This window comes from Nannobrachium achirus (assembly GCF_963921795.1).
Source record: "Nannobrachium achirus genome assembly, chromosome: 23".
NCBI classification, from domain to species: Eukaryota; Metazoa; Chordata; class Actinopteri; order Myctophiformes; family Myctophidae; genus Nannobrachium; species Nannobrachium achirus.
In genome coordinates, this window is record NC_137830.1 from 50,091,136 (window position 1) to 50,152,083 (window position 60,948).

A 60,948-nucleotide genomic window follows, 5' to 3' on the forward strand; every position below is an offset into this window, starting at 1 on the left:
GGCCCAAGGTGGAGGGGCCCTAGTAACTTTAGCTATTGAAAAATAGCAGATATACAAGCTCACAGCGCGGCACCGAGTGCCGCACTGCGAGCTTGTAGATCTGCTATTTTTGAAAAGTCGTGAAAATGTGCGCAAATCTTTGAATATATGTATTTTTTAAGTGAACATTTGTAACTAAAATTTTGCTTCTGGGGGGTCCCTGGAACTAAATATTTTGAGATGGGGGGGTCCTTCACATGAAAAAGTTTGAGCATCACTGACATGGAAACATAGGTTTCTTGGCACACATTTTCACAAATTTTCAAAAATAGCAGATCTACAAGCTCGCAGCTGTGAGCTTGTATATCTGCTATTTTTCAATAGTTAACATTCATGGGGGGCCCGCAGTGAATCCTTGTACCCAGGGCCCATAATTTGGTGTGACACCCCTGCAGACCATGAATGCAGTTTTTTAAATATAGTGAAAACTAAGCTACTATTAGGACATAACATGACACTTTAAAACTTACAGGCATCGAAGGATGGCACGATGATGATGATATTTTTCGGAGCAGCACAGCTGTAGATATCTACTGTATAGTACTGTGTTCTATTCGTCTGTCATTCAATGTTATATGAGATACTTCAATGGTTTCCTGTGGAAATAAGCTTAGTCTCTTCATGGATCTCCTTTTAGTAGACCTTGTACCAGTGAACTGTACCGTCATGAAACTGTACCTTTTCCTATGCAAACTTCTAATAAAGTCTTCAATCAATCAATCAATCAATCTCAAACAACTAATCAGCTCCAACACAACTGTTCTCCACGTTCAAACACTAACGCAGAATGGCCAGTAGGTGGCACCAAATAATCAGCTTCGAAAAAGGACTCAAATGTTTTGCGTTACTTATGTTACACTGAGGTTGTAGATCTGAAGATTCTCAAACAATCTTGAAAACATTAGATTATTATTATTTTGTATTTCTGAATTATTTTAACCACACAAATCTTTTATGGCACAAAATATGTCCTGGGCCAAAACCAGTGGTGTGTCCTAGATCATTTTCGGGGTCCTTGAAATGAAAAAGGTTAGATAAACACCGCCATATTTGATGGGTGATGGATGTGACGCAGCAACATATTGTGATGGTTCTATAACTCTATCAGGCGTGTGATCCGGTCTCGCGCCCGCCTTCCGTATTCCGTACTCTTGCACGCACACATCCATGCACACACCACTTCCGGATATCAGAGAGCGACACATTTTGTTCCCCGTCGTGCACTGGGCGCACATTGTAGAAAAAAACAAAAAAAAAGAACACTCCCAGACTGTGATAGAGAGACGGCCACATCCAATCACCTGATAAAGAATTTCAAAAAAATGGCCCGCCCCTTACATCGGGTCTGCCCGAGAGATCCCAGATGGTAAAGTAGGGCGGTAGCCTACGCACTACTGCCACCATCGGGCAGGTCAGGTTAGAGCTGCCCTGCCACAAGCCCAATGTCATCTTATTCAAGAAGAATGAATCATTGAGGAATCAGCGTTAATTATTCGTTAATTGTTTTAATTTATTGGGCGACGGACTGTGGGCTAATTGATTGATTGATTGAAGACTTTATTAGAAGTTTGCATAGGAAAAGGTACAGTTTCATGACGGTACAGTTCACTGGTACAAGGTCTACTAAAAGGAGATCCATGAAAAGACTATGCTTATTTCCACAGGAAACCATTTAAGTATCTCATATAACATTGAATGACAGACGAATAGAACACAGTACTATGCAGTAGATATGTTTGGAAGATAAAAAGAAAGAACAAAAAAAAAGAAAACAGTAAGTCTAAACAAACAGAAAGTATATACAAAGAAGGGGCAGGGGAGGGGAGGGCTGGGCTAGGTTAGTTTCTTACAAGTTGCGAACGGCTGCTGCCTGTAAGTGGTTTTTCAGGGCAATTTTAAAGGATGCTAGTGATCCACACTCCTTTATGGCCTTCGGTAAGGCTTTCCACATTTTGGTGGTATAGCAGAAGAAGAAGTTTGACCCTTTGTTGGTTTTGACTCTGGGTTGAAAGTGATCTGTGGCGCTACCTCTGGTGTTGTAATTATGGACGTCCTTAACGTTTATAAAGTATTTTGACAGGTTGTGCCCGGTTGTGCCCGGGTAGCTCAGTCGGTAGAGCTCTCGCCTTTGTACCGCAAGGTCATGGGTTCGATTCCGGGCACCGCCAACTCAGCATATGAGTAGCACGGCTTGGCAAGTCGTGCGGCAAGTACTGGGAGCTGATGGTAGGTGTGGCGCTCCACCTCCAGCAGTCCATCTCCCAGGGGTCTAGCGCATTGTAACGGGGACAGACTCCCGCGTGTTACCGGCTGATACCGACAATAAGCCACTCCCGACCTACTTTGACAGGTACTTGGGTATCATAGTGGTGTAGTGTATCTTGTACACCAGGCCCATTGCAAGTTGCTGTACTCTGTCATCTACTCTGAGCCACCCCACTCTTAACTGGTGAGTAGCGGTGAGGTGAGTCTGATAGGGAAGGTTAAGCAGGACCCTAATTAGTTTATTTTGGGCTGTTTGGACCCTAACCCTAACCCTTTAGTTTTTAGGGCTTGTGGGGCGTCACGATACCATACGTGGACTCCATAGTCAAAGAGGGGCTGGATAATAACTAATTAGCTATAGACGGGTTTCTTGTTTACAAACATTGAGACTAAATGCACAGCTGATTACATGATACATCATGTAATCAATTCCGTCCAATCCCCAAACCTGTTGTTTTGGGGAGCGCTGGTTTCATTGGCTAATTTTGGTACGGACCCTGCGCACACATCTAGTTTTATCAGTGTAACGTGGACCAGAAACCCGTCTATAGCTAGCATGCTAACTCTGATAGAAGGAGGAGGGACCGTGGTGCTAACCACGGCTAGAGACATCAATGTCATGTCAACATAATGTATTTAATAGCTTATTATGTTGTTTGTTTTACAGCTGCTTGTGGTTTTGGGGTCTTCAACAGAACAGGGGGTCCGGGGCCCTTAGGGGAGGGAGGGGGTCCTCAGAGTTACTACAGGGGGTCCTCCAAATCTTTTGTGTGATAGAAACTTTTTTCTTCTTTTTTATATAGCCTACCACTTGAATCCTTGCGTCGATATTCTGAGAACTTTAGCCAAAAATAGCAGAGCTACAAGCTTGTGAGCATTGTGAGCTTGTAGATCGGCTATTTTCGGCAAAGAGGTTTGGTGTAGAGGGGAAAAAGAGCAGACTAAGTACAGAGCGAAAGGTCAAGCTTTATTAAAGTATTGACGATTCAAGTGGTTAAATATCTGAAAACACACATTAACATGAATCCAAAATACACTGATTGTGCTGTCAAACAATGAAACTATATGGAATCTATGAAAAGATGGTGGGGGTCCCTGCTTCATCTCTCTCTCAACTAAGGGGTCCTTGGCCTGAAAACGTTGAAGACCCCTGAGCTATAGCATAGCCTACTTGGAAAAACAGTGTGGAGACACTTTTGTTGAGCTGACATGACCAATAATCAGTTAACAATCAAGAAACAACTCCCAATAGTATATATTTTGAACTAATATTTGAACTACTCCTTTAATAACACAACATTTTGTATAACACGGTTCTATTGTGAAAATAGCAGATCTACATGCTCACAACGCCTCGCATGTAGATCTATTTTAGCTATTTTCACAATTTCTTCACAATTTCTGCCCCCAATAAATGAATTTGTGGAGACATAGCCTATTAAAAAGTCCTTAAATTGTCACTTTAGAAATATAAAAATAACCCTTTATACAATTAAACCTTTTGTTGGTTTGTTTCCTGTTGAGTGAGAAAACAATGTTTGCACATTACAGTTTATAGTTTACAGATTAGGCATTTAGCAGACGCTTTTAATCCAAAGCGACTTACAATAAGCAGATAATACAACAAGATAACATGTCAGAACATCAACAACAATCTAACAAATGCATAAAAAAAATCAGTAAAGAGAAAAAGAAAAAAAAGAAAAAACAAAAATGTTGACTAGCTTCATGTATGGTCATTGAGTGTTTCAGTAGTGCTATGGGTCAAGGTGGAGTCTGAAAAGGTGAGTCTTCAGTCCACGGCGAAAGCTAGCGAGTGAGTCCGTTGTTCTAAGTGCGACAGGAAGTTTATTCCACAGCTTGGTGCCCAGAAGGGCAAACTGTCTCGGACGAGTGGATTTCTGTCCTGGGGCCTTCAGCGAGGGTTCTGTCAGCATCCCTGTGTTGGCTGATCTAAGTGAACGGGTGGGGGTGTAGGGGTTGATCAGGTTTTGGAGGTATGGAGGAGCCATACCTTTGGCTGCTTTGAAGGTCAGCATCAGTGTTTTGTATTCAGTGCGGGCCGCAACCGGGAGCCAGTGGAGGCTGCGGAGAAGGGGAGAGACATGTGAGAACTTAGGCTGGTTGAAGACCAGTCGTGCCGCGGCATTTTGGATCAGTTGGAGAGGTTTAAGTGCACATGCCGGGAGACCAGTGAGGAGAGAGTTACAATAGTCAAGTTTTGATATGACAGATGTCTGGATGAGGAGCTGGGCTGCCTCCTGGGTGAGGAAAGGTCTGATTTTACGGATGTTATAGAGTGTGAACCTACAGGACCGGGTGACTGATGCAATGTGTGCCTTGAATGATAGCTGGCTGTCCAGGACCACACCAAGGTTTCTAGCAGTTGGAACTGCTAGAAACTGCAGGTAACTGCAGATATACAAGCTCACAGCGCGGCACCGAGTGCCGCTCTGCGAGCTTGTAGATCTGCTATTATTTTTTAATCTTGAAAAATAGAATTTTGACCCGATTAGTGTCTTTTGAATCCTTCTAAGGTTTTTTTGAAAAACCTATGTTTCTATGTCAGCAATCTGGCCAGCCATCGTCAAAGAAAGGGTCCTTTTCACTTAACTGGAACTCAGTTAGTCTGTTCTTGAGAGACCACTATGTCAGTGGTTCTCAAACCTTTTCATGTGAAGGACCCCCAAAATGATATGTATTTGGCCACGGACCCGCATCTTAAAATATTTAGTTCCAGGGACCACCCCAGAAGCAAAATTTGAGTTACAAACGTTCGCTTCAAAAAATACATATATTCAAAGATTTGCACACATTTTCACGACTTTTTCAAAAATAGCAGATCTACAAGCTCGCAGCACGCTGTGAGCTTGTATATCTGCTATTTTTCACTGGTTAAAGCATTCAATAATCCCAGGCCTTAAATAGGTTAATTGTCCCCTGGTTTTCTCACACCAAGCGGTGGAGATCCTGGCCGACATCATTCAGAACAGCACGCTGGGCGCGGCGGAGATCGAGCGCGAGCGAGGAGTCATCCTGAGGGAGATGCAGGAGGTGGAGACCAACCTTCAGGAGGTGGTCTTTGACTACCTCCACGCCACCGCGTACCAGGAGACTGCGCTGGGCAGGACCATCCTCGGCCCCACGGAGAACATCAAGTAAAGCACCTTTATGTTAGCCTGGAACCAGCCTGTTCGATCCGTTCCCTGCAATACAATGCAATGCTGGTTTTGCCCACACTGCGTTTTGTCAAGTTCAGAGTCAAGACAGTCATCTACCCAGGGATTTTAGAGCACTTAATGCTTCCGTAGGTTGACAAGCTTTATTGAGATGTTGATTTATTTTAGCCAGAAGCACTTGGCACTTGCCCACAGAGCCAAGTGACCATGGTATTACTGGCCTTAACTGACCAGCCAACTGGCCTGACCTGAAACCCACAGAGAATCGGTGTTGTGTTGTCAAGAGGAAGATGAGAGACACCAGACTCAACCACACAGATGAGCTTATGGCCTCTATCAAACCATAACACTTCAGCAGTACCTCAGGCTGACCACCTTCATGCCACGCCCCACTGATGAAGGAATTTGTTCAAAAGTATTCCATACAAAGTACTGAGTGCATAAATTAACATAACCTTTCAGAACTTTGACATTTCTGTATTATAAATGCTTCTTTTGAGTGGCTGTGTGGAATATTCTAATATTTTGAGATATGGATTTTTGATTTTCATGAGCTGTATGCCATAAAAATCTAAATTAAAACAAAACAAAACTTTTGAATATGTCACTGCATGCACAATGGATCTAAACTATATGAAAGTTAAAAAAATATATTTTACACAATATTCTATTTTTTTTTAGAAGGATCTGTATGTATGCAGCTCGCAGCTCCATAGACCATATTCACACCGTGGCCATCTTGGATCACATGACTTCCTGGAGTAGCAGCCTGCATTACAAACCATTGAAAACAATGGAGCGATGGTCCCAAAATATGAGTTCTATTCAACCAATTTCTTTTTACCAAATTGACAAATGGGCAGATGACAACATCGACATCCCCAAAATGATTAAATAGAAGGGTACATCCACAACATTCATGGTAGTTAGGTTGCAACCTTACTGTGTACAAAGACTTGCTATCTGTGCAGTGCTTGCTCCACCATCATATTAACTATTTGTTGTTAGATTGTTTCTGATTAATATGCAAAAATCACAATACAATAATATTAACTATATGATGGCAGAGCAAGCACTAGTCTGCATACTGCAGCAAGTCTTTGTACAGTGTAACACTGCAACCTAACTACCATGCATATTGTGGATATACCCTTTTATTTAATCATTTTGGGGATGTTGAAGTTGTCATCTGCCCATTTGTCAATTTGGTAAAAAGAAATTGGTTGAATAGAACTCATATTTTTGGGACCATCGCTCCATTGTTCTCAATGGGTTGTAATGCAGGTTGCTACTCCAGGAAGTAATGTGATCCAAGATGGCCACGGTGTGAATATGGTCTATGGATCTCCTTCTCTAAAAATATAGAACTACACTCACCTCACGCTGCTTCCGCTCCGTCACTCAAACGGCTCCGTCTTACTTCCGGTGAACGAGGAGCGATGAAAAGGTTCCGCCCAGCAGTCTGTATTTATGTATTATTATGAAATCATTATATTAGTATTTATTAATATATGCTGGGACCTGATCTGTATTTATTTATTATTATTAAATCATTACTAATAGTAGCCTATTTATTTATGCTGGGACTTCATCTATAGATTTGTATTTATTTATTATTATGAAATCATTATTATTAGTATTTATTTATATCTGCTGGGATCTCATCTGTATTTATTTATTATTATTAAATCATTATTAGTAGTATTTATTTATTATTATTAAATCATTATTAGTAGTATTTATGTATTATTATTAAATCATTAATAGTAGTATATATTTATATAAGCTGGGACTTCAGCTATAGATTTGTATATATTTATTATTATTGTTAAATAATTGACTATTATTTGTATTAATTTACATTTGCTGGGACCTCATCTATAGATTGGTATTTATTTCTTCTCTCAAAATAGTAGATCTACAAGCTCACCAAGAGAGTACAAATGGAACCAAATGGACCCTTGCAGGTCTGTAACTCTGAGAGTGTACAAATGGAACCAAATGGACCCTTACAGCTCTGTAACTCTGAGAGTGTACACATGGAACCAAATGGACCCTTACAGCTCTGTAACTCTGAGAGTGTACAAATGGAACCAAATGGACCCTTGCAGCTCTGTAACTCTGAGAGTGTACAAATGGAACCAAATGGACCCGTACAGCTCTGTAACTCTGAGAGTGTACAAATGGAACCAAATCGACCCTTACAGTCGGGTCTGTAATTCAGAGTGTACACAAGAATCAAATTTGTTCCCCTGCTATACCACCAAAATGTGGAACGCCTTACCGAAGGCCTTAAAGGAGTGCAAATCTCTAGCATCCTTCAAAACCGCCCTGAAAAAACACTCACAGGCCTTGTATCAGTGAACTGTCATGAAACTGTACCTTTTACTATGCAATACTTCTAATAAATACCTCAATCAATCAATCAATCAATCAATCAATCAATCAATCAATGGTGGTCCCCAGCTATGGAGAGTTGGTAACCAACCATTTGGTTCCATTTTATTCTCTCAAGAGTTAAATTATTGTTAAACATTTGCATTAATTAATTTACAAGAAGGCTAAAAATTAAGAGAATGTAGAAGAATTGTTATTTTGATCAACGTTTGCCTGTTATCTCTCCTATGAGAACTTTAGCCAAAAATAGCAGATCTACAAGCTCACAACGCCTCGCGCTGCGAGGCGTTGTGAGCTTGTACATCGGCTATTTTTGGCAGAGGTTTGGCGTATAAGGGGAAAAAGAGCAGACTAAGTACAGAGTGAAAGGTCAAGTTTATTGAGTATTGACGGTTCAAGTGGTTAAATATCTGAAAACCCAAATTGACATGAATCCAAAATACACTGATGATTGTGCTGTCAAACAATGAAACTCTCTCTCTCAACTAAGGGGTCCCTGCTTCATCTCTCTCTCAACTAAGGGGTCCCTGCTTCAACTCTCTACTCAACTAAGGGGTCCCTGCTTCATCTCTCTCTCAACTAAGGGGTCCCTGCTTCAACTCTCTCTCAACTAAGGGGTCCCTGCTTCAACTCTCTCTCAACTAAGGGGTCCCTCCCTGCTTCATCTCTCTCTGAACTAAGGGGTCCCTGCTTCATCTCTCTCTCAACTAAGGGGTCCCTGCTTCATCTCTCTCTCAATTAAGGGGTCCCTGCTTCAACTCTCTACTCAACTAAGGGGTCCCTGCTTCATCTCTCTCTCAACTAAGGGGTCCCTGCTTCAACTCTCTCTCAACTAAGGGGTCCCTGCTTCAACTCTCTCTCAACTAAGGGGTCCCTCCCTGCTTCATCTCTCTCTCAACTAAGGGGTCCCTGCTTCATCTCTCTCTCAACTAAGGGGTCCCTGCTTCATCTCTCTCTCAATTAAGGGGTCCCTGCTTCATCTCTCTCTCAACTAAGGGGTCCCTGCTTCATCTCTCTCTCAACTAAGGGGTCCCTGCTTCAACTCTCTTTCAACTAAGGGGTCCCTGCTTCAACTCTCTCTCAACTAAGGGGTCCCTGCTTCATCTCTCTTTCAACTAAGGGGTCCCTGCTTCATCTCTCTCTCAACTAAGGGGTCCCTGCTTCATCTCTCTTTCAACTCAGGGGTCCCTGCTTCATCTCTCTCTCAACTAAGGGGTCCCTGCTTCATCTCATTCTCAACTAAGGGGTCCCTTAGTTGAGAGAGAGATGAAGCAGGGTCCCTGCTTCATCTCATTCTCAACTAAGGGGTCCCTGCTTCAACTCTCTCTCAACTAAGGGGTCCCTGCTTCAACTCTCTCAACTAAGGGGTCCCTGCTTCATCTCTCTCTCTCAACAAAAGGGTCCCTGCTTCATCTCTCTCTCAACTAAGGGGTCCCTGCTTCAACTCTAAGGGGTCCCTGCTTCAACGTTCAACTTTCTCTCATCTAAGGGGTCCTTGGCCTGAAAACGTTGAAGACCCCTGATATAGAGTGTTTGGTCTATCAGTGCATCAAACCTTTCTGAATTCCCTTTCTGTACTTTCTGAATCAAAGTACCCTAAAATTATTAATATATTTATGCAAAAACAGTTGTGTATTCAAGTTTTTGATTTCATTTGGTTTAAAACTTTAGGTTTCAAAACTTAAGGTTCACACAAAGTTTCTTAATGTTTCATAATTAAATACAACCGTATTTCATACTTTCTTTCACATACCCTCTGTAGTACCTCTGAGTACCCCTAGGGGTCAGTGTAGCCCCATTTATAGAGCTATTTAACACTGTTACTGAACAAACACTCTATAGCAATGATTACTGTCACAATATAGAGCTATTTAACACTGTTACTGAACACTCTATCTATAGCAATGATTACTGTCACAATATAGAGCTGTTTAACACTGTTACTGAACAAACACTCTATAGCAATGATTACTGTCACAATATAGAGCTATTTAACACTGTTACTGAACAAATACACTATAGCGATGATTACTAGTGTCACAATATAGAGCTGTTTAGCACTGTTACTGAACAAACACTCTATAGCAATGATTACTGTCACAATATAGAGCTATTTAACACTGTTACTGAACAAACACTCTATAGCAATGATTACTGTCACAATATAGAGCTATTTAACACTGTTACTGAACAAACACTCTATAGCAATGATTACTGTCACAATATAGAGCTATTTAACACAGTTACTGAACAAACACTCTATAGCGATGATTACTGTCACAATATAGAGCTGTTTAACACTGTTACTGAACACTCTCTAGCAATGATTACTGTCACAATATAGAGCTATTTAAGGGGTTACTGAACAAACACTAATGATTACTGCGTGTGCGTGTATGTGCGCGTGTGTGCGTACAGAATAACCCTCACTTCAAAAATGTACATTCAAAATGTTTTAATTTTATAATATTTTATTGTAGTTTTTATCAAAACATTGTATCAGGGTTTAATGTAACTTTGGCACAATGTAAATACAATAGCAATGGTTTCATTTTATTGAAAATATGAGTAAATATAAATGTTTTACATTTTATAATTACATCATCAGGTAAAAAACAAACAAAAACAAAACAAAACAAAAATACATGATTCTCAAGTCAAAACCCTTCATTAGAGTAAATGGATTTTTGTTTTCATTATCAATAAAACTTTACAGTATTCATGTTTAAATGTTCTAGAGCAGGGGTCTTCAACAGGGGGTCCGGGACCCTAGGGGGTCCTCAGAGTTACTACAGGGGGTCCTCCAAATCCTTATGTGATAGGATAATTATTTTAAATGAACAACTTGAACCCTCGCATCCTTATTCTGAGGAGAACTTTAGCCAAAAATAGCAGATCTACAAGCTCTCAACGCCTCGCGCTGCGAGGCACCCTGCCCGTCCAGCTTGGCAAAAAGGTTTGGTGTAGAGGTAAAAAAGAGCAGACCAAGTACAGAGTGAAAGGTCAAGTTTACTAAGTATCGACGATTTAAGATTTTAATTGGTTAAGAGTCAAACAAGTCTATGAATCTATCTATGAAATCCATGAGAATCTCCATCACACATTTATACAATATGTAGAGGGGGTCCCTGCTTCATCTCTCTCTCTGCTAAGGGGTCCCTGCTTCATCTCTCTCTCTGCTAAGGGGTCCCTGCTTCATCTCTCTCTGCTAAGGGGTCCCTGCTTCATCTCTCTCTGCTAAGGGGTCCCTGCTTCATCTCTCTCTCTGCTAAGGGGTCCCTGCTTCATCTCTCTCTCTGCTAAGGGGTCCCTGCTTCATCTCTCTCTCTGCTAAGGGGTCCCTGCTTCATCTCTCTCTGCTAAGGGGCCCCTGCTTCATCTCTCTCTGCTAAGGGGTCCCGCTTCATCTCTCTCTCTACTAAGGGGTCCCTGCTTCATCTCTCTCTGCTAAGGGGTCCCTGCTTCATCCCTCTCTGCTAAGGGCTCTCTGCTTCATCTCTCTCTAAGGGGTCCCTGCTTCATCTCTCTCTCTGCTAAGGGGTCCCTGCTTCATCTCTCTCTGCTAAGGGGTCCCTGCTTCATCTCTCTCTCTCTAAGGGGTCCCTGCTTCATCTCTCTCTCTGCTAAGGGGTCCCTGCTTCATCTCTCTCTCTCTCTGCTAAGGGGTCCGTGCTTCATCTCTCTCTCTCTGCTAAGGGGTCCCTGCTTCATCTCTCTCTCTCTGCTAAGGGGTCCCTGCTTCATCTCTCTCTCTCTCTCTCTCTCTCTCTGCTAAGGGGTCCCTGCTTCATCTCTCTCTCTCTGCTAAGGGGTCCCTGCTTCATCTCTCTCTCTCTCTGCAAAGGGGTCCCTGCTTCATCTCTCTCTCTCTCTCTCTGCTAAGGGGTCCCTGCTTTATCTCTCTCTGCTAAGGGGTCCCTGCTTCATCTCTCTCTCTGCTAAGGGGTCCCTGCTTCATCTCTCTCTACTAAGGGATCCCTGCTTCATCTCTCTCTGCTAAGGGGTCCCTGCTTCATCTCTCTCTCTGCTAAGGGGTCCCTGCTTCATTTCTCTCTCTGCTAAGGGGTCCCTGCTTCATCTCTCTCTCTGCTAAGGGGTCCCTGCTTCATCTCTCTCTGCTAAGGGGTCCCTGCTTCATCTCTCTCTCTGCTAAGGGGTCCCTGCTTCATCTCTCTCTGCTAAGGGGTCCCTGCTTCATCTCTCTCTGCTAAGGGGTCCCTGCTTCATCTCTCTCTCTCTAAGGGGTCCCTGCTTCATCTCTCTCTGCTAAGGGGTCCCTGCTTCATCTCTCTCTGCTAAGGGGTCCCTGCTTCATCTCTCTCTGCTAAGGGGTCCTTGGCCTGAAAACGTTGAAGACCCCTGCTCTAGAGCAGATGTTCTCACACTTTATAGGTCACGACCCCCAAAATAATCATATATGAACTGGGGACCCCCCAGTTCAAACAAAGTGTAAATTGTAGAGTTGAAGCATTACATTTAGTTTGACTCAGTTCCACGTTGCGAGGCGTTGTGAGCTTGTAGATCGTCTATTTTCACAATATTTGCCTCTTTATGTTATTTGACAATTTGTCCAATGTTTGACCAGTTTATCCTTTGATTACTTTTAAAAGTTCTTTCATTGTCACTTCACTGTCATCTGGGGACCCCCTGGGGGTCCCTCTGGGGGTCCCCAGATGGGGGTCCCTAAGGGGGTCACCGGGTGGGGGTCCCCCTGGGGGTCCAGACCCACAGGTTGAGAACAAACCTTTTCATGTCAATCTGAACAGTTTGTTCAAGAGACTCCATTTTTACAAGATTCATTTTTTGAAAATAGCAGATCTACAAGTTCACAACACGCCGTGATGCGACATGTTGTGTGCTTGTAGATCGTCTATTTTCAAAGAGTCAATTTATACAGTAAATGGTTAAAGTGGTTACACTGATTTTGATGCTACAGTATATACATGAATGTTGCTGGGGACCCCCTGGAACGCCTTCAAGGACCCCTGGGAACCACTGTATGATGATATCATGATCTATACATCTGTACAATATTCATATTTAAATGTGTTACCCCCCCCATCGCTATGGAAACCAAACCATATTGATTCTATAAACACCCCCCCCCCCCCCCCACCCCCCGTTCCTGATTATTACATTATGATACACCACCCTGTCTGTCCTCACAGCCTGTCTGTCTGTCCTCAGACTCCTCACACAGAGACACAGAGGAGTCAGGCCACAACCCAAAGCCAGCATAGAGAGGTTCAGTAAATGTGGTCTGGAAGGTGTAGAGGTGTGTCAGTGTCGGTGAGGACACTTCATAGAAGGACATTGTCCCAGCAGGACAATCCAGATACACTGCTACTCTGTTGGAGTCAGAGGGACGATCAGGAAGGTAAGTGGCCTTACTATTGTGTGTGACATTGTATCTGTTAACATGGTTACCATCATAACAGCTCAGACTCCATGACATTTTATTGTATCCAAGCTGACATTCCTCACCCTGTCCTTTCCTACTGATTCCCCTGTAAGTTACTGCTATAGTAACCCCTCCACTCCTCTCTACCTCCCAGTAACAGCGTCCAGTCAGACCCTCTGTACACAGAACCTGGATCCGTCTATCAAACCTTTCTGGATGATCAGGATATGAATGAGGCTGTTCCACCCGAGTCGCCTTCCTGTTGTTCTCAGAGAGAGAGAGGTTTGTGTCTGCTGTGTTTGAGTCCAGTGTGAGACGATGAGAATCTGATGAGAAAACAACACAGTAAACATTAAATACATATTCACTGAGTGACACACATGCGCACGCACGCACGCACGCACGCACGCACGCACGCACGCACGCACGCACGCACGCACGCACGCATGTGCATGCATGTAAATACACCCACCCACACACACACACACTATAATAATGGATCAGGTAAGGTGTGTGTGTGTGTGTGGGGGGGGGTTACAGAATCAATAAAGTTTGGTTTTCCATAGCGATGGGAGGGGGGTCTCTGTGTGTCTAACACATTTAAACATGAATATTGTACAGATTTATAGATCATGAATACAGTGGTTCTCAAAGTGGGGTCCGGGGACCCCCAGGGGCAGGGGCGGTAACATAGGGTACGCCTGGGAGCTCAAGCGTACAGCTATGAGACGTTCGCCGGAGCCAGGTCTTTTTGGACCGGACTGCCACCCCACTTTTCAGGCTATCGACCTATTTTTTCTGTCATTTGGTCCGTTTTTTCCCCCCAAACGGCGCTATGGTCCCACTGTCCCCATTGTCTTGCTAAATCGCTGCTGGAGCTCGTTGCGACCCCCAGTCACTCATGCTAATTGCTTTCAATTACAAGTCTGTCTGCTATTACATGTTCAACCGGTTCTGATGGGCCAGGCTGCAGTGGTGTAAAGTAACAAATTACATTATACTCACTCAAGTAGCCTACTGTAGGCCAAGTACAATTTTGAGGCTTTCTCAGAGGCAAGTATTGTAGGCTACTTTTACTCTACTACAAATATTTGTAAACAGCTGTTACTTTGCATATTTCGATTATTATAAAGGCATACATTAACCACTTCAGTCTATATATTTAGGCCATTAGAAATGAAAATACAAGATCACAATGCAGACGCTTAGCTATAATTGTGAGCTTAGAACTGCTAAAATATTTGTATCTATGGTAGGCTGTGAAAACCTGTGAAATGGGACATTCTGCAAATGACTACGTTTTATTTATACAGTACATTTTGACACCAAAACGTCATTATGCAAGTACATTTTGGACATGGGACTTCTAACAGAGTATTTCTACTTTTAGTTACTTAAGTAAAATATGGGAGTACTTTTCTATTTTTCTTCACTGACGGCCGGGCTGCTAATCGAGCATCGGCTCGCTCACTCTCTCTCTCCTCACTCACTGTAGTCAGTGCGATGCAAAGCAGTTCATATCTAACTTTAACAGTAGCTTGAATTTCCCTTCCTTTATTCAACTTAATTTATTTTCTCGAAAATACATTGAGCGTAGCAGAGCCCTAGCTCATCCATAATGCCGAGATTACAGAAGGCATAATATGCCTACAACATTGTACGGTATAATAACTAGTAAGACACCTCAGGGTGACATGCGACCTCGCCCTAAAGGGCGAGGTCGCGCCAATTCTTGACTATCTGGCCAACCACAGTGTTTCTCTGACGATTCTAGTTGTTATCATTCTGGGGGGAGTTTGTTCATGTTTTTGTGAGGGTATCAACCCTAGGAGACACGGGGAAACATGCAAACTCCACACAGAAAGGCCCTATCGCCAACCCCATCGAGGGTGTGAGCGATGGGGCCTAAACATGGAAATGTGGAGAACACTATATATGGTCCAGTCCATCATGTCATAATGGGACTACCGTCATAGACAGTAGCCATTGTTAGGCCGGAGTCAATGGCTGTGTCTATGACGGTAGTTCCATATGACATATTGGACTAGACTATCTCCATATATAGTGTTATCCACATCTCCATGTTAGGACTCATATATGGGCATAAAAAGTATGTCATGTGACATCACTTCCTGTACAGACAGTCAGCCATTGACTCCGGATTAACAATGGCTACTGTCTATGACGGTAGTCCCATATGACATATTGGACTAGACTATCTCCATATATAGTGTTATCCACATCTCCATGTTTAGACAGCCAATGACTCCGGCCTAACAATGGCTACTTTCTATGACGGTAGTCCCATATGACATGATGGACTGGACTATCTCCATATATAGTGTTATCCACATTTCGTGTAGCCGCCCTGTACAGGAAGTGATGTCACAACTCGCTGACATCACACTGACATCACAGAGGATACGGAAGGACGGTCACGAGGATACGGAAGGAAGGAAGGAAGGAAGGACACTCAAGCGACACGATTCTTCAGAGTATATGCGACCTTCGGTCGCAGCATCAAAATCACTGTAACCACTTTAACCATTTACTGCTGAACGATTGACTACTTGAAAATAGACGATCTACAAGGTCAAAACGCGCCACATTGCGGGACGTTGTGAGCTTGTAGATCTGCTATTTTCAAATGAAGAATATTGGGAAAATGTTGTGTCTGGCACAAACGTTTTTCAGATGGGGTCCTTGACACACACCTAGACACATGCGCTGTAGTTGGGATCCGTTTGGTTTGAACTGAGTCCGATTCTTTTTCGGTTCCCCCATATCGGTTCCGGGTAGAACCGGTTCCTATAACGGTTCCGGAAGTTGTATATATAGGCCTATATATACAACTATATATATATATATATATATATAGATATAGATATAGATATAGATATATAGATATAGATAGATATTTTTCTTTCATTATTATAAAGTGATTCCCTGATTACTACAGCAACTTGTATAACTACTATTTCAACGTAACCACAATAACGATGGAATTCATGGTTAAGGGTGGACGTTCAAGCAGTGGAGAATAAATACATGGTTATTTAACGGCACGATGAATAGCCGATCTACAAGCTCACAACGCGTTGCGTGCAACGTGCTGTGAGCTTGTAGATCGGGTAGTCTTTCGTTGTCATTATCCCAGCTGCTACCAGCGTGAAAGCTGAAAGGAGTGAGTTGCTGACTGTTGCTATAGTTCTAGTTATTCATAAAACCTCAAACAAACGTTGCGTCCGTCATATGGAACACCATGAATGAAATCCAAGCCGAGTGAAATGGACATGGACATTGCGCCGTGGTTACTGGTTACTCTGTTAGCAGCTAGCTAGGCTACTGAAGAAAGTGAAGCAGCAGCTGCAGTCAGCCAGTCACTGGTACAGATTTTAGGAGACTGCACATTTGCACGAAAGGATTGCGCTGCATTTCGTGCACTTTGCATGCTTTTTTCCCTCTCTTGTAAAGTGCGACCACACTCGTGAGTAGTTTTGCTGCTGCGCTAACGTTGGCTCTGTCTGTCTCGAAGGACGCTACTAACGCTAGCCTAGCATTCTGATCGTCGTTCAGCAGGCGTCTGCTCTGCCTGACTGCCTCTGACTGAGTGGGCGTATCCACCTCTCTCACACATGTAGCAAGACGTCACCACAGTCACTTGCAATGTACACAGCTGGGCCAAATGAACGCTCAAAAGAAATTCCAGGAACCGTTATAGGAACCGGTCATAAAAATATGATGGAACCGGCTCCGGTTCCTCAATTTCGGAACAGGGTACGTGGTTCAAATGAGTGTGATGCTGTAAACATTTTGCTGGGGACCCCCTGGAACCCCCTAAGGACCCCTGGGGGTCCCCGGGCCACACTTTGAGAAGTATCAACCACTTTAACCCTTCATCGACCGGTGTCTCCCAGGGCTCTATACCCTCCACACTCCAAAATAGCCGATCTACAAGTTCACAACACGTCGCAGCACGATGAGTTGAGCGCTTGTAGATCTGCTATTTACGGTGAATGTTCACGTATTAAGACATGTCCAACATTGGGACGCAGGGTTTAAATGGTTAATGGTTCAAAGAAGGTTCTTTGAGGAACCATCTGTGGTTGTGAGCTTGTAGATCTGATATTTGGGGCGGGCGGACATATCTCAGATCTTAATGGGTTAACCGCTTAAACCTTATTTCAAATATAGTGAAAATAGCAGATCTACAAGCTCACAACGCCTCACACTGCGGTGCATTGTGAGCTTGTAGATCTGCTATTTTCAAACATTTTGTACTTTTACTTTTGGTACTTTAAATACATTTTGATGCCAATACTTTCGTACTTTTACTCAAGTACATTTTAAATTCCAGACTTTTACTTGTCACTACAGAGTACATCTACATTGCAGTATTGATACTTTTACTTAGGCCTAGGCCTACCATTATTATAATCATCATCACGTCACAATCCACATTTGCGCCCGACGGCCCATCAACATAATAGGCTTCATGGACAAGTGCATTCACGATAATAAACAAAAAGTCTGTATAGTTAAATACTTTTAAAATCGACTCTTATATCCCCTTAACCCAGTCCCCTTAGGCTATTTATCTGATGAAGGATATAAAGGATATTTTGCTGGCATTTCTTAGGTTATTTATGATAGCAAGAAGACAATTAGTTAGTGGCCAGGTCAATCTGACCTGGTAAAAGACGCACAGGACTCGACAGGAGGATAGATGAACGGGACAGACAGGGTAACGTCCAGTTGCGCTAGATTCTTTCTCTTTCTCTCTCTCTGTCACACACACACACACCACACGTAGGCCTACAGTACAGGTCCATTTAGTGAGTTTGCGCTCATGAAGTTTTTGGGTCGGTGTGTTAACCTCTCTCTCTCTCTCTCTCTCGTGATTCTTTTGCGTCGTGTGTGTGTGTGTGTGTGTGCGTGCGTGCGTGCGTGCGTGCGTGCGTGTGCGTGCGCGCGTCTCTCCCCTCTCTGTCTCTGTCGCGCTCATCAGCAAGCAATATGCTTCATGTGCTTCGGTGAAAGAACATGTCACATTCTAATCGGGTTAGGTGTATACATGGAAGGATTTTCCTTTTGATCGGGTCGTAAAATAGTTTAGACCACCCCTCTGCATCCGATCAGAATTTAAATCGTGTTGGTTTTGATCGGGTTTATTTAGGTGTATACATGCAGAATTAGATCGGGTTGATCTAAAATCTTGTTTTTAATAAGATTAGAAGCGTGCATGTAAACGGGGCTAGTGTGGTGCATTGTGAGCTTGTAGATTGGCTATTTTCACTATATTTAAGCAGTTCTGTTTTAATGCATTTATTTTTGGGGAAATGTTTTTAATTTCAATAAACAATGCATTGATGAAAAAAAGAAAAGTGCTGTAGTTGTAATTTGTACTTTTTAATACTTGTAGTAATACTTGTTCACCCCAGAGTCAGGATCTGCCTGACGTTTCCTCCTCCTTAAGAGGGGGTTTTTCGTTACCATTGTAGCAAATTGCTTGCTCAGGGTGGGGGCCTCGGGCCTGTGAGGTATCCACTCGAGTTCTCTCGGGGGGGTACCTCACAGGTACAGGTTCTGCTCGGGTTCTCTCTCTCCTCCCCCCACCCCCCCTACCCTTACCTCCCCCTCCCCTCCCCTTCCCCTACCCCTACACACGCGTGCGCATGCAGCGCCTGTGTGTGTGTGTGTACGTTCGTTCGTTCGTTCTTGTACATACGCATGCGGGACCTGTGTATGTGTGTGCGTGTGCCCCTTGTTGTCTTTCCCTTGTCTCTCCCTTGTTTCTCCCTCTCTCCTCTCTCATGGCTCTTTAGCCTTTGTAAAGTGTCTTGAGATAACTTGTTATGATTTGACACTTTAATAAAATTGAATTGAATTGAATTGAATTAGTAACACATTTCATTTAATAAATTCCTTCTCAAGACATTTCCTCACTAATGTGATTGTAAAGATGTCTAGTAACACATTTCATTTAATAAATTCCTTCTCAAGACATTTCCTCACTAATGTGTTTGTAAAGATGTCTAGTAACACATTTCATTTAATAAATTCCTTCTCAAGACATTTCCTCACTAATGTGTTTGTAAAGATGTCTAGTAACACATTTCAAAAGGTTGAAACTCCCCTAGGCAGGGGTGTCACACCAAATTCTGGGCCCTGGGTACAAGGATTCACTGCGTGAATGTTCCCATGAATGTTCTTCATAGGGGAGGGGGTTTAACCCATTTAGACTGGGAACGTATTATTACGCATTATGTTGTGCTTTAACTATTGAAAAATAGCAGATATACAAGATCACCGTGTGGCACCAAGTGCCGCTCTGCGAGCTTGTAGATCTGCTATTTTTGAAAAATAAAATTGAAAACCCTTTGTTTCTATGTCAGTGGTGCTCAAACCTTTTCATGTGAAGGACCCCCAAAATGATATGTATTTGGCCACGGACCCCCATCTCAATATATTTAGTTCCAGGGACCCCTCAGAAGCAAAAATTGAGTTACAAAATACATATATATACAAGGACGCAACGCGGCACTCGGTGCCACGCTGTGAGCTTGTATATCTGCTATCCAAAGCCTTGTTTTGTGTGAGAATCTCTATTTGTGGGAGCGTGTCAAATTAAAAAGTATCTTTCTTAGTTTGTAGAATCCTAGGAGACACTGCTCCTCAGGAGTCCAGATCACCTGGAGGTTCTCTGGTTCCTCCAGAGGTTCTCCTGGATGGAGTGGAGGAGTGGAGCAGGACTAGGGTGCTCCTCACCTGGGTAGAGGGGAGCATGAGGTCCTGGGCTGTTCCCCCTCACCTCTATGGATGTGGTCAGCAACACTTTGTATCTGCTGAAGAACAGCTAAGCCTGTTGATTGAACTGTGTTTTAAATACTCTCTCTAGGGGTCCCCAACCCCAGTTTAGAACCACTGCCCTGGAGGGGGTTGAATTTCAATGTTTTGGATTGTGTTACTGAACACCTTTAAAACACATTGATGAAGGTTTTTTATAATATCATCTGAATACAAGGTGGGAGGGGCCAACACAGTATAAAACACTGTATAAAACTGTGTATAAAATGTCAATGTGACAGACAGACAGACAGACAGACAGACAGACAGACAGACAGACAGACACTCACATCTTGTAAGGAGTTGAGGTTTAATCCAGTGTTCTCCTCCATGATTCACACTGAAGGAAATAGAACAACAATGAATCAATGTCTGACTGTCTAACACACACACACACACACACACACACACACACACACACACACACACACACACACACACACACACACACACACACACACACACACACACACACACACACACACACACACACACTAGGGTTTAATACCGGGGTCCCGGGATCCGGGCTTCCCGGGCAGAGTGCACGTAATTTCCCTCCCGGGAATTGGCGGCGAGACCCGTCGTCCTAGAGGTTGTGTTTTTTCTTGTTAGGAAATACAATTTACTAGCAGCGCAGAGGCAATTAGACTGCCTGACACATTATCCTCACCAGCCGTGCAAGCATCTCGTCTGTTTCAGCTGTGTGGAAGGATTTTACCAGTCTCTGTGGGCTGTCAAGCAAGCCTGTCATCGAATATAGCTGATCTACCATCTCACAACGTAGCGGTAGCGCAAAGTGCCGCGTTGTGAGCTTGTAGATTGGCTGTTTTCACTAGGCAAGTTTACTTCTTAAAGTGATGTGGAGAAACACTGACAGGTGATAATGGCGCATTTACTTTCTTATTGTTGCATTAATTATGCTCTTAACGTTTTTACGTGAGAAACTCTCCAGCAAAAAAAGAAAAAAGGAAAAAAATAGCCTTCTACAATCAGCTAAATGAAGAGCACGCACACCGTTCGTGAGAAGCTGCGGTGCCCTGTGAGCTTGTATATCTGCTATTTTTCTATAACTATGAAACACTAGATTTGACATAAATTGCCAAGATATAAACTGTAAACACCAATAACGCATGCATTATTGATATGTCCATTCAGTCAATTGGACTCACAGATGGCAACTCTAAATATGAAATAGCCTACTCCGTTGGTTTGCATTTCCACACAATATATTTTAACCAGAATTAAAACATCTGACCATTTATGAATTGTATTGGCGTAGGCCTACCTTTCAAAATGAGTGGGATGGTTGCGCACTTGCGCTTGTTAGAGAAGCGCTTTTTTCTGCTCACTGCAACACAAAAATAATCTTCGCTCTGCTAAGTCGTGATATTTAGTTTTTAAACAAGTGGGCACAGAATTAGCAGAAAACGTCTTTTCAAAGAGATTGGCCAACTGTATGTGGCAGGAAAATGAATAACATCCATTGCTGCTTTTGACAGTCCCGTGAATCGCGGAGCCACAGAGACCGTGTGTGGTGGATGATGTGAATTTGTTTTGTAGCCTAATGTCCGATCGGATATAAAGGTCCAACAACAGCGAGTCCTGAACTGAAGTTCTGATGACAGCGAGCCCCCGCGGACTGGCAATGATCATCATATCTTTCTAGTGAACTGAAGTTCTGATGACAGAGCCAAGCCCCCGCCCTGCGGACCGGTGATCATATTTTTCTACTTTTTGTCTCCGCCAGGCCGAGAGATATAGGAGACCGTTTTGCACCGTTAAAAAAAAAAGTCAGAAAATTCCCGGGATTTAAAATGAGCTAAATCCGGGAAAGTATTAAACCCTAACACACACACACACACACACACACACACACACACACACGCACACACACGCGCACACACACACACACACACACACACTGTTGAAAACAAACATCGGTAAACAATTCTATTTGCTTTAGAGTCTCCAGTTCAACATTGTAAGGAAACACTGCACTAACCAACATGGACACAGTCCAAGTCTACTCACTTCAGAGTCTCCAGTGCAGCAGAGAGCTTCTTCAGACCAGAGCCTCCTAAGTGGCTGAAGTTCAGGTCCAGCTGTTTCAGATGGGAGGGGTTGAAGGTCAGAGCTGAAGCCAGAGAAGAACAGCCTTCTTCTGTGAGCCCACAGCCCGACAACCTGCAGAGAAATCCATATTTAACAAAGTGATGTTCAAGTAGAGATCCACACAGAGAGAAAACACACTATTTATTTACCTCAGGATCTGCAGTCTACACTCTTCACTCTTCAGTAGAGCAGAGAGTTGCTCCACTTGTGATTCCTGCAGGCAGTTGAAACTGATGTCCAATTCTCTCAAATGGGAAAGATTAGATCTGAGAGCTGAGAGCAGGATGTCAAATCCTGTCTGTGTGAAGTTACAGCCAGCAAGTCTGTAATTAAAGATTACATATCTGGATTGATTATCAGAGTTTTGGAGGAGGGACCAAAGAGATGGAAAGAACAGGCAGGCAGGAATAATGTGAAGTAAATCATGGTCATCTTCCAACAGGAAGCTAACTGACAGGAAACAGGAAGCAGCAAGTTAACAACAGATGATCCAGCAAACTGACTGAAAAAAGTAAAGTGAAAAACCTCCCCGGTTTTGACCACAATCGCCTCCTCCTTCAAAGGGAAGCCTACTATATATATACACTTAACACTATGGCCCCCTGTGGACTCAATGAAGAATTTGACATCAAGCCTTTTTTGTGACATGTTTTTCTTCCTCTGTATATAATATATTTATTTATATATTTTTTCTATTTGTGTGTACATATGTGTTGTTTTTCTGATTTCTGTTTTTTATTATTGCCTTTACTCATCTGATTACATTTTGTGTACTGTTTATATATTTTGTTTTGGACTTTTCTTTAGGCGTATACTGAGGGACTATGTTTTTTACACATGTTATTTTGTTTACATTGTTTGGCTATTTTATAGCTTTAACCAGGCTACACTGGTAGACTGTTTATAAATATTGTCACTAGCCCAGATCCTCCGATTTTTAAAAGGGCAGTGGCCAAATTCCAATCTCCCCCCTAAACCCTGTTGACTGTTAACTCATGGACTTAGGTGACGTCAACATGGTAAGGGCTTGAGGGTACACCCCCCTAGTGGTGAGCAAAGGAACTTCTGTGGACTCAGCTAGAGGGAACAGCTCCAAACAGCTACAAAGGGAACGGAACAGTGGAAATAGCAGATCTACATGCTCACAACACCTCGCAACGTTAGGCGCTGTGAGCATGTAGATCTGCTATTTTCCCAATAGAACCGTGTTATACAAAGCCCCCTGACCAGTTCAAATATGATTCTTTTGGGGGTTGTTGCCTGAAAAGGTTAAGAAATAACCACTGCTAGATGAGTGTTTTATTCATGACACTTTACATCACATTTAAAAATCTTTACTGTCCTTATTTACAGTAATTGCTTTAAAGTATGTGATTGTTGATTATTATTGCGACCGTCAGGGAGCAGTTTACTATGAAAACCTCCACCGGCCGGCCGTCCGTCCGTCCGTCGGTCGGTCGGTCGGTCGGTCACACGTCACACGTCACACCTTTGCCCTGCTCATATCTCCGCATCAGTATATAGGGCTTGTTTGTTTATTGTATGACATCACGCCACATCATCAGCTGTGGACTCTGTGATGTCATCGTATCGCATCAGTATATAGGGCTTGTTTGTTTATTTATTGCGACCGTCAGGGGGCCGTCCGTCGGTCGGTCGGTCGGTCGGTCGGTCGGTCACACGTCACACGTCACACCTTTGCCCTGCTCATATCTCCGCATCAGTATATAGGGCTTGTTTGTTTATTGTATGACATCACGCCACATCATCAGCTGTGGACTCTGTGATGTCATCGTATCTCCATATATGGCCATCTCCGTATATGGAGATATAAGTCGTCCATGCCCAAGTATGGGCTGGTGAGGTCAGACTTTGTGTGATGCGTAGGTTATCTCCATATATGGAGATTCAACATTCCAGGCAATGCTCTCTTCCCTGGTGAGAATTGCCCCTTTATATAGGGCTTGTTTGTGTATTGTATGACATCACGCCACATCATCAGCTGTGGACTCTGTGATGTCATCGTATCTCCATATATGGCCATCTCCGTATATGGAGATATAAGTCGTCCATGCCCAAGTATGGGCTGGTGAGGTCAGACTTTGTGTGATGCGTAGGTTATCTCCATATATGGAGATTCAACATTCCAGGTGTAACTATGGCTACCCGTATGACGTGAGAGGTGGAGGTTGTGATATTTGTGGAGATAAGCGACCAACGGTCGCTTATCTCCCGATTAGGGAGTCTTACTGGTTATAATAGGCTAGATACATTAATCTATTCATTTTAATTTCTGTTTATGGGTTATTGCGACCGTAAGGTCGCAGTTTAGTATGAAAACCTCCACCGGCCGTCCGTCGGTCACACGTGCGGTCGACCGCACGTCACACGTGCGGTCGACGTGTGATGAGGTCACGATGAGTCATCTATGCCCAAATATAGATTTCTAGGTCAGATGGCCCATAGAGTTTGTGATGTCAAACCTAGCAACCCAATATAAACAAACCTGATGTCAGACCTGAAGTATCCTTTTATACCCATATATGGAGATACAGAGATCTCCATATATGGGCATATTAGAAAGCCCATATATGGGCATATACGGATGACATCAGGGATATCCATATATGGGCATAAAAGGGACAAGGGCTTACAGTTAAGAGATCTCCATATATGGGCATATCAGAAAGCCCATATATGTTCATATACTGATGACATCAGGAATATCCATATATGGGCATAAAAGGGACAAGGACTTACAGTTAAGAGATCTCCATATATGGGCATAAAGGGACAAGGACTGTTACAGTAGATATAGAGATGTCCATATATGGGCATAAATGAACAAGGACTGACAAACACTGAGATCTCCATATAACCTATGGGAATATAAGGGACGAGGACTGTCAGCTTGTAGACCTATTTTCTAAATATTGTTGTACATTAAAAACTTGAAATGGGTCGTTCTGCATAGTACTTGGGATTTGTTGATGCAAATGTTCACATAGAGTGTAATAATTGGTAAAACAAACTTTTGGCCTATTTGTGGAGATAAGCGACCAACGGTCGCTTATCTCCCGATTAGGGAGTCTTACTGGTAATGTTATTCGTTTTAAATTGCATTTCCATATTCTGCATTTACCTTGCATATGTCTTATCATGTGCCCCCTTATGTTTAACTAAATATACAGGCTATCTTCCATCCTGTCTCCCTTTGAGAACAGTGAGAAAGCACTACTGCTTGTTGACGTTCTAACTGCGATTCGTGACTCATCTCCACATTTAAACGATTGACATTTGGAGGATCCAGCTGATTCCCCTAGTAACGCTATGAACTGTGGGTAATTCCTGTGCCAAAAGCTGCAAATGTACGGACTTAAGGAAAGTCAACAAAAAGGGGCGTTCCCGCACCATCACGGACTTACCGATTTTACATTGGAACAACCCTCAAGCCCTTATGCCCCAACGTGAACGCGCACGCTGACTTTGGCTAAGTCAGTGAGTCAGCAAGTCAACGGTTTGGAATTTGGCCTATAGTTATTAGACTAGATGGGTGTGTCTACCCAGCTGCTACACATGTGTACTGATGAACTTCCTCCGGTTCCATATAACTGGCTAGCCTATTGTGTCATTCACTTTAGACCTGATGAAGACGCCGAAGGGCGTCGAAACGTTGTCGATTTTAATGTTATAATTAATAAAGAATCAACTTTGGGAGCGAGCCACCAGTGTGTGGACTTCATCTTCTTTTCCAAAAAAAAAAGTACACATAATATATCAATATTTTATCGCTTCTTATTATTTTTATTATTTGTTTCTAGTCAGTGTGGGTTACCATGATATCACCCTTATTGACTAAATGAAACAGACAACAGACTGCTGGTGCTGGTGGGCTGGGGAACCAGCAAACCTTCCAGTCTGTGTTTACACCAGTTTGACACTCAATGATTGTGTAAGTGGACGTGATAATTCCCTAGCAGCCATGATGGATCACATATTGTATTTACTGTAGCGTATCAGTGATGCCAGAGCAATGCTACTGGGTAGTTTTCAAATTAGGCTATAGCTGTCACGGTCCGCTCCTAAGGACCGTGACTTTGTCAGTGTTTATTGGTTTTTGGATTTTATCTTGTGTACTCCTATTCTATTTCAGTCTTGTATTCAGAATAACTGTTGAATGTATATGATTCTGTTGACTTATGGTCTGAGCCAGCTACCTTTCTGTTGTGTTGCTTTAGTTTTTTCCTATACCGTTGAATGTATTGAACATGATATTGTTGATGTACAGTATGTTCTGAGACAGCTGCTTTTGTGTTTTTTTATTCTGAAGTAAGAATGTTGCATCTCTTGTTTCCTCTTGTTTTTAGGTTTGGCTTTACATGCCTATATCTTATTTTGTAGTAATAGTCCTAGTATTTCCTGTCTTTACCTAGTATTTGTTTCCTGTCCTGTCTCGCCCCTGTGATTGTTAGTTTCCTCCTCCTGTGTCCACTTAGTCCCCCAGCCTATCCCAGTGTTGATTGTCAGTTGTGTTCACCTGTGTCTAGTCTATTTATATGCCCCTGTATATTCAGTTCCTTGTTTGTTCGTAATAGTAAGTCACCATATGTAGTCCTGTCTTTGACCTAGTCTGCGTGCAACATCGTTGGAGAATAAAGGCTTGATCCTGATGGCCATGGGCTGCAGCTGCTGTGATCATACTCATAGAGCGCTCTCTAGTCTCTTTCTCTCCGTTCTCAGTGGAGGAAAACGTACTGCGATTTTTTTTAAAGTATCAATACTGCATTATTGAAATACTCTGTTACAAGTTAAATTCCGGAATTCAAAATGTACTTGGGTAAAAGAAGGCTACGAAAGTGATGGCATCAAAATAAGCTCACAACGTGTCACAGCGCAACGCGTTGTGAGCTTGTAGATCGGCTATTTTCAACTATTCTCTATAGGTATAAAACAGGGCTAAAGAAGGTACTATGTTTTATAATATAATCATTTATATCTGCAAAGTAACTAAAGTTTTCATATAATTGTAGCGGAGTGAAAGTAGCCTACAATATTTGGATCCGAGATGTAGTGGAGTAAAAAAGAAAAACAGCCTGGCATAGATGCTGTTTGGCTCACCCGCCGCCTAGTGGCCAGAGTGAGGACTAACCAACACCATATCATGATTCTACCATGATGTCAACTTAATGCACACTCCTCTTATTAGAATAAAACAATAAATAATAAAACCGAACTAATCTAAATAATGCTGGTTAATTAATCTGACCTCAGTATCTCCAGTTCACAATGTGGACTCTTTAATCCAGCAGAGATGAGTTCCATGAATGAATCCTTCACGTTGTTATAACTGAGATCCAATTCTCTGAGATGTGAAGGATTAGAGCTGAGAGCTGAAGACACTATTTCATAATCTGGCTGCATGAGTTGACAGCCAACAAGTCTGTAAATGTAGAATATGTAAAACAGAGATTATCAACACAGATTAGATCAAGTTCATGTTCAAGGAAAAAACAAAACCATGAAAAAAAAACATTCAACCCCAAATATGGATCACATGGTGAGGGTTGTATCAACGCAGCACCAGAAGCATTTCCACTTAAACCAGGAGGACCACTAATGTGAACATTTGAACTGTTTGTTGTGTGTCTTTAATGGTTATTTTATGTTCATAGGAGTTTGGTCATTCTAGGGTCAAGACCACTTGACCTTTGGTGGTGTTGTCGTTTTGAGGGCACAAAGGTCAAATGCCAGGACAGGAAGGTCATCAAATAAAACAATGATTTAATGTCCAGATAAATAATTTAATGTAACTCTTTTACTGCCAATAACGAGTATACTTGTTAATTGATGCGCTAACGCGCTCACACACACACACACACACACACACACACACACACACACACACACACACACACACACACACACACACACACACACACACACACACACACACACACACACACACACACACACACACACACAGAGACTGTGTTTTTGGGTGAATAAATCAAGTGTTTGGTTAGAGGAGCTACTGGACTGTGGACATCGGAACATAATGTGACTGTTGTGATATTATTATATATTATACAGGTACAGTATAACTCATGTCTGTTTTATTTAACTACACTGGTAACATTACATTATATATGTAATGTGTTTTTTTTAGTTATAGGTGTCAATTATAATGTATTAACGTCTTATGTCCTTTATTTGCACATAAACACATTACCACCAGACCTGATTATTATTGGATATTTTACATTAACCATCATTTCTACTTATAGTGTTAGGTGTGATGGTAGATTTATTCTCTTCTAATACATTTTCTATTCACATGACTACTAACCGAGCCTTTCTGGTGTTCCTCACAGCTGGGGCCAGTCTGCATTTCCCCCAGCCTGATGTTGTTCTGTATTTGTCCAGGTCCAACTCATCCAGAACCTCCTCTGATGTCAGCAACATGTGGGCCAGAGCTGAACACTGGCTCTCAGTCAGTTTTGTCTTTGATCTGTCCCCTGACTCCAGGTACTGTTGGATCTCCTGATGCAGTGAGTGGTCGTTCATCTCCATCAAACAGTGGAAGATGTTGATGTATCTGTCAGGAGAAATATCTGCATCCTTAAATTTCATCTTCTTAAGGTTGTTGATGGCTCTCTGGATGCTCTTTGGACTGTTTTTTGTCTGAAACAGCAGACCTCCTAACATACTCTGGTTGGACTGCAGTGAGAGGCCATGAAGGAAGCGGATAAAGAGGTCCAGATGGCCATTCTTACTCTTCAGTGATTTTTTGAAGGCTCTCTTCAGGAAGACATCCAGGGTCATTTCTTCTTCTTCTTCTTCTTCTTCTTCTTCTTCTTCTTCTTCTTCTCCTAGGAATGTCTCCAGTACCTTCATGTTCTTCTGTGTGTAACAGTGGAACAGGTAGACTGCAGCCAGAAACTCCTGGATGCTCAGATGAACAAAGCTGTAGACCTTTCCCTCAGATTGAACAGCCTCTTCTTTGAAGATCTCTGTGCACACTCCTGAGTACAGCGAGGCGTCTTTCACATCAAGACCACACTCTTCCAGGTCTTCTTGGTAGAACATCATGCTACTTTTCTCCAGATGTTCAAACGCCAGCCTGCCCAGCTTCAGAAGAACCTCCCTGTCCTTCTCCATGAGCTGCTGTTGATTCAAATCATGATACTTCTTCCACTTCCTCTTGGTCTGAACCCACAGGAAGTGGCTGTACATCGCAGTCTGGGTCTTGGGCAGCTTTTCTGTCTCGTCTGTCTTCAACATGTCCTCCAGAACGGTAGCAGTGATCCAACAGAAGACTGGGATGTGACACATGATGTGGAGGCTCTTTGATGTCTTCATGTGTGAGATGATTTTGTTGGCCAGCTTCTCATCATCACTGAATCTCTTCCTGAAGAACTCCTCCTTCTGGGGGTCTGTGAACCCTCGTACTTCTGTCACCAGGTCAACATGTGCAGGAGGGATCTGATTGGCTGCTGCAGGTCTGGTAGTTATCCAGAGGAGGGCTGAGGGGAGCAGATTCCCCTTGATGAGGTTTGTCAACAGCAAACCCACTGATGATGTCGCTGTGACATCAGAAACAATGTCATTGTTCTGGAAGGCATCAGAATCAATGTCAATGTTCTTGAATTTCAGCGAAAACCTGCTTTCATCCAGACCATCAAAGATGAGGCCAACCTTCCAGACAGCGAGCTGCTCTGCTGTGACCTTCTTTAATTCTGGGTGGAAACGATGGATCAGTGAGAGAAGACTGTGCTGCTCATCTCTGACCAAGTTCAGCTCCCGGAATGAGAAGGGAACCAGGAGAATGACATCTTGATTTTCTAAACCCCTTGCCCAGTCCAGAGTGAACTTACGCACAGAGAAGGTTTTTCCAATGCCAGCGATGCCCTTGGTCAGAACTCTTCTGTTGGGTTTATCTCTGCCAAGGAGGAGGGGCTTAAAGATGTCACAGCATTTGATTGGTTGGTCATGGAGGGTCCTCTTCTTGGAAGCTGTCTCAAGCTGCCAGACCTCATGTTGGGTATTAACCCCTTCACTCTCTCCCGCTGAGAGGTAGAGCTCTGTGTAGATGCTGCTGAGGGAGGGCACTTCAGTGACGTATGTCACACGATCAAGACGGTTCAAACCGACCTTATAAAACTTTAACTGCTCCTGCGGACTGACACCTGCTATGAGAAGACAATGAAGACATGTTAAGGTAATTCATAATCTAATATACCATACCATTAAAATGTCTTAAATACTCAAAAAATCAAAAAAGAGAATAACAGCAAAATAAAGAACATTGGATCATTTGTTTTAGACTAAATGTATAATTTAATCACCAGTATTTGTACATTTATACAGGAATACAATGTGAACATTTAGTATGATGATGTTTTCTGCTATTTAAACATTTCATTAATTAATATGAAATGTTAATTAGTGTAAAATGTGTCCAGTCTTACTTTGTTCACTTGTGGTTTGACTGGATGTCTTCTGTTCAGGTGTGGTTCTGAGTCTCTCTCTGTGGAGATGAAGACAATATAATATAGATAATAGATAGTTTAATATATTAACTTATATTATTGAATTAACCGCTTAAGACCTGTATACTTTGTCATACAACGATTAGTGCCGATATACAAGCTCAGGAGGGCTGTGATGCCATGTGTTGTGAGCTTGAAGATCTGCTCATTTCGCCATGTTTTTTTTTTTTTACATAATATTGTATAGATGAACATGAATTACATGACCTGGCCTGCATGATACAAACACACTGCCCAGATGTAAATACAGGTTCTTATATCACTGTAGACTATAGAGGTAATAGTTGTACATAATGTTATAATGTAGACTAGAGGTAATAGTTGTACATAATGTTATATCACTGTAGACTATAGAGGTAATAGTTGTACATAATGTTATATCACTGTAAACTATAGAGGTAATAGTTGTACATAATGTTATATCACTGTAGACTAGAGGTAATAGTTGTACATAATGTTATATCACTGTAGACTATAGAGGTAATAGTTGTACATAATGTTATATCACTGTAGACTATAGAGGTAATAGTTGTACATAATGTTATATCACTGTAGACTATAGAGGTAATAGTTGTACATAATGTTTGATCACTGTAGACTAGAGGTAATAGTTGTACATAATGTTTGATCACTGTAGACTAGAGGTAATAGTTGTACATAATGTTTGATCACTGTAGACTATAGAGGTAATAGTTGTACATAATGTTATATCACTGTAGACTAGAGGTAATAGTTGTACATAATGTTATATCACTGTAGACTATAGAGGTAATAGTTGTACATAATGTTTGATCACTGTAGACTAGAGGTAATAGTTGTACATAATGTTTGATCACTGTAGACTATAGAGGTAATAGTTGTACATAATGTTATATCACTGTAGACTAGAGGTAATAGTTGTACATAATGTTTGATCACTGTAGACTATAGAGGTAATAGTTGTACATAATGTTATATCACTGTAGACTATAGAGGTAATAGTTGTACATAATGTTATATCACTGTAGACTAGAGGTAATAGTTGTACATAATGTTATATCACTGTAGACTATAGAGGTAATAGTTGTACATAATGTTTGATCACTGTAGACTAGAGGTAATAGTTGTACATAATGTTTGATCACTGTAGACTATAGAGGTAATAGTTGTACATAATGTTATATCACTGTAGACTAGAGGTAATAGTTGTACATAATGTTTGATCACTGTAGACTATAGAGGTAATAGTTGTACATAATGTTATATCACTGTAGACTATAGAGGTAATAGTTGTACATAATGTTATATCACTGTAGACTAGAGGTAATAGTTGTACATAATGTTATATCACTGTAGACTAGAGGTAATAGTTGTACATAATGTTATATCACTGTAGACTATAGAGGTAATAGTTGTACATAATGTTATATCACTGTAGACTAGAGGTAATAGTTGTACATAATGTTATATCACTGTAGACTATAGAGGTAATAGTTGTACATAATGTTTGATCACTGTAGACTAGAGGTAATAGTTGTACATAATGTTTGATCACTGTAGACTATAGAGGTAATAGTTGTACATAATGTTATATCACTGTAGACTAGAGGTAATAGTTGTACATAATGTTTGATCACTGTAGACTATAGAGGTAATAGTTGTACATAATGTTATATCACTGTAGACTATATAGATAATAGTTGTACATAATGTTATATCACTGTAGACTATAGAGATAATAGTTGTACATAATGTTATATCACTGTAGACTATAGAGATAATAGTTGTACATAATGTTTGATCACTGTAGACTAGAGGTAATAGTTGTACATAATGTTTGATCACTGTAGACTATAGAGGTAATAGTTGTACATAATGTTATATCACTGTAGACTAGAGGTAATAGTTGTACATAATGTTTGATCACTGTAGACTATAGAGGTAATAGTTGTACATAATGTTATATCACTGTAGACTAGAGGTAATAGTTGTACATAATGTTATATCACTGTAGACTATAGAGGTAATAGTTGTACATAATGTTTGATCACTGTAGACTAGAGGTAATAGTTGTACATAATGTTTGATCACTGTAGACTATAGAGGTAATAGTTGTACATAATGTTATATCACTGTAGACTAGAGGTAATAGTTGTACATAATGTTTGATCACTGTAGACTATAGAGGTAATAGTTGTACATAATGTTATATCACTGTAGACTATAGAGGTAATAGTTGTACATAATGTTATATCACTGTAGACTAGAGGTAATAGTTGTACATAATGTTATATCACTGTAGACTATAGAGGTAATAGTTGTACATAATGTTTGATCACTGTAGACTAGAGGTAATAGTTGTACATAATGTTTGATCACTGTAGACTATAGAGGTAATAGTTGTACATAATGTTATATCACTGTAGACTAGAGGTAATAGTTGTACATAATGTTTGATCACTGTAGACTATAGAGGTAATAGTTGTACATAATGTTATATCACTGTAGACTATAGAGGTAATAGTTGTACATAATGTTATATCACTGTAGACTAGAGGTAATAGTTGTACATAATGTTATATCACTGTAGACTAGAGGTAATAGTTGTACATAATGTTATATCACTGTAGACTATAGAGGTAATAGTTGTACATAATGTTATATCACTGTAGACTAGAGGTAATAGTTGTACATAATGTTATATCACTGTAGACTATAGAGGTAATAGTTGTACATAATGTTTGATCACTGTAGACTAGAGGTAATAGTTGTACATAATGTTTGATCACTGTAGACTATAGAGGTAATAGTTGTACATAATGTTATATCACTGTAGACTAGAGGTAATAGTTGTACATAATGTTTGATCACTGTAGACTATAGAGGTAATAGTTGTACATAATGTTATATCACTGTAGACTATATAGATAATAGTTGTACATAATGTTATATCACTGTAGACTATAGAGATAATAGTTGTACATAATGTTATATCACTGTAGACTATAGAGATAATAGTTGTACATAATGTTATATCACTGTAGACTATAGAGATAATAGTTGTACATAATGTTATATCACTGTAGACTAGAGGTAATAGTTGTTGCGACCGTAGGTCGCATTTACTATCAAACCCTGCACAAAGTGTAAGTCCGTCCGTCCGTCAGTCTGTCTGTCACACCTCACACGTCACACTCTTGCCCTGCTCATATCTCCGCAACCGTTGCCTCGATCCATGCCAAATTCCCCGGAGCTCCAGGGACCCCCAGGTCCCTGGGGGACCCCCAGATGTAAAAAATGACCAAATGTGCTAAACTGACCAAATGACCACCCCAACGGGGCTGCTCACGGGGAATTCCCGGGGACCACCGACTCCTGGTGCTCCAGAACGGATGCAAAAGTGGTGGCGCCCCCAGTGGAGGACCCCCTACACTGCAGCTCCTAGCCGTAACTCCAGCTAGGAGCGACCGGGACAGCCGGGGCCGGTACCTATTCGTCCGCCTTGCCGGCGCGGAGACCCCACCCCTCATTTCTCACATGGCCCTCTTCTAGCGCCACCATGAGGCCGATTCTTGCAAAACACATTTTTGGACACTGCTCCTACAATTTTTGCCCTAAAATCACGCGAATCGGTACACACTATGTCTACACTCATGTCATCAACATGGATCAGGAAGATTTTGGCAAAACACATTTTTGCCCTATTTGTGGAGATAAGTGACCCACGGTCGCTTATTGCGACCGTAGGTCGCATTTACTACCAAAACCTCCACGGGCTGTCTGTCTGTCTGTCTGTCAGTGAGTGAGTCCGTCACACTTTTGCCCTGCTCATATCTCCACAACCGTTGCCCCCATCCATGCCAAATTTTGCACACACACTCCTTGACTGCCAAACTACAACCTCCAAGGACCCCCGGAGCCCCAGGGACCCCCAGGTCCCTGGGGGACCCCCAGATGTAAAAAATGACCAAATGTGCTCACACGTCAGACGTCACACTTTTTCCCTGCTTATATCTCCGCACCCGTTGACCCGATCCATGCCAGATTTTACACACACACTCCTTGCCTGCCAAACTACAACCTCCAAGGACCCCCGGAGCCCCAGGGACCCCCAGGTCCCTGGGGGACCCCCAGATGTAAAAAATGACCAAATGTGCAAAAATGACCAAATGACCACCCCAACGGGGCTGCTCGCGGGGAATTCCCGGGGACCACCGACTCCTGGTGCTCCAGAACGGATGCAAAAGTGGTGGCGCCCCCAGTGGAGGACCCCCTGCCACTGCAGCGCACATAAAATGCCGTAACTCGGGCTAGGAGCGTCCGGGAGAGCCGGGGCCGGTACCTATTCGTCCGCCAAGGCAACGTGGAGACCCCACCTCTCATTTCTCACATGGCCCTATTCTAGCGCCACCTTCAGGCTGATTTTTAAAACACATTTTTGGACACTGCTCCTACAGTTTTTGCCCTAAAATCACGAATATCACTACACAGCATGTCTACACTCATGTCATCAACATGGATCAGGAAGATTTGGGAAAAACACATTTTTGCACTATTTGTGGAGATAAGCCACCTACGGTCGCTTATCTCCCGATTAGGGAGTCTTACTGGTACATAATGTTATATCACTGTAGACTATAGAGGTAATAGTTGTACATAATGTTATATCACTGTAGACTAGAGGTAATAGTTGTACATAATGTTATATCACTGTAGACTAGAGATAATAGTTGTACATAATGTTATATCACTGTAGACTAGAGATAATAGTTGTACATAATGTTTGATCACTGTAGACTAGAGATAATAGTTGTACATAATGTTATATCACTGTAGACTAGAGGTAATAGTTGTACATAATGTTATATCACTGTAGACTAGAGGTAATAGTTGTACATAATGTTTGATCACTGTAGACTATAGAGATAATAGTTGTACATAATTGCGGCCGTAGGTCGCAGTTTAGTATCAAAATCTCCACCGGCCGTCCGTCGGTCGGTCGGTCGGTCGGTCGGTCGGTCGGTCGGTCGGTCACACGTCACACGTCACACCTTTGCCCTGCTCATATCTCCGCATCAGTATGACATCACACCACATGTGTACACAAACCTTTGTGTACTTTGCTTTGGCAACAGTCTGTTGTTGCTGGTCTGTTAATGTACGTTAGCAACCACCTTAGCAACCATGGTTTTACCCTAGCAACCAACTGTTTACCCTAGCAACCAACTGTTTACCATAGCAACCATGTTTTTTTTACCCTAGCAACCAACTGTTTACCATAGCAACCATTATATGGGCATAAAAGGGATTCTGTTAGGGATCTCCATATATGGGCATAAAAGGGATTCTGTTAGGGATCTCCATATATGGGCATAAAAGGGATTCTGTTAGGGATCTCCATATATGGGCATAAAAGGGATTCTGTTAGGGATCTCCATATATGGGCATAAAAGGGATTATGTTAGGGATCTCCATATATGGGCATAAAAGGGATATAAGACCGGCATTATCTACCGACAGATTGTGGAGATAAGCTTATCTCCCGATTAGGGAGTCTTACTGGTGTTATATCACTGTAGACTAGAGGTAATAGTTGTACATAATGTTATATCACTGTAGACTATAGAGGTAATAGTTGTACATAATGTTATATCACTGTAGACTAGAGGTAATAGTTGTACATAATGTTATATCACTGTAGACTAGAGATAATAGTTGTACATAATGTTATATCACTGTAGACTAGAGGTAATAGTTGTACATAATGTTTGATCACTGTAGACTAGAGATAATAGTTGTACATAATGTTATATCACTGTAGACTAGAGATAATAGTTGTACATAATGTTATATCACTGTAGACTAGAGGTAATAGTTGTACATAATGTTATATCACTGTAGACTAGAGGTAATAGTTGTACATAATGTTATATCACTGTAGACTAGAGGTAATAGTTGTACATAATGTTTGATCACTGTAGACTAGAGATAATAGTTGTACATAATGTTATATCACTGTAGACTAGAGATAATAGTTGTACATAATGTTATATCACTGTAGACTATAGAGGTAATAGTTGTACATAATGTTATATCACTGTAGACTATAGAGATAATAGTTGTACATAATGTTATATCACTGTAAACTATAGAGGTAATAGTTGTACATAATGTTATATCACTGTAGACTAGAGGTAATAGTTGTACATAATGTTTGATCACTGTAGACTAGAGGTAATAGTTGTACATAATGTTATATCACTGTAGACTAGAGATAATAGTTGTACATAATGTTTGATCACTGTAGACTATAGAGGTAATAGTTGTACATAATGTTTGATCACTGTAGACTAGAGGTAATAGTTGTACATAATGTTTGATCACTGTAGACTATAGAGGTAATAGTTGTACATAATGTTATATCACTGTAGACTATAGAGATAATAGTTGTACATAATGTTATATCACTGTAGACTAGAGGTAATAGTTGTACATAATGTTTGATCACTGTAGACTATAGAGGTAATAGTTTTACATAATGTTATATCACTGTAGACTATAGAGATAATAGTTGTACATAATGTTATATCACTGTAGACTAGAGGTAATAGTTGTACATAATGTTATATCACTGTAGACTAGAGGTAATAGTTGTACATAATGTTATATCACTGTAGACTAGAGGTAATAGTTGTACATAATGTTTGATCACTGTAGACTATAGAGGTAATAGTTTTACATAATGTTATATCACTGTAGACTATAGAGATAATAGTTGTACATAATGTTATATCACTGTAGACTAGAGGTAATAGTTGTACATAATGTTATATCACTGTAGACTAGAGGTAATAGTTGTACATAATGTTATATCACTGTAGACTAGAGGTAATAGTTGTACATAATGTTTGATCACTGTAGACTATAGAGGTAATAGTTGTACATAATGTTTGATCACTGTAGACTAGAGGTAATAGTTGTACATAATGTTATATCACTGTAGACTATAGAGGTAATAGTTGTACATAATGTTTGATCACTGTAGACTAGAGGTAATAGTTGTACATAATGTTATATCACTGTAGACTATAGAGGTAATAGTTGTACATAATGTTATATCACTGTAGACTATAGAGGTAATAGTTGTACATAATGTTTGATCACTGTAGACTAGAGGTAATAGTTGTACATAATGTTTGATCACTGTAGACTATAGAGATAATAGTTGTACATAATGTTATATCACTGTAGACTAGAGGTAATAGTTGTACATAATGTTTGATCACTGTAGACCATGGGTATTCAACTGGCGGCCCGCGGGCCAAATGCGGCCCGCGGCGACCTTCCTTGTGGCCCCTGGAGCAATTTTGAAAAAAAAAAAAAAAAAAAAGATTTTGAAAAAAAAAAAAAAAAAATCCAAAATCGTTTTTTTGTGGAGGCTAATGAACGTTATAGGTATGGTTTGCGCGATATGAAACGTGAGCTTCATTTTACCATAATCACAGTAGGCTAATCCCTAATCATATTCCATCATATTCAAGTGAAGTGACTGCAGTCAGAGCACTGCAGCAGAGTGGAGTGTGTGTGTCTGCGACCCACCTGATCCTCGTTGAGCATCGTTAAAGCATCAAAGAAGGCAATTGTGTGTGCAGACTGTGCACTGTCAATAAGGTCGACATCAATGCCAGGTTGGCCATCACTAGTGTGATGTAGTTAGCACTAGGTTTTACCAAGAAAGCATGTTTACAGTTGTCAACTTGTTGAACAGAAATTAAGCACATTAACATGAAAAGTATTCTACTTGAAAAGTATTCTGCTTTGCAATGTAGTTTGATGAAAATGTGGTTGTTTGTGAAAATGTAGTGAAAATGTGGTCGTGCCGTTGTTTCAAGTGTACAATAGCTGGGGGGGGGCGTTAAGGTGGTTGCATATTGCTGTGTTTTTCGTTGCGAAATGCGAAAGGAGAGAGAGATAGAGATAGAGAGAGCAAGGGACCGAGTGGTGCGCGAAACGGGCGGCAGTGTGCAAACGTGATTGACATAACGTGAGGTTGATTTTTTTATTTGCGTGCTCCGAAATTCACTCCGATATTCGGCCCGAAAAACGCAGCAGTGTGCAACCACCTTTAGTGCGGCCCCCGGCCCCTTGGGTTTCTGTCAATGTGGCCCCCTGGACAATTTAGTTGAATACCCCTGCTGTAGACTATAGAGGTAATAGTTGTACATAATGTTATATCACTGTAGACTATAGAGATAATAGTTGTACATAATGTTATATCACTGTAGACTAGAGGTAATAGTTGTACATAATGTTTGATCACTGTAGACTATAGAGGTAATAGTTTTTAATAATGTTATATCACTGTAGACTATAGAGATAATAGTTGTACATAATGTTATATCACTGTAGACTAGAGGTAATAGTTGTAAATAATGTTATATCACTGTAGACTAGAGGTAACAGTTGTACATAATGTTATATCACTGTAGACTAGAGGTAATAGTTGTACATAATGTTTGATCACTGTAGACTAGAGGTAATAGTTGTACATAATGTTTGATCACTGTAGACTATAGAGGTAATAGTTGTACATAATGTTTGATCACTGTAGACTAGAGGTAATAGTTGTACATGTTTGATCACTGTAGACTAGAGGTAATAGTTGAACATAATGTTATATCACTGTAGACTATAGAGATAATAGTTGTACATATGTGTGTGCGTGCGTGTGACAACGTGGCATTCATCTGAAGGAGTGTACAGTGTTTGTGTTGCGGTAAAACCCCCCCTAACTTGTCCAGGTAAAAGAGGACGTATGGTCACCTTAAATGAAATGACACCTGTAACTTGATTCACTTACTGTGTGTGTGGAGGTCCACTGAAGTTAGGAGGTTCCCATCTAGAACGGTCACTCTTCATAGACACAAGGCTGGGTGTTGGAGACTCTGCTCTGTGGCGTTTGGCAACACTCTGACTGACATCCATCTGGAGGTCTTTATTAAACCTGTCAGGGTTACAGTCAATGAAATAGATCATCTCTGGGTCTTTATTAAACCTGTCAGGGTTACAGTCAATGAAATAGATCATCTCTGGGTCTTTATTAAACCTGTCAGGGTTACAGTCAATGAAATAGATCATCTCTGGGTCTTTATTAAACCTGTCAGGGTTACAGTCAATGAAATAGATCATCTCTGGGTCTTTATTAAACCTGTCAGGGTTACAGTCAATGAAATAGATCATCTCTGGGTCTTTATTAAACCTGTCAGGGTTACAGTCAATGAAATAGATCATCTCTGGGTCTTTATTAAACCTGTCAGAGTTACAGTCAATGAAATAGATCATCTCTGGGTCTTTATTAAACCTGTCAGGGTTACAGTCAATGAAATAGATCATCTCTGGGTCTTTATTAAACCTGTCAGGGTTACAGTCAATGAAATATGATAATGTATGTGTTTTTCATGAATGATGTGTGCTCTTGTATTGCTTACATATTGATACAACCTAGAAACCCTGTTGAAACTGGACATGTTTAGGTGTGACATTTTAAAATAAAATAGCAGATCTAAAAGCACAAAGTGCAACGTATTGTCAGCTTGTAGATCTGCTACTTTTGAGGTGTCCTGTCGCAGAGTGGGGGGGATGCCTGTCCAGACTCCACAGTAACTTCTCTGTTCTCCATCTCAATGACAATATTTTATCAAAGGAAAACCTCAGACCAGGATAATGTGGAGTCCAAGGACCAAGATGTCATAGGCACCAGGGCCCAGTGAGGAGGCAGATTTGAAGACTTTCAAATGTAATTTCTTCCATAGTGGAAAAATGATACTTGAAAGTCTGTGCAAAATTACACAGAAATCTCACACTGTGTTCATGATTTGAGGTATTTTGTTCACTCCTGCAAACTTTGGAAGCCGATCTCAGCCAATCAGGATGGAATCTGACAAATCTGTTTGTTTTAATCACTATAGAGACAATGTGTAAAGATTTGTGTTTGTCTGTAGGAGTACTGTCAAAGAAATTGATTCAGAAATCGCTCTACTGATGGCGCTAGTACAGGCCGATCTGCTTTGGGATCCAGTGAGTGTGTGCAAGGTTTCACTGCCATCGGGCAAATGGTGCCGGAGATTAGCTGTTAACAGACACATATTGCTGTGTGTATTGTAAAGGAGGATTCACTTACTGTGTGTGTGGAGGTCCACTGAAGTTAAGAGGTTCCCGTCTAGAACGGTCACTCTTCATAGACACAAGGCTGGGTGTTGGAGACTCTGCTCTGTGGCGTTTGGCAACACTCTGACTGACATCCATCTGGAGGTCTTTATTAAACCTGTCAGGGTTACAGTCAATGAAATAGATCATCTCTGGGTCTTTATTAAACCTGTCAGGGTTACAGTCAATGAAATAGATCATCTCTGGGTCTTTATTAAACCTGTCAGGGTTATCTGGTGGATTGGGGGGCTGGGGTATCAAATATGGAAGGATGTTGTCATGCTAAAATGTTAAAGCTATACTGTGTAAGTTGCTCAACTTGTGGTCAGTAGCTCTATAGCAAACCTCGGTCGCGTCCACGTCTTTCGGCCGTTTTTCGGTTCTCACACCCCCGCGTCTGCCTCCACCTCGCCGAGATCTATCTTTTGAGGGGTCCCTGGTTGCTGTGCGTTCAGCCATTCCTGAGATACACTCCTTCACCCAAGCTTCACCGTGCACCCGAGTATAGAAACACACGGGAGACTACAAATATGGCCGCCCTAGCGACCCCACTCCAAGATGCGCTGTGATTGGCCGGCAGTGTATAACCCTCGCTGTGATTGGCCGGTAGTATGAGGACGTCATATTGCCACAAAATTCTCCCCCCCTCACGGCTCATAGAAAACATATAAAGAGAAGGCTTTTGAAGCTGAAAATAACGGAGTGGGGGTTCTAAAACTTTAGCGATTTAACAGTTAGGACCATTTTAAGATTTGTTTTATAAAAAAAGTTACATGGTATAACTTTAAGATGATGTTCAGTAGAGTTTGATAACAACTAAATGATGTGTTTTACATTCTGACCTGGGATCAGTAGAGTGGTGTCCATCTTTGAAGTTAATATCTTTACCCATGGACCTGTCACTCTTCATGGAGACACAGCTGGGTACAGGAGACCCTGCTCTCTGCTGATGGACCCTGACAGAAAGACAGCATCAACATCATTTACTTTATTAATATTCAATCATTACAATCCATGTGGAATCCACTCTGTCAAACCTCTCTTACACATTACAGCTTCCTCAACAGACAGACAGACAGACAGACAGACAGACAGACAGACAGACAGACAGACAGACAGACAGACAGACAGACAGGCCTTAAAGGCCCGCTGTCAGCACCAACATTATAATAGTATGATACAGTAGGTCACATGGTCTATTTGAAAAAGCTCTGAAATAGAAATTATAATAGTATGATACAGTAGGTCACATGGTCTATTTGAAAACACTTTGAATCCAAATTTCCCATCGCCCGCAGCGTAGCCCCCTCCACTGCCCGCCTACAATACCAGCCGGGGAGCTTATTGAATCCATAGGAGGAGAAAGAAGACAGACAGCCTCTTTACTAGTCTGGAGAAATGCAGATAAACACAGCGTTTCCATTTCATCAATTTATATATCCTTCTTCAAATCACTTACTTACACTTACACCAACATCGTTCCTTATATTGAAACTATTAACGTTATGGAGAACGCATTCTAACGCGATTAACCAGAGCTCTCAGCTGTGTGTGTGTGTGTGTGTGTGTGTGTGTGTGTGTACTTTTTCCTATTGCAAACTGCTAATAAACTCTTCAATCACTCAAACAGACTGACCTGTCACTCAGGATGTCTTTAGAGGAGGGGTCCGACTCCTCTCTCTCCACTGAGCCACTCATGGTAGAGCAAGACCTACACACACACACGCACGCACGCACACACACACACGCACGCACGCACGCACGCACGCACACACACACACACACAGAGAGAGAGAGATGCGTGATGTACTGTAATCACAGACAGTACAGGGTGGGGCTGAGTCATACTGCCAAAATCACTCTGTGGAATGTAACCTATACATTTAACTTTAGTAAATTGTTAATGACCACGTGGCCCAGTTCCCCCAAGGGCCCCTAAGAGCCAAGGGCCCCTGGCAACGGCCCCACTGGCCCAATGGGTAATACAGCCCTGTGTGTGTGAGTCACCATTGAGTGAACCACATCATCTATTCTGGAGCAAACATTCAGCAATCACAAAAGTAGATCTACAAGCTGTAGGATGGTGTCACATGGCAATACATGTGACATGTGAATGCAGCAGATCTACAAGCTGTAGGCGTCGCAGTTGGCAACACACTGAGAGCTTGTAGATCTGCTATTTTCAGTACTTGACATTCAATGAAATATAAGTTGGGCTTAATGTGTTTTTTCTTCGTTCCTGTGATGTGAAGGCTGTATTCACATGTTTCAGCACAACATGAGGACAGTGAAGTGACAATTTAAAGGAATAGTCAACTTTTGTTTGTAGGGCCGACACTTTGTTTACATCCTAGTCTAACATATACAAGAATGTAAACAAAGTGTCAGCCTGACAATGGCCACAATGATTATTGTATCATTATTTTACGCTTTGTTTGGTCATTTCTGAACAGAAACACATATATGAAACTTATTTTTTCATAAATATTTTTGAAACATTATTTTTATTTTAGCATCTGTTTTTCCAAAAAAAAGTTGACTATAGCTCCTTTAACTTTTAACACCTTTTGAGTTACTTAAAAAGATCTTCACTGAATCAAAAGTAATCAACAAAGGATGCTATAAAACCTGACATTACAGTGGGAAGTAGGGGTGCTGGGGGGAGGGGCGTACCTGCTTTGAAGCTGTTCAAAGCAGTTTGTCATCAAAACCACTCCTCATTATCATAATGCTCCGTACTGCGACGGTGTCGCATGCAGAGAACAGCCAAGAACAGCAGACCTGCAAGCTTACAACAGTCGCATCCACAATGAGCTGTGATCTTGTTGCGACCGCAGGGAGCAAGTTTACTATGAGAAACGGCACAGCTTGTCCGTGTCTGGACGTGTACTCCTTTTTACGGTCTATGGGTTTGTCACTCTGACATCATGCTCTGATGTCACTGTGATTGATGTCAGGGGAAACACTCTTAACAGTCTTTTTTGTGGGGGTGAAGTATTTATGTGGAGCGTCTCTTAAGTCACCAGCCAACACAGAGAGGAGCTTGAATGAACTGAAAACAATATGTTCTGCAAACATTTTCAATATAGCCGTTCTTCAAGATCAGTGGTTTGGAGAGACAGAGAGACATTACAACACTGTCCTGAATTCATGTGACGTACAGTAAACTATATACGTGTGTGTGTGTGTGTGTGTGTGTGTGTGTGTGTGTGTGTGTGTGTGTGTGTGCGTGTGTGTGTGTGTGTGTGGTAGTAACAACAGGAAATGAAAGGAGCGATCTAAACCAGATCAAACTGGTTTCTCTCCTGAGGAAAATGATGTCTCACACAGCACTGGTTCTCAACCTGTGGCTCGGGACCCCCAGGGGGTCCTCACATGATTGAGGGGTCCCACACACACACACACACACACACACACACACACACACACACACACACACACACACACACACACACACACACACACACACACACACACACACACACACACACACACACACACACACACACGGCTGATGACTAGAGGGCCACTCTGTTGCAGAAAGGTTTCATGGACCGGAAATAGCAGACCTACAAGCTCACCTCATGTGGCGTCAGCGGTGTTCTGTGAACTTGTAGATCTGCTCATTTCGGTAACATGTCGGCACTCTGACACATCGCTATTCTGACCCCCTAAACCTAACCTTAACCCTAAGCTCAGTCAAACTAACACTGGTGAATGCTAACCTGCCAACGCTGGTGAATGCTAACCTGGTGATCGGAATGGAGATCCGTCCCCGCTCATTTCAGTACGCGACACCGTGGTACCATGAAGTATACATCTGATCACATTGTCAAATAATATTAGATACAAACATTTTCCAAATAGTCGTGTATATCATAACGCCTCGCATTATTATTATATTACTTTTATTATTATTGTAACATGAACCTACTGTATTAGTGAGGTTCTAAAAATATAAACAAATACATTTCTACTCACTCTGATCACAAGTTTTAACAGCAAAATGTCCGTCTTCTGTCTGTGTGCGTCGTGTTCCACATCTCTCTCTGTCTCTCCTTACTGTGAAAACAACTGTTAAAAGAGAACAAAGAACTTTGCTCTCTCTTCCTCAAAGAGCAGGGAGGAGTGGTTTGCGCACAGAGACAGTTCCTGAAGTCATGTGACTTACAGTAAACTGCAGGTGTGTGTGTGTGTGTGTGTGTGTGTGTGTGTGTGTGCGTGTGTGTGTACAGGATATGGAAGGGTCGTTCCAGGCCACTCTGTTGCATAATAGCTTCATGGACCGGAAATAGCAGATCTACAAGCTCACCTCTATTTCACAAAGATGAACACAATCCATCTCTCACCGCCCGCGTACTCATGCACAAACGAGCACGCTCACAGGGATTTCCTGGGACCGCGCCCGCTCTCCTCGCCGCCCCAAAACTTTGCTGCGCGGCCAAAATAGCCCCCCTGCCTCTCATTGAAAATGAATTGCTAGGAGGCGGTGACCGCGCCTAGTGTGGAGGGCACCTAAAGCTGAAACCAGGTTTCCCCTGCAGGAATTCTGAACAGACTTTATTAGTTTAAAAGGCAAAACGTTATGCTTTTCAGCTCATTTAAACCAGGCTGTTGCAGCTCAAGCTGAAAGTGGGTGAAGGTGGGTAGAGGTGGGAGGAGCTTGTAGATCTGCTATTTTCACTAGTATGGGTCCAGGGTAAATGTCTAATTTCTCTCTTTTTTTTAAATTGATAAAAGGCAATAAAATATGTCAACAAGAAAATAAGGAGAAAATGAACACTTACCACTCGTCATCAAAGTGAAGCATTATGTTTAAATGAAGGACGTCCATCACTGAATGAACTACGTCTTTATTTCACTCAATATCTAGAACCTCAATAACATGTTAACAAATACAAAATATACAGTAAATATATACAGTATACAAATACAAAATATACAGTAAATATATACAGTATACAAATACAAAATATACAGTAAATATATACAGTATACAAATACAAAATATACAGTAAATATATACAGTATACAAATACAAAATATACAGTAAATATATACAGTATACAAATACACATAAAAGAAAACAGAATTATCAAGACAATGAATCATCAAGATAGTCTGTGATGTCATCAGCTTTTACTGCTCTTCTGATTGGTCAATGACTCCAAAACCATGACCTTAATGAACTTAACTTTACAGAAACACTTGGTAACAAAGAAACATTCTTTATAGAAACACTTGGTAACAAAGAAATATTTGTTATAGAAACGCCTGCTTCTTTCATAGAACTCTGGCTATTTGTGTAAACATTTGACTGTCAAAAACTCTGACAGAACATTTTAAACACACACATATCAAATGGGAGGATTACATATGGTTAAAGGAGAAGTTCACCAAAAACATAGGGTTAGGGTCCATAGTTTGAGGAGGGACAGAGTCTCAAAGAGTCTCCTATTGACAGATGAGCTGTCGTCAGAGTCAGGAATGTAATGAAAACGAAATACTCTTGAATTAATTCAAGGCTTCATGGCTTGTGGAACTGAGGAAAAATACTTTTTTGGCGTGAACTACTCCTTTAATTTAACATTACAGTCCGTTTAACCACTGAGGCCCAATCTACACTTGTGTTCTAAATATAAATGTTATTGAAAAACATAATAATTATGTTTCTCAAACATTTTCATGTCAAGGACCCCCAGAATGATATACATTTGGCTGTGGACCCCCAACTGAAAAGATTTTGCCTAGAAGCAAACATTTGAGCGGCAAAAGATTGATTTGAAAAGATTTTTAAGATTTGCACAAAATGTTCAGGATATTTTTCAAAAATAGCAGATGTAGTAGCTCACTGAGTGCTGCTCTATGAGCTTGTAGATCTGGTACTTTTGAATAGCCAAAGTATAAAATAATGATTAAAGTGGTTAAGATCTAAAGATGCGTTCCAGGACTTAACTCATACCCTGCCAAAAAATCGACTTCTATAATAAAATCGACTTTTTAACAATGGCCTTCCCTGCCAATCGCCTTTTATCAAATTTTTTGGACCTCCAACAATGTACTAGGCATGATCGCGATCGCGAAATTGCATGTTTAACCCCCATACCAACCCCATCTTTCAAACATGGCAGCCATGTTTGTTTACATTTGAAGAAAACATAATGGCTGCTATCTCCTGAATGCCTGAAAGCCTTCCAAGCGGATTTTTTTGTTTCAAAGCTGTGAAAAGCGTGTACATGAATAGTGCATCATCTTTGCACGAATTTGTACACCAGCGTGCACACTATTTTTTTAACCCTTTGGTGGCGAAACGGCAATATAAGAGGTCCCACTTTACATATGGCATCGAAGAAGTTAATGGGTTAACCTGGAACAAACTAGGCCTGTGCAAAAAAAATCGATTCACTATATTATCGTGATGTTAATGCCGGCGATTCAATTAATCGATTTTCAAAGTTCAGAATCGATTTTCCCGATTTTATTTATTTATTAAAAAAAAATAAAAAAATAAAAATATATATATATATATATATATTTTTTTTTTTTTAAGGTGAAATTAACCTGAAGGTGAAATAACCACTTTCAGTCAGAGTAAGTACAGGTCCTATAGGAACAGTTTTAGGTCATGAGGATGTCATGTTATGGCTAAAGCTAGCACATATATTTTTTTTTTCTTTCTTTTATGACTGTTGTGTTCTGTGTTTTCTGGCATCTTGACCAGGAACATGTTGTTGTAATGTTGTACCACTGGCACTTTGGCTGAAATAAATGTCAGAAATATTGACTGACTTTATTTGGCTGCATTGATTTGAAGTATATGATTCAACTTTTAATGTTTTATATTGTTTAGAATTGTTATAAAATGTTTCAATATAAAAAAGCTGTAATTTTTGGGGGAAAATCGCAATAATCGTGATTCAAATTGCAAATCGCAGGAAAACGCAATAATCGTGATATAATCGAAACGTCACCCTATGAATTGAAATCGAATCGGTAAAAAGTGAATTGTCACAGGCCTAGAACAAACGCATTACTTTCATGCTTTAACTATTATAAAAACAGCAGATCTACAAGCTTGATCTGCTATTTTTTTTTTTATCTTGAAAAATGTGTGCAAATCTTTGAATATTTTTTGACCCGATTCTATAAATGTCTTCTAAATCCTTCTTCTAACTCAGCTGTTCTCAAACCTTTTCATGTCAAAATGACATGTATTTGGCCGTGGACCCCCATCTCAGAATATGTTGTTCCAGGGACCCCCCAGAAGCAGAGATTTGAGTTACAAAAGTCTGCTTTGAAAAAAGAATTGCACACATTTTCAAGATTAAAAAATTTTTTGCAGATCTACAAGCTCACAGCGAGGCACTCGGTGGCGCGCTGCAAGCTTGTATGTCTGCTATCTTTTAATATCTAAAGTATTACATAATTCCGGATTGTGATGCTAAATGAACACATTTAACGTTGGACCCCCTCAAGGACCCCCTGAAGGACCCCCGCGGGGGTCTCTGAGGGGGGTCCCCACACCTCACGTGGAACCCTGACTTCCTCTCCTGGTGACCACTTCCTCTCCGGACGCCAGCTTCCTGTAGAACTGGGCCAGTTCCTGTATGGGCGGGGCTTGGGACCCGGGCGAGAACGGGATGTCAAAGTCCGACGACTCCTGAGACCCCTGCAGCTCCTCCTCCTCCTCCGATTGGACGCTCTGGCTGCCAATCATCTCCTCCTCCCTCTGACGCCGCCCGTCGAAAGAGGCGGGCCCTCCTTGCTCCCGGTCGACGAGCGTGGAGGTCGTGGGCGTGTCCTGATCCGATGACGCCTGATTGGACGAAAGAGAGAGACATAAAAACACTAGGGCTGAGAAACTGATTAATTGAGATTAATTAATCATAGCGATGCACCAACCAAGAAGAGACAACAAACGCAAAGGGAGAAGTAGCCGATCAGAGCGCTTTGCTTGGCCCAGTGGATGCGAAATTTAGATTTCAAAAACTCACTCGTTGATTCACTCATACAACAAAATGTGTTTTACTTGAAAAAAAAAATGCTTCTCGGGTCAAATATTAATATGCGATTAAAATGCGATTAATTGCGATTAATTAATTACAAAGCCTGTAATTAATTCGATAATTTTTTTGAATCGCATCCCAGCCCTAAAAAAAAAAAAAAAAAAAAAAGTTTAAAGATGCAGTGTTATGATTTTTTTCTCCGCTAAAACATGATTATCAGGTATTATCTATCTATAAATGCGACAAATCTCTGCGTGTATGTATCTCTGCGTGTATGTAACCCGCGTATCTCGAGAACCGTTCGTCCCACCGGCTTCAGATTCGGCACGCGCGTTCCCCGACGCGGCGCGGAGTGCAGTGCCGAGCCTCGACCCGACCCGACGCACGGTTTTCCGAAACCGGCGCAAAACGTTCGGAATCTCCTTATGCAGAGCTGATTGTTGACATCAGGCTGTTCCGGAGGAAATCGGCGCAAGCGCTGACTCATTGTGACATCACTTCATAAAAGGCTCTGACATCACGTACGCTGGCGCGAAACGTTCGGAATCACCATATGCGGAGCTGATTGTTGACATCTATAAATGCGAGAAGTCTCTGCGTGTGTGTCTGTCTGTCTGTCTGTCTGTCTGTCTGTAATCCGCGTATCTCGAGAACCGTTCGTCCCACCGGCTTCAGATTCGGCACGCGCGTTCCCCGCCGCGGCACGGAGTGCAGTGCCGGGCCTCGACCCGACCCGACGCGTGGTTTTCCGAAACCGGCCCGAAACGTTCGGAATATCCTTATGCGGAGCTGATTGTTGACATCAGGCTGTTCCGGAGGAAATCGGCGCAAGCGCTGACTCATTGTGACATCACTTCATAAAAGGCTCTGACATCACGTACGCCACATGAGTCAACAAAAAATCTCTGTGAGTGTGTATGTATGTATGTAATCCGCGTATCTCGAGAACCGTTCGTCCCACGGGCACGCGCGTTCTCCATATATGGGCATAAAATGAATGCCCCCATATATGGGCATAAAATGGATTGCAGACAGACAGATACAGATATCTCCATATATGGACATAAATGGACAGAGGCAAACAGATGGTCAAAGATCTCCATATATGGGCATAAAATGGACGCAGACAGACAGATACAGATATCTCCATATATGGGCATAAATGGACACAGGCAAACAGATGTTCAAAACGGGTCCTATGACAACAGGTATAATGAGGTTTGGACGCAGACAGACAGATACAGATATCTCCATATATGGGCATAAATGGACACAGGCAAACAGATGTTCAAAACGGGTCCTATGACAACAGGTATAATGAGGTTTGCATTAAAGGGGGAACCGGCACTGTGTCTGCAACACAGTTGGAGGCACAGACAGATACTCCATATATGGGCATAAAATGGACGCAGATAGACAGATATCTCCATATATGGGCATAAAATGGACCCAGAACTATAACTGCAGTGATCTCCATATATGGACATAAAATGGACGCCGACACACAGGCAAACAGATGTTCAAAACGGGTCCTATGACAACAGGTATAATGAGGTTTGGACGCAGACAGACAGATACAGATATCTCCATATATGGGCATAAATGGACACAGGCAAACAGATGTTCAAAACGGGTCCTATGACAACAGGTATAATGAGGTTTGCATTAAAGGGGGAACCGGCACTGTGTCTGCAACACAGTTGGAGGCACAGACAGATACTCCATATATGGGCATAAAATGGACGCAGATAGACAGATATCTCCATATATGGGCATAAAATGGACCCAGAACTATAACTGCAGTGATCTCCATATATGGACATAAAATGGACGCCGACAGACAGACAGACAGATACAGATATCTCCATATATGGGCATAAATGGACACAGGCAGACAGATGGTCAAAACGGGTCCTATGAAAACAGGTATAATGGGGTTTGCATTAAAGGGCGGGGCATTCATTCCCTATTTACATTGTTCCGAGTTGGCCAGGTCGCCGACTAGACCGGCCCAGCTTCTAGTGATTATAATAGGAGGAGGATTATTTTCCTAAAAAGTGTACAGAAAGAGTTAAAATTTGGTTTTTATGTGGCCACACCCACCAGTTCATTAAGTATGCCTGGTTGTCATGGTGGGTGGTGACCCAGCTGAAGTTAGCCACACCCAGTGTTGGGTGAATGGTAATTAGGGGAGGGGTTGATTCTATGATGTCATTAAAGGCATACCATGTAACTTTCCCAAGTAGTGGTAGTGGTCACTAGCGGTATTGCAGGTACCGGTATTTCCAGTGTAGTTCCTACATTACAAATTAGCACCCCAAAACGCTTTGACAAAAAGAAAACAAATAAAGCTTGCACTTGTAAAACAGACCAAAGATAATAAAAAAAATAAGATTGCGAGTTTGAGGGATGGATGAATAGCTTTGAAAAGACGACAAGCTAAGCTACCAACCTAAACAAAACATTGCGAGTTTTGGGGGAATGCTGGATCGCTAGCCATAAATTATAATTCACGTTTATTTTGAAGACGTTTTCAGTGTACAAGAGTTATAACGGCGAGAGGAAGAGTGGATCGCCGCAGTATGATTCATATCACAATAAGATTGCTAAATGTAAGAGTAGTCCAGAGACAATAACAATGTCTTTCGGAGTATTCACGCACACACACACACACACACACACACACACACACACACACACACATATGGGAGAGCGGGGTAAACTGAGACACCGGGTAAACTGAGACGCTCCATTTATCTTGGCAATGGAACACATTTGTGGTCATGTGACCATTATATTTTCAAGCCCCTTGAATTTCCCACTTGTCATGAAAAGAGAGACCTGATAGTGCTGTAGAAAACATGCTTTTTTCACAAAAATGTGTTTTTTGCATGTAAAAGTATATTTTCTTGCTGTCAACATAATCAGCTGTTGTGTCAAAGCAAATTTATGCAGGGAGAACATTTTATATCATACATGTTGATGAACTACCAACTTATAAATCCATGTGATAGATGCTAGCTGAAGATTACCCTGAATTGATAAAAAATATCCCTTTTCCCAAAATGTGGCTGTGGGGTAAAGTGAGACAATTGCTTCGAGGTAAAGTGAGACACTATCTCACATTATCCCAACATGATAGACATGGAAATAGCTGTAAAAACCTGATTAAAGGGTGTACCAAACTAGTCTCAGTTGATTCTTATGTATTTTCCCCTGTAGAATCCATTTTTGATATATATTTATTTGTATTGTGCATAATTAATGAGATAATTAGCATATTTGACTAAATATGCTAATTATTTCATTAGTTATGCACAATACAACAATATACTTTACAGAAATAGATTCCACAGGAAAAAATACATAAGGATCAACTGAGGAAAGTTTGGTAAACCCTTCTATCAATTTTTTATAGGGTTTTTAGTTTTTTCCTTCTGCCCATGTGTCACATTATTTGACACATGGGTGGAAATGACAGGACAAAGCCTATTAACTCTCCTACTGCCAGATTATTTATTTATTTATTGGGTCTGGTGCCATCAAAAAGCGGCTTACCTTTGCGACGTTATAGTAGATAGACAGACAGACATTTATTTTTTTATTTTTATTTTTTTTGGTTGTGCAATAGTGCACTTTGGTCTGCCAGGCAGCAGAGGGCGGCGTCATGCGAGAATGAATGTGAATTTGCCTGTTATGTGTTGAAGAAGAAGAAGACCAGTCACTGGCCACAGAGCCTTACAGCCAGAGGAAATCAACAAGGAAGTGAATTGTTCTCCGTTGATCTAACGCATAATGGATTTTTTACACCATCACCGCGGAAAATGTGTTTACAGTAGACGGCCGCGCGACCCCTCATCAGCTTACAGTCATCAGACGAACGAACCGAACGAGCGCCGTATTGGCGGAGAGGTCTTGCGAAATCGGGCGAACGTGAACGTTCAAAGCGTTGGGAGAGTTAAAAGAATGTCTGCTATGTACATTTTTGTATTGCGCATATTTAACCCGGTTAACCGGGTTTTTGTGTTTTTATGGTAGTTTTAAAGTGAAAAAAGTCAGTGGATCACTTTACCCCGTTGATTTCTCTGGTCTGTCTCAGTTTACCCCGGTCCTGGGGTAAACTGAGACACAAGACCACTTTTTTTAAAACAATCATATTTTCTCTGCCTTTTGTCTTGAATATGTTCTGATATCTTCCATTGTTAGGAAACATCCCAAATTACTGGGAAATGTGTAAAATCTTACTGATATATCTTTTGGTTCGCCTAGAGGGGAGCAAATGTAAAAAGTGTCTCAGTTTACCCCACACTCCCCTACTCGTTTTTACTACATACTGAGGACATTACATAGACTTCCATTCATTTTTATGCAAGTCCTGTGGCCTTACCCTAACCCCTAACTAACCCTAAACCTAACCCTAACCCTAAACCTAACCCTAACACAACCCCTAATTTTAGTGAGGACCGCAAAAATGTCCTCACTTTCCAAAAATGTTCTCAATCTGTTGGTTATAAACGCTTTCTGGTTCTCACTGGGTAGTAAGAACGGGTACACACACACACACACACACACACACACACACACACAGACAATGGGCTGCAGAAACACGACGGTTTGCAGAAGGCTAGTGCTAGCCGTTGTCCAGCGTCGCTAAACAACATATATGCCTAACACAAACAAGTTGTATACCAACGTATGCACTTGCAATTCTAAGTACAACAATGACAAAATGACAAGTAACAATTAGCCTACGTTCAGTTTTAGTAAACTTACCAGGCTAAAAGAAAACGAGCAAGTTCCCAATCATAGGTGTATTTCTTTTCTTTCTTCAACTTTTCCCTCTTCTCGTGCATATGAAGAAGGTAAATCCGCGATTTCTGCTTTTTCTGGCTACAGCTAAAACCTGTTGATGTTCGAGGCTAAACTTCCGGGAAAAATGCGCTGTGATTGGCCGCTAGTGTATACAGAAAAAGGGAAATGACGTAATTTTTCCGCGAAAACCCGCCCCGGTCCCTGCTCAGTAGAAAACATATAAAGAAAGGGCTTTCAGAGCTGAAATTCACGGAGTGGGTGTTCTAAAACTTTAGCGATTTAACAGTTAGGACAATTTTAAGATTTGTTTTATAAAAAAAGTTACATAGTATAACTTTAAATCAGTGTTTTTCGACCGGTCCTTTTGACTCAGAGGCTTTCAGCTTTCAGAAAGAAACCAAAAATACACAGGTAAGGCAAATTTGTACATTATAACAGCACCTGGTGGTCTAGTAGAGTAATGTTAACTCCATAGACACATACAAAACATATTATAACCACACCTGGGGGTCTGTTAGAGTAAAGTTAACTCCATAGACACATACAAAACAGAAAAATTACAAACTGTGGCACCACCTCTTTTAGTAAACAATCCTTTACAAATAACAAACTGAAACTGTATTGTATGTTTAAAGGGCCATGAAACACAAAATCACTTTTTCTATAAATATATATTATATCAATGATTCACTTGTAATAGGGAGCAGTGATATGGTTCAATTTGCCCATAGGCTTGGGGATTCAGAGCTTTCTGCTGTCTCTGTAGCTATTTCTGTGTAGGCCTACTTCTAGTTATAGGGTAGAAAAGAATTATTCTACCACTTTTTCTAGTCACGTGTTCAAATACTGGATTCTGATTGGCTAAATTCCGGAGGTTATGACAAAACAACTGCCGCAAAGTTGTATGAGGACTTGTCCGAGATCAATGCACCTCAGTGTACATCCGGGGACTTCAGGAGGTAGTCGGAACACCTTTCCCCCAACCAACAAATGACGGTGGCAACGGTCCTATGTTTACTAACGTGCATGCTATAGTCGCCGATTTATTTGGATCCAATGCAATCCGCCAACTTTAAAGCCCCTTTTCTCTGAACCTATGCCTTTCTGGAAGCGAACAGCCTCTATTTACGGCCGGAACGGTACTTCTAACTGACGTTAGCTTAGCTGTAAGCTAGACGCATGGATTAGTATGGAGTTGGCGCCATCTGTTGGTGAGTAGAAGATGTTGTTTGTGGAACTATCTGCTGTCTCGCGGAAGTTTTATAGGCAATAATGATTGTAACTTAAGATCCTTGCAAGTTACAACTATGTGTTTTCTTTCATGTATACGGGAAAAAGTGGTAGAAAAGCTATTTACCACTCGGGGTCGGACATTATGCTCTCATAATGTCCTGAGTGAGGGTGTTATCGGACTCGGCTGCGCCTCGTCCGATAACACCCTCACTGCGGACATTATGAGAGCATAATGTCCTCTCACTCGGGGTAAATTGCTTACTTTTCACTCATTAAATATTAGCTCACAGTGTACCATTTGTGTGCCGTGACGTTGGCATATCTAATTAATATTAACGTTTGTTTAATATAGAGTTGTATCAAGGGGGGGGGGGGGGGGGGGGGGGCGTGGTTTCATTGTACTGACAAGAGAGTTGCCTTATTTGGAACCGCAGCTTGGAGTCTCGTTGTGTCGTTCAGAGCATACACTGTAGAGCTGTCGCAGTGGGCACTTGTTGCTGTTTGCATTTCGGAAACAAATTTTAAAACCAGCCATTGGAGTTGTAAAACGTATAAAGATTCGGCAACTCCATGTTCTATAACCAGTTAAAATGTGGAAGTATTTTACAAACAAGCTGTCTGAGCTTTTATCCATGGACAAACTTTCTCCAGCTCTGGACTGTTTACCACGGAACCGGAGAAGAATGGACGCTAGGCTAGCGCTAATAGCTATTTTCTGTGTAGTGTAGCCTATGTGTCGTGTGCTACTGGCTTCACATGTGTTTAATAAATGTTATTTTCCATGCATTCATTGTATTCTTATGTTTTATGATTTTCCTACACTGAGCCTGTTAGGATAACTCCCTCTTGTGGCTGTTTCTGGTATTATGGATAGAAATGTAACCCAGTCCAAAGCTCTGATCATCATCTAAACCAGTGCTCAACCTGTGGATCGGGACCCCCAGATTATTTTGGGGGGTCCCCAGATGATTAACTTAATGTTGAAACATTGTTTTCTCACTCAACAGTAAACAAACCAACATAAAGTTTAAGTGTATAGTGGTATCTGCACATTTCTAAAGTGACAATTTAAGGAACTTTTTAGTACCTCTAAAATGACAAAGCATTGGCAAAAGAATTGTCAAATATTAGAGGCAGAAATTGTGAAAATAGCCGATCTACATGCTGCTATTTTCACAACAGAACATTGTTTTACAGTACAAGATGTAACTCTTTTTGTTCGTCATATGATTATTTTGGGGGGTGGCGTCCTGAAAAGGTTGAGAACCACTGACCTAAATTGTAACAGGTGTGACAGTGCAACTACAGTAGTAAGTACAGTAGCAGCTGTGATGCTTTCCTCAGCTAGTAAGTAACAGAGTAACTGCTTCAGACACAGATCTTTCTCCCCCTGCCAACACATTGTTTTGTGTGTTTAAAACGGGGCCTTGGAAACTTTCGGCTTGGGCTTTTTACAGATATAATCTGACATTCTTCAACGTTTTTTGGAGATGTGGATTTTAGTTCACTAGTATCTACTGTACAGATACACAGCATCAGGGCAGAATAACTAGTAAAGTATTGCGTTATCCTTTTAGCCTTAATGTCATTCATGCCCACTTGCCCGATAAGCAAGTCGTCCATTATAAAAGGATGGTAAAATGTGCGCTTATAGAACAAATTCATGTTAAATGCAACCGATAACGTTCCGAGTGGCGACTGTTGGTCACTTTGAAAAAGCTGAATGAAACAAAGGCAAACTAGAACTCTGTCCAGGTGTTGCACAAGGCCTACTTGTGCACCAGCAGAGTGCATCATAAGCTGTGCTCACCACTGGCATCACCACTGGCATCAGCAGGAATGCTGGTCCCTCATTGGCTGTTAATGATGACGTTGCCAGAAATGCTGGTCCCTGATTGGGCTACAGGCTTAATCACCGGCAGACACCAACATACATACGCAGCCGAACGCAGTACTTATGCGCCCTGCTGGCACAAGTAATGAGAAAAAGAAAGAGAGACTAGTGTAACGGAGGTGATCCGAACCTCCCCACCCGGTTTCGAACCCGGGTCTCCCGCGTGAAAGTCCAATATCTTAACCATCACTCCAAAGGGACATCCCTATGGAACGAGAGCAGATACTAGACTTTTGAGGCTTCAGGCTGGGGCTGCAACTCTCTCCGCCGCGACCGGGTATTTCCCGGTGAATCTGTGCGCAACGGTGGGGGCTTGGGACTTGGGAGTGTGGGGAACACGCACCACTGACTGCTGATAATATAGCTTAGCCTTTATGTATTGAGGATGAGAGGCACTCTTGCCGATTTAGTAAGATACTCGTCGCCAATTGCAAGATATTTAAAAGTTATTTGGGGCCATGATGATAACCCTTTCTTCCCACAACTAGACTAAGAATTTACATTGTCTGTGTTATTGTTTACAACCAATTATTCACGTGTGGCAAGATCGCGGTTCCAATAGTTTTTAGTAGGCTATAGTGTAGGCTTAGAAGCCTTTTCAGAAGTTAATTTAATGTTCTCCATTTAATGATTTCCTTTATCCTCATCTAATCTTGCGCTAAATGCACGCAACTGTTTTTGCCATGTTTTTAAAGCCGTGTAGGCTTTTCAGAAGTTAATTTAATATTTTCCATTTAATGATTTCCTTTATCGTCATCTTCCGCTAATGCACGCAACTGTTTTCGCCAGGTTTTAAGGTCTTATTTTAGTTGTTTCTCATAAGCTCACGACCCTCCTTGCCCATCGGCCCCCACCTTTGCGCACAGATTCACCGGGAAATACCCGGTCGCCTCTCCGCCACACTAGCTCACCTGCTCCCAGAATGCAACAGTTCTATCCTGGAAGCGTCTCCTTTGGCGAACCTGAAGTCTCCTGTGTACAACACTGTACCCTGAGAGCCTTCAAAGAGAACCTGAAGTCTCCTGTGTACAACACTGTACCCTGAGAGCCTTCAAAGAGAAACCCACACACACACACACACAACACACACACACACACACACACACACACACACACACACACACACACACACACACACACACACACACACACACACACACACACACACACACACACACACACACACACACACACACACACAGAAATGTGATATGACTGTCAAATACTAGGCGGGCCATAACTCATTGAAGACATTAGTATGCAATGTCGCTCCCATATTAGACTCCAGGCAGCGGCTACAGGCTACGGAAACAAATTTGTGTTCATAGGAGAGGAGATGTGACTGCTGTGTGGAGACGACGAACAGAGAGGCGGGGGAAGGGGGGAGACACACCACAAACACAGGATCTTTTAATTTTTTGGCATCTAGTGTTAGCTATGGCCATATTATCACTACATCTAGTGTTAGTATAGCTATGGCCATATTATCACAACATCTAGTGTTAGTATAGCTATGGCCATATTATCACTACATCTAGTGTTAGTATAGCTATGGCCATATTATCACTACATCTAGTGTATAGCTATGGCCATATTATCACTACATCTAGTGTTAGTATAGGTATGGCCATATTATCACTACATCTAGTGTTAGTATAGCTATGGCCATATTATCACTAGATAGTGTTAGTATAGGTATGGCCATATTATCACTACATCTAGTGTTAGTATAGCTATGGCCATATTATCACTACATCTAGTGTTAGTATAGGTATGGCCATATTATCACTACATCTAGTGTTAGTATAGCTATGGCCATATTATCACTACATCTAGTGTATAGCTATGGCCATATTATCACTACATCTAGTGTTAGTATAGCTATGGCCATATTATCACTACATCTAGTGTTAGTATAGCTATGGCCATATTATCACTACATCTAGTGTATAGCTATGGCCATATTATCACTACATCTAGTGTTAGTATAGCTATGGCCATATTATCACTACAGATATCTAAAAAAACATATCTTCCCACCAGCAATAATGTTATAGTGTAACTTATGGTCCACTTACGATGTGGTCCACCCATAATGTTATGATGTAACTTACGATGTGGTCCTCCCATAATGTTATGATCTAACTAGGGATGGAAATCGGAATCGGCCAATATAAAAAATCGGCAGGTATGATATCAAACCGGGCGAATCTGTGACCGGCAGGTCACTGACATAAATACCGGTTTTATGCCAATTGTGTATGGCACTGAACAGCATGATGCTCTGGTCCTGTGACTAAAGTAAACATAATTAGTAAGTAGCAGCCAGTCTACTTAGTAGCAGCCTAAAGAATACAGATAATAATAATGATAATAATGATAATAATAATAAAACTTTATTTGTATAGCACCTTTCATGACATGAAATGCAGCTCAAAGCGCTTTACAGAGCAGAAGATGAAGCACAAGTTCTTAACAGAGAAAATAAACAAATAAATAGTTAATTAGAATGATTACAATAAAGCAGACATTGCACAAAACATTGACATAGCCATGTTTCCATAAACTTATTCGAATTAGGGAAGCGAATTATCAGAAATACGCATTAAGACAAAGCGAATTTAGCCCGTTTCCATTAAACTGGTGAAATGCGATTCTTGGGAGATCCTGCCTGGGTCCGTCTAACCGACGTGCTGTAAATACTTCCCGCAGGCTTGCCTTGCACACAGTGCACAGAGCTGGGATGGGGGCTGATTTTTTCAGGCCGAGAGACGTGAGGGCACTGCTGTGACTCGCTGCACACACGCATCCCGACCCAGAGCCGGTCGCACCGCCGCGGAGAAAGTGCAGCCGGCGGGAGCACAGAGCAAGCGACCCCGGCCAGGGCGCCCTGAGTGGCGTCCCCGAGCCGAGGCGGCCGCCCCGCTGCCCGGTTGAGTCCTCCGGGCAGACTGCATCCTGCAGCATCGCAGATGCGAGCTGCTGTGAGCTTGTACGGCCACTTGGCAGGCGCATCACGGTGTGATGACGAAGGGTCACTCCGTGTGCAACAACCGGTTTGTTTTGTGGGCTAACGCAATACAATGGACGTTAATTAAGCGGCGGGGGAAAGTGTTATAGGAGGACGATATGGACCAGAACGTCATATTTTATTCGCATTTATTGTCTGACCCGTTTCCATTCACTTATGCGCATTTAGTTTATTCGATAAAGGCTCAAAATCCTCCTCCAAGCGGATAATTTCTTTGGCGGATAATGAAAGTTTATTCGCATTTTGAAGTGTTTCCATAAAAAGATTTAGTGAATAAGCCGTTAATGCGCAAAAAGTGGCTTTATGGAAACACCACTAATAATAAGCCACTCCCGCCCTACTAATTGTTTATAGAAATTATAGCTACTTATAAGTACAGGAGGATGGAGCACTTCAGCTGGCCTTTTTATCACAGAGGATGTATGTACAGTTGGATAAACACAGCACACAGGGTACTAGGCAACAGAACAACATGAAAGCTTGTATGTGTGCATGGTCTGTCTGAATACAATCACTCATACTGACCATCATATAAACATTAACATATGTAGACACAGCCAAACATCAACACATATTCGTCATATAACGTCATCATGAGTCATGACCATATATGTGCATACTGTCAAAACATCCACCCCTGGCCATTCAATGCGGTTATGCCAACCGCCATTTTGGACGTTCAAAATGGCAGACATAATAAAATACATAATTTGTGCTATTGGCTTCTAGACAACCTAGAAACTTAATTAAACATACCGATCCTATGTTTTCTGGGTCAAGCAAGGAATCGAATGAGTAAACGATGGGTGTAAAATGTTCCGGACCCCCACCCCCTTTCTGGGGGTTATCTATTTTGGGACCTCCCAGAACAGCACGCCAGTTAATGTCAAATTTTCATATTAGAGTTATCTTGTAGGTTTTAAAACATCCTGAGTTCATTTATTACACTTTTAAAGCAGCCAGAATAACCTTTCTGACTTTTGATTGGGGTCTTTCCTC

At 41.6% G+C, this 60,948-nt stretch overlaps 1 protein-coding gene across 1 annotated transcript; it reads right to left on the reverse strand.

Moving 5' to 3' along the window:
- Positions 1-13,017: 13,017 nt before the first annotated feature.
- LOC308308964 (protein NLRC3-like) lies at positions 13,018-60,619 on the reverse strand (the record flags this gene model as incomplete). The annotated part of the gene is made up of 6 exons (XM_080754417.1): positions 13,018-13,590; positions 22,227-22,311; positions 27,506-27,654; positions 28,594-30,425; positions 48,516-48,789; positions 60,614-60,619. The coding sequence occupies 6 exons, from the start codon at positions 60,617-60,619 to the stop codon at positions 13,018-13,020; spliced, it is 2,919 nt and encodes a 972-aa protein (XP_080610543.1).
- Between the last annotated feature and the right edge of the window lie 329 nt (positions 60,620-60,948).